Genomic DNA, 71684 nt, shown 5'->3' with positions numbered 1-71684 from the left:
GTTTGTTGGTTTTCAATAGAGTTTATGCTTTATACTTCGATGTTCTGATGAATTGTCACTTGTTAATGAGAAGTCTATGATAAAAGTTTTATGTTAAATTTTGTTGCTGTTATAATAATTTACATGATGCTTCTATGTCCGTATTTTGTTTTTATCGACACCTCTCTCTCTAAGCATGTGGACATGTTTTTCGATTTTGATTTTCGCTTGAGGACAAGCAAGGTCTAAGCTTGGGGGAGTTGATACGTCCATTTTGTATCATGTTTAGATCCTGTTATTTATAATATTTTTATGCATAATAATGCTTTTTAGAGTAATTCTAATGCCTTTTCTCTCATAATATGCAAGCTTCACACAAAGAGGGAGAATTATGGCAGCTGGAAATCTGAACCTGAAAAAGCTACGTCAGGCCACCTATTCTGCACAACTCCAAATGAGCTGAAACTTCACAAGGATTTTTTATGGAATAAATAAGAAATAATGGAGCAAATAACTACCGGAGGGGGGCCACCTGGTGAGCACAAAACACCAGGGTGCGGTAGGCCCCCCAGGCGCGCCCTGGTGGGTTGTGCTTAGCCTAGCCCACCTCCAGTGCCCATCTTCTGATATATAAGTCATTTTGACCTAGAAAACTAAGGGGAGGACTTTTAGGACGGAGCGCCGCTGTCTCGAGGCCGAACTTGGGCAGGAGCACTTTTGCCCTCCTGTCGGTGTCAAAATCGGTAGATCTCGGGTAGGGGGTCCCGAACTGTGTGTCTAAGGATCGAAGGTAACAAGGAGGCAGGGGACATGATGTTTACCCAGGTTTGGGCCCTCTTAATGGATGTAATACCCTACTTCCTGCTTGATTGACTTTGATGAGTATAGGGGTTACAAGAGTTGATCTACCTCAAGATCGTTGTGGCTAAACCTTAGATATCTAGCTTGTATGATTGTGATCTCGCCCTACGGACTAGCCCTTCGGTTTATATAGACACCGGAGGGATCTAGGGTTGTACAGAGTTGGTTACAGAAGAAGTAAAATACATGATCCGAATGCCAAGCTTGCCATCCACGCAAAGGAGAGTCCCATCTGGACACGGGGAAGGTTCTTCTATCTCATATCTTCATGGCCCATCAGTCCGGCCCACATCACATAGCCCGAACGCCCGAGGACCCCTTAGTCTAGGACTCCCTTAGTAGCCCATGAACCAGGCTTCAATGGCGATGTATCCGGCGTGCAGATTGTCTTCGGCATTTCAAGGCAGATTCCCTTCTCCGGATACTCCAACATAGTTTTCCATACACAAAAGTTGTGTTCGGTCTTTGCTTAACACGTACAACCCTAAGCTGTAAAAATCAATAATTCTTAAAAAATAAATCACGTCCATGGGCCACTTTTTTCGGCGAGACATTATGTTCTAGCCTTATTATTATTCTGAACTGTTTTATAGCCTTGTTTTGTATTTCTAGGTACGATCAATGACACATCTTATCAAAGCAGAGATCGTGTCCCCTTATTACAGGATTTTAATAAACAGGGGTTTGGGTAATCCAACCGTGTCGTTCACACATCCCCTTGGGAATAGGCAGGATTTAAGGCTTGAGAGGGGGCGCTTGACATCCACGGCCTTTGTAAGAAGATAAAGATCCGTCTTTTTACGCCACGTCTTCTCCCTCCTGTGCCTATCCGCCGCTCGAGCTCCAGTGCCCAAGTCTCAATCCTTTCCCTTGCCACCAAGCACTCATAGCCATGTCCAGATCTGGAGTGCAGGGCAAGTGGATGGCTTCCTCTGTTACAGAGGAGAACATCACGGAGCTCCGAGAAGCTGGGTACCTAGCCACGGACATAGTCCACCGACTTCCTGCCAAAAAGCAGGTCATCCCCACTCCGGAGCCTAATGAAAGGGTAGTGTTCATCCCCCACTTCCTTCGTGGACTAGGGTTTCCCATTCATCCTTTTGTCCGCAGTCTCATGTTCTACTATGGGCTAGATTTTCATGATCTGGCCCCAAACTCTTTCCTCAACCTCTCGGCGTTCATCATTATGTGCGAGGCATTCCTCCGCATCCCTCCCTACTTCAGTCTATGGCTCAAGGTCTTCAATGTGAAGCCAAAGGTGGTCGAGGGACAACACATGGAGTGCGGTAGTGCCATGGTAAGCAAACTCCCTAACATCTCCTGGCCAAAGGGAACATTTGTGGAGAGCGTCAAAGGATGGCAGCAGGGATGGTTCTATATCACAGAACCCCGCGATGCCACATGGGTTGCCGCACCTAAGTTCAAATCTGGGCCTCTGATGCGGCTTACATCCTGGCTTAACAAAGGCCTAGATTGGGAATCGCCTGACGAGGTGACAGCGCTGGAGAGCCGCATCAAGGGCGTGATAAACAAGAACACCGGCCTCCCCAATGTGATTCAGGTGATGCTTTTTCGCCGGATTCTTCCTTGTCAACGCCGGGCTCAATACATGTGGGAGTTCGACCCGGCCGGTCCTTGGACCCTGCAGCGGTTCTTCGGCACGATGCACGAAGATATATGGAAGCTGCTCTTCAAGACTCAAAAGTCGTGGCCAGAGACAACCGAAGACTGCGGCCAGGACCACGCACGCCCAGCCACTCCCATGAGTTTTTATGATAACCTTTATTTGCAAATACGAATGGCATACTGAACTTTCTGACTTTCACAGGGCTAGACAAAGAAGGCGTAACAGATCAAGTGTCCGGCTCCATTGCCCAAGGGCAGGCTACTCCCTTGCTGGCCAAGATGCTGGTTCCGGCACCGTATCAGGTGCCGGAGAAGAAGGCCAAGAAGAAGGGCAGGGAGACAAGAAGTGGTCTTCGTCGTAAGGGTACTTCAGATGCCATGTCCGAAAACTCTGAAGCCTCCTCCTCCCATGACGAAGACATAGAGGAGGAAGAGAATAACTCTCCCCCCAGGGGGAGAAAAGGGGGGCTCCCGCGGATCTGGAGGCAGAGGCGGCCAAGAAGGGAAAACCCTCATTTTCGGATGATTCTGAAGTGGATGTCGACGCCACCCCAAAGCGGTGCCCCAGGCCGAAGCCCTCGGCTGAATCGTAAGTATCCGAAGACACCATATAAATATTCGATTATATGCCTTATTATTTTGTCATACTGAAGTGCGCATTATAGCCCGGCTTGCAATCTCCCCCAACGGTCATCGTCATATGGGAATTTGCTTGGGACGAATGCGATGGAGAGCGAGTCACCTCCGCAGATCTCTCCACCCACTGCCCAGGATAACACCGAAGTGCTGTCTCGGGAGACCGCGAAGGTGGCGGTAGAGGGTAGTACCTCTGTTGCCGAAGAGAGGCGGAAATCCACCCCCACGGAGACCGGTGATGGGGGCAACGCTCAATTCGGCCCCCAGCCGAATATCATTCCGGAGATCAATACGGCTTTGGAATCAGAACAGTAGCCCTCTTCAAGGGAGGGGGGTGTGCCATCTCCACCGACGTCCTCTATTAACCTAGAGGTGTCGGGCACTCTGATGGAAGCGCTTCAAGGTGCTTCCGTTGGGGAGGAGCATCGTACCTTGATGGGTATGATGGTTGAAAGGGTTCGGTCTGCCAAAAGCGGATTGAACCAAGCCTACACTAGCCTTCTAACAGGCTTTGAGGTATGTGAAGTAAGATATTTTTAATTATTTACAAAAGGAATACATGTATATAGATAGTAGCCCCTGAGACTATGTTCGGTGTTATTCGAAGAAGGGCCGAACAGAGGATCGAATAATACTTTGTGGGAGCTAACATATATGTCTACTTGGATGAGCAGGCTGCAAAGCTGTCAGCAGCCTCGCATGCGGCTGAAGTCTCTGAACTAAAGCGGAGACTGGAGGCAAAACAAGGTATGTTATACCGAAGCATATCTGAACTGATATGAGTTCCAATTTGTTATCTGACTGATATTTATATTATGCTCATAGCTGACTTGTCTGAGGTCGAAGCCCTCAAGAGTGCGCTAGATGCAGCCAAGAAGGAGGCGGATGAGGAACGCACCACTCGCAAAAAGCATGATGCAAGGTTGGGTGAACTCCAACAAGAGCTCACATATGCTATAAGGAAATGTGAGTCTTTGGAGCGCAAGGTGTCGGATCAACAATCCGAACTTACTGAGGCGCTCCAAAGTGCAAAGGAGGCCTAGGTTGAAGCCCAAGGTGCCTATCAGGAGATCCGCGGGGCCAAGAAGATCACGGCTGGTAAGAATTTTAATATGTAGAGCAAATATGTAAGGAGAAATTATACCTTCTTGACACGCATTTGGAGTTCTCTAGGAGCGTTTGCGGATTTGCCCCGAAGTGTTGCAGATGCTGCGGATTTCTTCCGAGTCAAAGAGGGGAGCTCAACAGAGAAACTGTTCTGGTCACAATACCGTGAGCCAGAGCAGCCCTTGCCCCTCAGCGATCAGCTCAAACAGTTGACCGAGCTGCATAGGATGGCCGAGCTGGCCATGAAGGATGTCATAATCCGTTGGCTAGACGAACCAATACCTAATAGCTACTTTGGGCTTGTGAAGCGGCCGGTCGATGCCTGCCCAAGGCTAGATGCTATAAAGCGGTCGGTCTGCATCAAAGGTGCCCGGATGGCCTTCTCCCGTGTCAAGGTACAATGGGCGAAGATGAATGCCACTAGTCTTGCAACCGAAGGACCGCCCGCAGGCAAGGAGCATCGTACGCCAGAGAAGTACTTCAACGACGTCCATGAAGGATCCCGTATTATAGAGGACCTGTGCTCGAAGGACGTGATGTTTGAATGAATGTATCCGCAATGCCCAAACTGTGTAATGAAAACAAAGCGTTCTTATAATGTTAGTCTTGTTTCCTCTGAATTTATTTATTCTTCGTTGTGGCCGTTTATTAAATCTGAGAGTTGGCCAGTCGTCGGCTTCAGCCCCTCACATAGATACCATGGGGGTGTTCGGAACAGCACAGAAACACACTTAACCCAACGATTTGGTCCTTGAAGGAGGTGCTAGTGTGGCGAACCAGGCAATCAGACTATGCGGATTTATCACTCTCACTTAGCCATAGGAGTTTGACTATAGAATTATAGGCGCAGCCCCTGGTATTGTTCGGTGATCTGAACTCGGGAACTGTAAACACCTGACCAGGTTAAAACTAGTCCTTCGTGTGACACGGAAAAATCGCAAGAGATTTATACTGAGTCACCAAATAGCTGACCAGCTCTCTGAAAGTGCGTTATATCAACTAGAGGGGGGTGAATAGGCGATTTTTATGAATTCTTCACTGAGGAATTTGCTGGTGAGGAAATTCCTAAATGAAGAACTACTTGCAGCGGAATAAGTACTCAGAAAGGAACATAATAGAACACAAGCATAGTAATCATGATGAAATGAAGACAAGCACAGAGTACAGAAAGCGTAAACACATGATAACACAAGGAAGAAGATGGACAGACTGAAGAAATAGCACTGAGGAAATTGAGAAAGTCTTCAGTCAATGTCTTTAAACATATATGAATAGGCACACAACAACATACATGAGGAAATGAAAGAGTTGAGGAGATAGAACCAGTTAGCTCGGCGAAGACAATGATTTGGTAGACCAGTTCCAACTGCTATCTCAGTTGTACATCTGGTTGGAGCGGCTGAGTATTTAAACTCGAGGACACACAATCCCGGACACACAGTCCTCACTGTATTCTCCTTGAGCTAAGGTCGCACAGACCTCGCCCAATCACTCATGGTAAGTCTTCAGGTGACTTCCGAACCTTCACAAACTCGGTCACCCAGCGATCCACAATTCCTCTTGGATGCTCTAGACCTTGACGCCTAACCGTCTGGAAGAAGCACAGTCTTCAAAGGAAACAAGCATCGGATCCACGCAGGATCAATCTCTTCAGTGATGCTCAATCACTTTGGGGTTTGGTAGGTTTGGGTTTGGGATTTCCTCACTTGATGATTTTCACTCAAAGTCCTCGGAGCATGGGTTGCTCTCAAATGACAACTGTCAGTTTCTCTCGGAGCAACCGACCAACTAGTGGTTGTAGGGGGCGGCTATTTATAGCCGGGGAGAAGCCCGACATGATAAGACATAAATGCCCTTGTCTGATATGACCGTTAGATGGGTAGATATTTCGGGACAGCTAGCGCGTAGCACAGCAACGGTCGGAATATTTGAGGTTTGAATTCCTCAGGGCTATCATGTTCCTCACTTCATAGGCAATCCGCACTGGCGAATTCCTAACTCTTCAGTCAGAACAAATTCCTCAAAGACAAGAAGAACTTCGTCTCTATCACTGAAGAATAGGACTGAACTGTGTGAGATTTCCAATGGCTTCACTCGAAGGGATTGGTAGGTGTAGGATTTTGAGTTTGAGCATCACATGGAAATTTTTCCTTAGTATTTCCTCGACCCCCTTTAACAGTACGGTGTTTCCTATGACTCAAGAAAGAGAAAATGAAACAGTAAAAACAAGAGTCTTCATGCTTCATGTTCCTCAAATGATTACCAAGTCTTCAAGGTCACACCAATTTCTTCACTTTCAAAGTCTTCAGAAATCCAAAGTCTTCAGTCGAAGAACTTCATTTTAGGGGTCGACTTTCTTTGTAATTATCAAACTCCTCATAGACTTATAGACCTGTGTACACTCACAAACGCATCAGTCCCTTAACCTATAAGTCTTCAATACACCAAAATCACTAAGGGGCACTAGATGCACTTACAATCTCCCCCTTTTTGGTGATTGATGACAATATAGGTTAAGTTTTCAACGGGGATAAACATGTGAAGTGTAAATACTAATATTGAGGAATTTGATTGCAAGATATAGAAGAATTCCCCTGAAGATGTGCATAGTGAGGAATTTGCTTTTGAAGCAATGCACACTTGAAGAGTATAATCATGGAGATCTACCCCTATATCTTGTAACTCATACACGCATTTGATATATAATATGAAGAATTTGAAATGCATGATGAATATGGTGACTGATGTAATTCAGCATGCATGCATTAACATTAAAGAGGAATAAGCATGCAGAAGAACACATCAAAAGTATCAGGTCGCCATAGAGTTTAAGATTACAACTCGATCCAGCAAAGTCATCAGAAGAACGAGAGTTGTAACTTAGCAAAAAAAACACCCATATAAGATAGACCCGCTTGAAGACTAACTCAAATTTCTCCCCCTTTGTCATCGAACGACCAAAAGGGTTGAAACTGAGGACTAACGCCCCTGAAGAATATCATGCTGATGGAGGAGCGCCAGTGTTGTCAGGGTCTTGAGTTGTTGTAGGGCCTGCTGCAGTGTCGTCCAAGTCTTCATGCTCGTCCGTGGCACGTGAAGAAGAATATGAGCTGGCCACCAAGGAAGTTTCCTTAACTTTCTTGAATCTCTTCGGTGGAGGTGCAGACCAGTCAAAGTCTTCCTTGAAGCCCATTTGCTTTAGATCTTCTTCACCATATAGATGTGACAAAATAGCCCAGGTGCGATCAAACACTTCATGTAGGTAGTAGTGGTTTTTCTTCACTGCATTATGTGTAGAAGTCATGTTGTGAAGAATAGAGCCAAACTGACGCTTAACCCACTTGTGGTTTCGATCCACCTTCTGGTGAAGACTTGTCAGTAGTTCAGATCAGTCAGCACACGAGGAGCAGTAGCTTGAGGACTTGACTTTGGAGCATTGGTAGCAGAATCATGTGTGGTAGAGTCATCATTGGTGGAGTAAGATGCAGCTTTGCGGAACTGACCATCCAATGGACGAGTGCCTTCATCGATAATAGCAGGTGCCTTGCCCTTTCCTTCTGATGAGGAATATGTTCATTTGAGGACTTCAATAGGGGGCAAGTAGCTGCCATGGTTAAGAGTATCAGCCTTGTAGTTGAGTGAAGACCTTGATCTAAGGAATCTCATGATCCATGGAGCATAAGGCTTCAGCTCAAATGGTGAAAGTGCAACATTCGCTAGAGTCCTCATGAAGAAATCATGGTAATTGATAGGGATACCATGCATGATGTTGAAGAGCATATTCTTCATCATCCCCACAATTTCTTCATCTGATGAATCATGACCTTTGATTGGACTGATAGTCTTCGTTAGAATGCGATATATGGTCCTTGGTACATACAGCAAATCCTTCACGAGGAATTTGGTCCTTTGGGCTTGTCCAGGCTTCAGCGGCTTCATGAGCACTTGCATATAGTGGTCAGTGAGTTCAGGTTCATCATACAGACAGCGAGCGCCTTCTGGTGGAGGACTGATTGGCAAGGCACGAAGCAATTCAGAGGATGGTGCCTTGTAATGAGTATTTCGGTCATCCAGTACAACACCCAGGAGTTGATGTCATGTGCTTCACCAGTGATATGCAGTGTTGCATAGAATTGAAGAATTAGCTCTTCATTCCAGTCAACGATGTCAGTGCAAAAGTTAAGGAGACCTGCTTCGTGAAGCATACTGAGGACCAGCGTGAATCAAGGCATAGATTCCATGTCCATGTGAGGAATGTGCTCATGGTCGAAGACTTTGCCCTTGTCAAAGATAACATAGGAATAGAAGTTGGCCTGGCTGGCAGTCCAGAAGCGCTTCCTTCTAAGACGAGCATTGTCATATGGGTTAAAAACAGTGAAGAACACACGCTCGCCGAAGAAATCATCAGCCTTGAATTTTGGCTTCTTGGAGAAGGGATTCTTTGGCTTGGGTTGAGGGGTGTCAGTGATCTGCAGTACCACCTCAGGAATCGCAATCTCAGGTTCCTCATGCTGATGAATTTCAGTTTCTTCTGCAGCTGCAGCCTGGGTCATCACTTCTTCATTCACATTTTCTTTAGCACTAGTGGCTGAAATTTCTTCATGGACAGACGGGGTTGCACGAGGTTCATCAGATCCCACCTGTACTTTAGTAGCGGCTGGGGACTGAGGAACATCTTGGAGAGGAGTGAACAACGGAGAGTTGGAGTGCTGACTTTCCCAAAAGTCATCATTCAGTACTGGTGTGGTACATCCGACGTCCACATCCTCATCTTCCATTTCTTCAACACCTGCCTCTTCAGCAGTGAACTAAGGCATAGGTGAGGAGATGACTGGGGTTGAAGGGATTCTATTCACTTCAATTTCTTTGTCCAACTGCTCTGTCGAAGCAGCAGAAGGAGTTTTTCATCGGATTCCTCGGGAATCTCATAGTCTTCACCAAACGGAACAAGGTCATTTGATGGCATGAAGGAGACAGGAATGACATCAATAGGATTTTTAGCTGAACTTGTCAAAGGCTTCATTTTCTTCGGAGCTGAAGAATCTGATGAAGCTGATGCCATCCTCTTTTTTATGCTGCACGCTCTGCAGCCTTGGTCTTCTTCACATCTAGGGCAGATGGAAGGATAGGAGCTGGTGTAGGCGCAGGAGGTGCAGAGGATGTTGGTGCATTTTCTTCAGTCGCAACTGTTGCAGTTTCCCTGACTTCTTCATTTTCTTCAGGCGCACCACTAGTGGATGCCCTAGCAATTTCTTCAGCGGCTGGAATGGAGTCATCAGCCCTGGTACTCTTATTTTCTTCAGCAGCCTGACTTACATCAGCGGTGCTGGCATGTTCTTCAGTGGGCTGGGCAGGTGCTTCATCCTGAGGAATTTCAACGTGCACCGGAGCAGTGGCAGTTGAAGAGAAAGTCTTTGTCAAATTGATGAACCGAACCTTTGCTCCCTTCCAATCAGCATAGTACCGATTGAAATCATCACTCAATTGCTTGATCTCAGCTTATACAACAATGAGTTGTTCGGGAGTAAGCGTGAGGACATTGTCCTTGAGGTAGCGATGTTTCTTGTACTGCACTTTCTTCAGCCTCCGTCCTTCTTCATATTTCCACTTCTCTTCCTCAATGAAGTGAGTCAGAACATGACTTTGACCAGGAGTGAGGTTCATCCCAGGCAAAGGTGTAGTGGGGTCCTTGTGCCATAAGTCAATGAAATCAAGGATCAACTTGGGATCCAGAATTAGTGGCACATTGCTGCCTTTGGCTCTAGCGGCCTTGGCTTGCCTGTCCCTGATGATTTCAGCAAGTTCTTCATCATCAGCCTCATCGTCATCAGAGGGGATTTGGAAGGAAACCTGCTTCTTGTGAGGACTTGGGTGAAGGCCTCGTCCAGCAGTGGTCTTTTTCTTCAGCAGAGATGGACCGGCTGAGGAACTTGGTGCAGCAGTGGAGCTAGCAGATGCTCTTGAGGCAATAGAGATGCTAGTTGTTCTTTGGCACATGGCAAGATGCACAGGTGCCGAAGATTTGGTCGGAGCAGCTGAAGACTTTGTCGAGGAACTGAGGACTTTGGAGGAGGAGGAGCAGACTGAGGAATTTGCTGTGAGGGCTTTGAAGATACTGGCCTTGAGGGCATTTCTGAGGAGCTTGGCCGTGAGGGCATTGAAGGAGAAGCACTGGACTTGTGGGCAGGCTTATTTGGCATAGCCTTCCTAGGCTTACTACTAGAGGCCTCAGCAGCGTTAGCAGCAGCAGCAGAATCTTCATTGAATTTCCTCACTGCTTCTTTTGCTTGCTTGGTCAGTTTAGCCTAGCGCCTTGCCCATTCATCAGCATAGTCCTCACCGCGCTTCAGGCTGGTGGGATCCGCCAGTTGGCCAGGTCTCAATGGAGGTCTTGAGCATGGAGGGTTGAGCACGAATTTCTTCATGTACTTGGGAGTAACATACCTGTACTCCCTCCATTCTCATGTCCATCTCCTCTCAATCCGTTGTATGCACACCTTGCGCTGATTCTTGTCCTCCTTGCCAAACTTGGCCTCATCAGGAGTGCAGTATCCAGCATAAATGTCCTCAGGGATTTCAAACGCAGTATTAACCTCTGGCCTCTTTCCTCCCTTCTGTGGTTTCTTACCATCAGCCATTTTCTTCAGCTGAGGATGAACAACTGAAGTTTCTGAAGAGGTATGCAACTTTTCTTCGAGGAACGCTACAAATGAGTTAAGTTGATGAGAACCCAGTGATTCAGCAGCGGACATGTGTACCTGTGAACAGAGTATAGTTGCGAGGAATTTGGAGAGGTCATATGCATTCTCAAAAGATTTTCAAAAAGAATAGGTTTGAGGAATTTGACCGATGAGTCTTGAAGAATTTCGCTAAGTGTTCTTTATCTTAGGTTCCAGAGTTGTATAGATTTGAAAATCCACACAATTGAGGAATCTTGAAGAAAATCATTGCTTAGAGAAATGAATCAAGAACAGATAACATGTGAGGTGTTTAGTGTGTGAAGATTTGAAGAATAAACACCTTTGAAGATTTTTAGGAAAACACATGAATCAAAGTGGGAAATAAAAGTAACTTTTAATTACCCGAAGTGTAGAACACGACGAACTGAGAAGTGTAGATGTGAAGTTCGTCAGTTCAGATCTTCCACGCCCTAACTCGGCGAGGAAGACGGCTACGGGCGGCGGCTGAGTGAAGAAATCCGCAGCCGGCGTGAGTACGACGGCGATGAGGTCGAGGTAGTGAAGCTCTTCCTCACCGGCGATGATGAAGTAGCGGCGGTGCTAGGGTTTGGGAAGCTCGAGCGGGAGAGAGGTCGAGCGGAGTAAAAGTGAAGTGAGGAAGAGGCAGGGGTATTTATAGCGGTAGTGAAAAACTGTGCGCCTGAAGATTTCGGACGAACATGCCCCTGGCCCTTCTCATTCACGTGACATGTGTCACCCACGTACTGTGAGGTGGCGATCTTGTAGGATCATGGGTGAATAGATAAGTATTTTATCGTGGAATGCGGAACGGTCTGAGCGGCAAAGCCAAAAATTCAGATAAGATTTTTTTAAGTTTCGGTCGCAATTTCTTCAGCTGTCAAGGACACAGTGAAGATTTTGGACGAGTTTCAAATCAGGACGCACATGAAGAATTTGTGAAAAGATTAGATTGAGTTTAGCATAGAGGGGGAAGGGTCCGATCACATTCACTTAGCGAAAAAAGTCAACTTGAAGAATTAGCAATAAGTGAATGTTGTAGAGGACATAAACTCATATATATATATATATATATATATATATATATATATATATATATATATATATATATATTCAAATGAAGACAAACGACGGAAATAGTGAAGACATTGCAAGTTGAAGAATTTGAAAAATGGATGAATTTCAAAACTGAAAAAAAAACTCAAATTGAAGATTTTCAACTTTTGTGGTGGCGTATCCCACCGTATAAGAAAGTTGGCTTCAGACACCGCATACAATTGTCGTAGGGCTCTGAGAGTCAATTTCTTCGTTAGTTTCTTCACACTTAGAGGGTTAGTCTTCATTGATTGAAGAAAAACATTACTTCGTGTGTTGCGCATCTAAGTCATCAAGTCAGAATAAGTGTTAGGATGAGTGTCCATTTCAGAGAACATTCGAATATTCTAGGATATTTAGCTCACACCGCAACTTGCTAAATCTCTTCTCATCCAAGGGCTTAGTGAAGTTATCGGCCAGCTGATCTTCAGTGCTTGCATGGCAGATGGAGATATCGCCCTTCAACACATGATCACAAAGAAAATGATGACGAATCTGGATATGCTTTGTCTTCGAGTGCTGAACTGGGTTGCGAGAAATCTTGATAGCGCTCTCATTGTCGCAGTAGAGAGGCACATTCTTCACGTTGATGCCATAGTCCTTGAGTGTTTGCTTCATCCATAGTAATTGAGCGTAGCATGATCCAGCAGCAATGTACTCAGCTTCTGCAGTGGAGAGAGATACGCAGTTCTGTTTCTTTGAGGACCAACAGACCAAAGATCGTCCGAGGAAATGGCATGTGCCTGATGTTGACTTGCGGTCCACATGATCGCCAGCATAGTCAGAGTCTGAATATCCAATGAGATCAAATGAAGAGCCCTTGGGATACCATAATCCAAGTGTTGGTGTGTGAGCTAGATATCAAAGAATATGCTTCACAGCCTTATGGTGTGATTCCTTCGGTGTAGCTTGAAATCGGGCACACATGCAAACACTAAGCATAATATCCGTCCTAGATGCACATAGGTACAATAAAGAGCCAATCATGGAGCGGTATACCTTTTGATCGAAGTCTTGACCATTTTCATCAGTGCATAGATGGCCATTTGTGGGCATTGGAATTTTGACCCCTTTGCAGTCTTGCATGCCGAATTTTCTCAATACATCTTTGAGGTATTTCTCCTGAGATATGAATATGCCATTGCACTATTGACAAATTTGAAGACCTAAAAAGAATTTCAATTCTCCCATCATAGACATTTGATATTCTTCACTCATCATATAGGCAAATTCATCACTATAGCATTGGTCAGTACAGCCAAAGATAATATCATCAACATATATTTGGCACACAAACAATTCATCATCATAAGATTTAGTAAAAAAGAGTTGGGTCGAGTGAACCAGGTTTGAAGCCTTTCTTCATGAAGAATTCCTTCAAAGTATCATACCATGCCCGAGGGGATTGCTTGAGGCCATACAGGGCCTTGTTGAGTCTGAAGACTTTGTCGGGATTCTTTGGATCTTCAAAACCTGGGGGTTGAGCAACATATACTTCTTCCTCAAGCTTACCATTGAGGAATGCACTTTTCACATCCATTTGATATAAGTGATATTATGATGGTTAGCGTAAGCAAGTAATATGCGAATAGCCTCAAGTCTAGCAACAGGTGCAAAAGTTTCATCGAAATCAATTCCTTCAACCTGTGTGTAGCCTTGAGCTACAAGCCGTGCCTTATTCCTCACCACAAGGCCATTTTCATCTTGCTTGTTGCGGTAGATCCACTTTGTGCCAATGATGTTGTGCTTGCGAGGATCTGGACGTTTGACCAGTTCCCAGACGTTGTTGAGCTCGAACTGATGTAATTCTTCTTGCATAGCCTGAATCCACTCAGGCTCCAGAAATGCTTCATCTACCTTAGTGGGCTCTGAGATAGAGACAAAAGCAAAGTGCCCACAAAAGTTAGATAAATGTGAAGATTTTGAGCGAGTGAGAGGACCTGGTGCTTCAATGTCATCAATGATCTTCTCAATTTGCACTTCGTTAGCAATGCGAGGATGAGTGGGTTGTCTTCGAGGAATTTGATCAGCATTCCCTTCAGGAGCATTTTCTTCAGCACCATTTTCTTCAGGTGCGCCAGCCCGGTGATCATCACGATCTGGAATGAATTCTTCAGCAGATTCTTCGGTAGGAATGACATCCTCAGTAGCCTTGAACTTGATAGAATCCTCAGGTGCTGGTTCATCTATCACAGAAGGTAGGTGCTCTCTTTGCGAGCCATTAGTTTCATCGAACCGCACATCTACAGTTTCAACAACTTTGTGAAGAACGCTGTTGAAGACTCTGTAGGTGTGCGAGTCCTTTCCATAACCAAGCATAAAACCTTCATGTGCTTTCGGTGAGAATTTGGAAGTGTGATGAGGATCTCTAATCCAACATTTAGCACCGAAGACTTTGAAATAACTCACATTGGGCTTTTTGTCAGTGAGGAGTTCATACGCAGTTTTCTTGAAGAATTTGTGAAGATATACCCTGTTGATGACGTGGCACGCAGTATCAATTGCCTCAATCCAGAAGCGACGAGGCGTCTTGTATTCATCAAGCATAGTGCGAGCCATTTCAGCGAGGGTTCTGTTCTTGCGCTCCACGACGCCATTCTGCTGAGGAGTATAAGGAGCAGATAACTCATGAGTAATACCAAGTTCATCAAGATAGCCATCTAGACCGGAATTCTTGAACTCGGTCCCATTGTCAGTTCTGATGTGCTTGATCTTCACACCAAAGTTGGTTGAAGCCCTCGAGGAAAATCGTTTGAAGACTTCCTGCACTTCATGTTTGTAAGTGACAATGTGCACCCATGTGTAACGAGAATAATCATCAACAATAACAAATCCATATTGAGATGCATCATTCAGAATTGCAGAATAATGGTTAGGACCAAAGAGATCCATGTGAAGCAATTCAAATGGTCGAGTGGTAGTCATGACAGTCTTCGCTGGATGCTTGGCCTTTGTCATCTTTCCAGCTTCACAAGCTCCGCATAAGTGATCCTTGAGGAATTTGACATTCTCAATGCCAATGACATGCTTCTTCTTCGCAAGCGTGTGCAGATTCCTCATGCCAGCATGACCAAGTCGTCGATGCCATAGCCAGCCTTCTGAAGCTTTTGCAAGTAAGCACACGGCTGGTTGTGGTCCTGTAGAGAAATCAACAATATACAGATCTCCTCTCCTAAAGCCTTCGAAGACTTTGGAATGGTCAGCTTCCATGATCACAACACAACGATATCTTCCAAAGACAACAACCATATCGAGATCACAAAGTATTGAGACAGACATGAGGTTGTATCCTAAGGACTCGACAAGCATGACTTTGTCCATGTGTCGATCCTTTGAGATCGCAACCTTACGAAGACCCAATACCTGACTTTTGCCTTTGTCAGCGAAGATGATATGCTTCAGATGTGACGGTGATAAAGGAGCATCCATCAATAGATTCTTGTCACCCAGTCATGTGATTTGTACATCCACTATCGAGGACCCACTCGTTTGCTTTGCGTTGATCATCTTGCAGATGAATTAGTGCAACTTACGAGCTCATATACTTCATCAGTGAAGAATATGACATCAATATCATCAGATCAATTTCATCAAGTAACAACACAGATAAATCAGCATGAGGACGTGAGAAATGAAAATTCATTTCTTCATGATTAGCCTATGTCCTTTCAGGCAAATTCAGGTCTCCAGCAAATTCTTCAGACGTTTTGAGCACGTCTGGAGACCTGACCCTGCATAAGAGATTAGTTCTTTTTCTTCACCACCCACATCTGAAGGGGTGGCAAAGAATTCATCACTCTGCGAGCACCATATGAGAAAGGTGGCATAGAAGCCAGTCCGCTTCGTTTCACATAATAGTGGTTAGGGTAAGCATATGAATAAGCAGAGAAATTCTTCGAGGACTTATGAACATAATGATTTGAAGAATAACACTCATATTCATAGCCCTTAGCTCTATCCTGCGAAACAGAGGGGTTAGCACGATGATGATCATATGAGGATTTTGATCCTTTTGAGGAATTGGATCCATATGAAGAATTAGGTCCATATGAAGAATTGATCTGGGGTTCCTGTTCTTCACTGGTGGTGTCATGAGGACATTCACCTGAAGACTTTCAAGATAACTTTTGGGAACCCAGATTTTCTTCATAGGGGAACCGTTCCTGCAGTTAGTGCCAACATATCTAGCAAATACTTCACCATTCTGATTTTTGAACAGTTTATAGTTGGAGTTAAATGACTCATCAGAAGAATGAGGAGATTCACATGTAAAGCCAGATAAATTGGATGGATCAACTGGAGGTCCCTTTGCAGCAACCCATGAGGTTTTGGGGTACTGCTCAGGCTTCCAATATGTTCCATCAGCATTGAGTTTCCTCTCAAAGGCAATACCCTCTTTCCTAGGGTTCCTGTTGAGGATCTGCTTTTTAAGCACATCACAAAGAATCTGATGCCCTTTGAGGCTTTTGTACATGCCTGTCGTGTACAATTCCTTCAGCCCTGCATCATCAGTAGTACTTGCAATATCCTCAGATGGCGAATTAGTGATAGCAGAGACAGGTGAAGAATTTGTAACATTTGAAGCATTTGAACATTCAGGTGAAGAATTAGCAGATTCAGGTTCAATGCACTTCAGACATGGAGGAAAAAATTCTTCCTGAGTAGCGCTGATTTGTTGAGCAAGTAATGAATCGCGCTCCTTCTGAAGATCTTCATAACTCACTCTTAGCTTCTCAAGATCTTGCTTTCTTTGAAGAAATTCATAAGAAAGCTTCTCGTGATCAGATAAGAGAGTGTTATGATGACTTTGAAGGTTGTCAAACTTAGACTGAAGTCTCTGAAGATTTTTAGTTAAGTCTTTAGTGCGATCCATTTCTTCACCCAACATATCATCACTTTTGTCTAGCATGTTTTGAAGTTTTTCAATAGCCTTTTGTTGTTTCACAGCAATCTTAGCAAGTTTAGAGTAGTTGGGCTTAAGATTTTCATTAGATTCATCCTCACTTGATTCAGAGGAGGGGTATTTAGTTACCTTGGCACCCTTTGCCATGAAGCAATAGGTGGGAGCGTAGTCATCATTGCCTTCATCAGCATTGTTGGTGTTGCCATTTTCTTCAGAGTTGAAGATAGACTTGCTGACAAATGCGGTAGCAAGAGCTAGACTTGCCACACCAGACTCAGACTCCTCGGATGCCTCCTCTTCCTCATGATCCTCAGATTCAGCCTCAGAATCCATTTCCTTGCCAATGAATGCCCGAGCCTTCTTGGAGCTGCTCTTCTTGTGAGATGAAGACTTCGAGGATTTTGATGATGAAGACTTTGAAGATCTCTTCTTCTTCTTGGCATCATCAGAATTGTAATCCGTGTATTTCTTCTTCTTTAGTTCCTTGTCCCACCGAGGACAATCTTGAATGTAGTGACCAGGTTTCTTGCATTGTGGCACAACCTTTTCTTGTAGTCACTAGATGAGGAATCGTTCCTCCTTGAGGATTTTCCAAAGCGACCACGTCTTGAGAACTTCTGAAATTTCTTCACGAGCAGTGCTAGTTCCTGGCTCAGTTCTTCAGGATCACCAAGGCTGCTGGTAGAGTCCTCTTCTTTAGACTCAGAGACTGCCTTGGCCTTCAGAGCACGTGGTTTGCCATAGCTCGAACCATAGAGATCTCTCTTCTCAGCAAGCTGGAACTCATGAGTGTTTAGCCTCTCGAGGATATCAGCGGGATCAAGTGACTTGTAATCAGCACGCTCTTGAATCATCAGTGCCAGAGTGTCAAATGAAGAATCGAGTGATCTCAGCAATTTCTTCACCACCTCATGGTCGGTGATGTCAGTGGCGCCAAGCGCTTGAAGCTCATTTGAGATATCAGTGAGGCGATCAAAGGTTTGCTGAACATTTTCATTGTCGAGTCTTTTGAAGCGGTTGAAGAGATTGCGAAGAACGTCAACACGAGAGTCACGTTGAGTTGAGACTCCTTCGTTTACTTTGGAGAGCCTATCCCAGATAAGCTTAGCAGTTTCCAAAGAACTCACTCTACCATACTGCCCTTTACTCAGATGGCCACATATGATATTCTTCACTTGAGAATCGAGTTGCTTGAATCTCTTCACATCAGCAGCATTCAGGGAAGGTGTGACTGAGGGAACACCATTTTCCACAACATACCAGAGATCGTTATCAATTGCCTCAAGATGCATTCGCATCTTATTCTTCCAGTAGGGGTAGTCCGTGCCATCGAAGGTAGGACACCCAGCAGAGACCTTGATCATACCTGCGGTCGACATAACTAGAACTCCAGGTGGTTAAACCAAAATCACATAGAACAAGGGAGTACCTTGCTCTGATACCAATTGAAAGTGCGTTATACCGACTACAGGGGGGTGAATAGGTGATTTTTATGAATTCTTCACTGAGGAATTTGCTGGTGAGGAAATTCCTAAATGAAGAACTACTTGCAGCGGAATAAGTACTCAGAAAGGAACATAACAGAACACAAGCATAGTCATCATGATGAAATGAAGACAAGCACAGAGTACAGAAAGCGTAAACACAGGATAACACAAGGAAGAAGACGGACAGACTGAAGAAATAGAACTGAGGAAATTGAGAAAGTCTTCAGTCAATGTCTTCAAACAGATATGAACAGGCACACAACAACATACATGAGGAAATGAAAGAGTTGAGGAGATAGAACCAGTTAGCTCGGTGAAGACAATGATTTGGTAGACCAGTTCCAACTGCTGTCTCAGTTGTACATCTGGTTGGAGCGGCTGAGTATTTAAACTCGAGGACACCCAGTCCCGGACACACAGTCCTCACCGTATTCTCCTTGAGCTAAGGTCACACAGACCTCGCCCAATCACTCGTGGTAAGTCTTCAGGTGACTTCCGAACCTTCACAAACTCGGTCACTCGGCGATCCACAATTCCTCTTGGATGCTCTAGACCTTGACGCCTAACCGTCTGGAAGAAGCACAGTCTTCAAAGGAAACAAGCGTCGGATCCACGCAGGATCAATCTCTTCAGTGATGCTCAATCACTTTGGGGTTTGTAGGTTTGGGTTTGGGATTTCCTCACTTGATGATTTTCACTCAAAGTCCTCGGCGGATGGGTTGCTCTCAAATGACAAGTGTCAGTTTCTCTCGGAGCAGCCAACCAACTAGTGGTTGTAGGGGGCGGCTATTTATAGCCGGGGAGCAGCCCGACATGATAAGACATAAATGCCCTTGTCTGATATGACCGTTAGGTGGGTAGATATTTTGGGACAGCTGGCGCGTAGCACAGCAACGGTCGGAATATTTGAGGTTCGAATTCCTCAGGGCTATCATGTTCCTCACTTTGTAGGCAATCCGCACTGGCGAATTCCTAACTCTTCAGTCAGAACAAATTCCTCAGAGACCAGAAGAACTTCGTCTCTGTCACTGAAGAATATGACTGGAACTGTGCGAGATTTCCAATGGCTTCACTCGAAGGATTGGTAGGTGTAGGATTTTGAGTTGAGCATCACATGGAAATTTTTCCTTAGTATTTCCTCGACCCCCTTTAACAGTACGGTGTTTACTATGACTCAGGAAAGAGAAAATGAAACAGTAAAAACAAGAGTCTTCATGCTTCATGTTCCTCGAATGATTACCAAGTCTTCAAGGTCACACCAATTTCTTCACTTTCAAAGTCTTCAGAAATCCAAAGTCTTCAGTTGAAGAACTTCATTTTAGGGGTCGACTTTCTCTATAAATATTAAAATCCTCATAGACTTATAGACCTGTGTACACTCACAGACGCATCAGTCCCTTAACCTATAAGTCTTCAATACACCAAAATCACTAAGGGGCACTAGATGCACTTACACTCTCGCCGCATCATGACAGTCAGTTTTCAGCTTTCTCTACTGAGGTGTTTGTCTGGCCAACCAGAAACACAATTGCAGTAGTTCTCCCTTTACTTCCTTAGCCGAACAATCGGAACGTAAGGTAGTAAGCGCAGGAGCCGGGCAACCCAACTATTGACCCAAGACATGATTCGGAGCTGATGCATATAATGCTAGATTTGGGACGCCGAATTGGACTTGTGAAAGTGTTTGGACTTATAATAATTTTAATAGATGTACGCAGCTGAATGGAGCCCCTGGCGATTTAGGTCAGGCCGAGGTGTACATGGCAATAAGATGATAAAAAAGAATATGGAAGAAGGAATAAGCCAGTACCAAGTAATTTTGGCGAAAAACTGTTTCCATTATAGTCTGATTGATACATCAAAACGTATTTTGTACAGATAATGCTATAAGCATCGAGGCTATTTTACATCCCGAGCACAAGGGAAAGCTGTGTACAAGTATTTAAGAACATTGGGGGAGGTGATCTTGAAAGATCCTTTAGGTACTCCACCGTACATCTGCACCTTTTTCGCCTTGGTGTGTGATCCTTTGAGAGGATTAATGAATAAGTTTTCATAAGGGGCCGGAAAAGGGGCCCTTTGACACCATAAAAATGGCGATGTAGATTGTAACGATCCTGAAAAGGAAAACGAAGTTAAGAAAAAGATAGATGGGGGTCCGGACACGGTTGAGCCGTATTGTGGACCTCATCCTCGATATGCCTCCATCGTCGCCCATGGTATTTTTAGTGCGTAATTATGAGCACGCGGTACATACGCCGCTATTTGGTTGGGGCGAAGACAGAGGCCGGATTGCTAGTCGCGCTCCTGATGAGCTGGACTATCATTTTGCGGGGTAGTCCGGACTCGTTTGACAGGGTCCGGTGGCTTAAATGCCGATGTGGAGCTCGGCTTCATAAGGCTGACCTGTACTTATGCTGCGAGGGCCGTGGTGTGTTCCTCAGTACGGAGGGAACGATCCATGTTTCCATGAACTATTATAACATCATGTGGGCCTGGCATTTTAAGTTTTAGATAAGCGTAGTTCGGAACCACATTGAAGCGGGCAAACAAGGTTCATCGGAGCAGTGCGTGATAGCCACTACGGAAAGGGACGATGTCGAAGATCAAGTCTTCGCTTCAGAAGTTGTCCGGTGAATCGAATATGACCTCCAATGTGATTGAGCCCGTGCAGCAGGCCTCTACACCAGGTATTACTCCTTTAAAGGTAGTTTTAGTGGGTTTGATTCTTGACGAGTCAATACCCATTTTATGGACCGTGTCCTGATAGAGCAGATTAAGACTGTTGCCGCCGTCCATGAGGACTCTCGTGAGGTGGAATCCATCGATAATTTGATCGAGGACTAATGCGGCTGAACCTCCATGACGAATACTGGTCGGATGGTCCTTGCGATCGAATGTGATCGGGCATGCTGGCCATGGTGAATTTTGGGGCGACTGGCTCTATCGCATAGATGTCCCTCAACGCATGCTTGCGCTCCCTTTTGGGGATGTGGGTAGTGTATATCATGTTCACTGTCTTGACTTCGGGGGGAAATTTCTTCTGTCCCCCTGTGTTCGATGGGCGAGGCTCCTCATCGTCATCCTCGCTCGGCGTCCCTTTCCCCGTGTGCTTGGAGTTTAACTTGCCAGCATGTTTGAAGACCCAACAACTTCTGTTGGTATATTAGCAGGCTTGTCAGGGGTGCCGTGAATCTGGCAAGGTCGATCGAGTATTCGATCCAGGCTAGATGAGCCGTCCTTATTTCTTTTGAATGGCCTCTTCCATTGATCGAGCTTGGATCCACTGAATCCGGCGTTGACCGCCATGTCTTTGGCATTATCAGTGTTGCTCCTACTCTTATTTTTTATTGCATCGGGGCCTGACATTTCTGTTCTTTGCTTAGGAAGTGTCGGGATCGTTGGTACTATTGCTGCTATGAGCCAGCCAGCTATCTTCACCTGCGCAAAAGCGGGTCATAAGTGATGTGAGGGATGCCATGGACTTTGGTTTTTTTTGGCCGAGGTGTTGGGCAAGCCATTCGTCGCGGATGTTGTGTTTGAAGGCTGCTAGAGCCTCGGCATCCGGACAGTCGACAATTTCGTTCTTTTTGACTAGGAACCGGGTCCAGAATTTTCTGGCTGACTCTCCGGGCTGCTGAACTATGTGACTGAGGTCATCAACGTCTGGAGGTCAGATATAAGTGCCCTGGAAGTTGTTTCTAAAGGCATCCTCCAGGTCTTCCAAACTTCCAATAGAGTTTTCCGGGAGGCTGTTTAACCAGTGCCGAGCTGGCCCCTTTAGTTTGGGGGGGGGGCTATTTGATGGCATGTAGATCATCGCCGCGAGCCATGTGAATGTGGAGAAGGAAGTCTTTGATCCATACTGCGGGATCTGTTGTGCCATCATATGACTCGATGTTCACAGGTTTGAACCCTTCCGGGAACTGGTGCTCCATTACCTCATCGGTGAAGCATAGGGGGTGCGCGGCGCCTCTATATCAGGCCACGTCACGATGCAGTTCGGATGGAGTGTGTATGCGGTTTTCAGCCTGGGTGAAGTTGTGCTTGTCGTGTCAGGCTTGATGGTCGTCCTCTCGCGTTGGGGCTCGGCCCCTCAATCCATATATTGATCTGGTCTGACCGGCTCTATTATCCAGTTCCTTTCGTAGGTCGTAAGTATATCATGTAGCTGATGTCTCTCTACCTTTACGGCGGGGTGGTGCAGGCGGGTGTTCGGCTTGAGTTGCTGCTCTGTCTCAGCCACGTGGTGGTCGGTCAGGTCCATCAGCAGCGTTATGCGCGGGCGATATAGGCTCTGGGCCTCATCGTCGGATTGGGGTAGCAGCTTGCGCTTCGGGTAACTCTTGGTTGGGCGTTCAAGGCCGTATTCCTCGGCTGCCAAGACATCAGTCCATCTCTCATTGAGAAGATCCTGATCGGCTTGAAGCTGATGTTGCTTCTTTTTCAAGCTTCTTGCAGTGGCTATTAGCCGGCGCTTAAAGCCCTCTTGTTCGAAGGGTTCCTCTAACACGATGAATTCTTCGTCGCCGAGGCTCTCGTCTTCTTTAGAGATTGGTACGCAATCACCATCCTCCGAACCCTCGTTCCCGATGGGATCGTCGGTGTTGACTTGGCCCTCCTCCGAATCATCATGTTCGTATGTTGGTTCGACAGGGGCTTCTTGGTCTTTAGCATTGTCCGGAGTATCGTTATCTCCGGTGCTGGTGTTGTTGTCTTTTTCTCGGCGCGGTTTAGAGCGGCGCTGCTGACGATGACGCTTTGGTGGTGCCATAGGGGAATTATTATCGACTGGGTCTTTCCCCCCTTCGTCGTCATCCTCTTTGGGTGTATCCACCATATACACGTCATATGTAGAGGTAGCTATCCAGTGTTCGGTAAGCGGCGAGTTCTGGCTTTGTTCTTCTCCGGTATCATCATCCATGTCGTCGATGTCTTCGGAGGCGTAATCAAGCATGTCGGTTAAATACTCGACAGTGGCTATGAAGTGGGTGGTGGGTGGGACATAAAATTCCCTGCAATCAGCCCCTAGTGCAGGCTGGGCATAGTTCAGCAGTGATCCTTCTATAATGGCGAGAAACCACATTAAGTCCAGAGCCTCGTTTAAGGGCGAGGTATGGACATGGAAGTGAGAATCTGTGGAGCGGGGCATGACAGGAGTTCCCTGGCCGAGCTCGTGTAACACAGACATTGAGAGTTCGGAGCTGGTGCACGGAGGTGAGTCCGGCTCAGTGAGGATAAAGGGGCCAGGAGTGATTTCGGGCCAGCTGGTGAAACGATCCCCTCCACATCTCCGATGTTGAGCTCTATGGCTGCAAAGAGCCTGGCGGGCTCTAAGCTCCCGCCTTCGGACTCGGCGAGGAGTTCCGGATCTGATTCCGGAACTACGGTTGAGGTCGTGAACCCTTGGAAGATCAAGTCTCCTCGGATACCAATGACGTAGTTTAGGTTTATGAAACTGATCTGATGACCAGGGGCGTAGCTGTCGATTTGTTCCAGATGACCAATCGAATTGGCACGTAGTGCGAAGCCACCAAATACGAAGATTTGGCCGGGGAGAAAGGTCTCCCTCAGGGCAGGATTTTTGTGGATGGTTGATGGAGCCATCGAGCCTTCTAGTGACAAAACAGTGGAACTCTCAACGAAAGCACCAATGTTGGTGTCAAAACCGGCAGATCTCGGGTAGGGGGGTCCCGAACTGTGTGTCTAAGGATCAAAGGTAACAAAGAGGCAGGGGACATGATGTTTACCTAGGTTTAGGCCCTCTTAATGGAGGTAATACCCTACTTCCTGCTTGATTGACTTTGATGAGTATAGGGGTTACAAGAGTTGATCTACCTCGAGATCATTGTGGCTAAACCCTAGATGTCTAGCCTATATGATTGTGATCTCGCCCTACGGACTAACCCTCCGGTTTATATAGACACTGGAGGGATCTAGGGTTGTACAGAGTCAGTTACAGAAGAAGGAAAATACATGATCCAAACGCCAAGCTTGCCATCCACGCAAAGGAGAGTCCCATCCGGACACGGGGAAGGTTCTTCTATCTCGTATCTTCATGGCCCATCAGTCCGGCCCACATCACATAGCCCGGACGCCCGAGGACCCCTTAGTCTAGGACTCCCTCACCTCCGGCGGAGCGATTCTGCCAGGGGAACTTCCCTCCCAGAGGGGGAAATCATTGCCATCATCATCACCAACAACTCTCCCATCTTGGGGAGGGAAATCTCCATCAACATCTTTAACAGCACCATCTCCTCTCAAACCCTAGTTCATCTCTTGTGTTCAATCTTTGTACCGGAACTATAGATTGGTGCTTGTGGGTGACTAGTAGTGTTGATTACATCTTGTAGTTGATTATTATATGGTTTGTTTGGTGGAAGATTATATGTTCAGATCCATTATGCTATTTAATACCCCTCTGATCTTGAGCATGATTTTTATTTGTGAGTAGTTACTTTTGTTCTTGAGGTCACGGGTGAAATCTTGTTGCAAGTAATCATGTGAATTTTATATGTGTTCGATATTTTGATGATATGTATGTTGTGATTCGCTTAGTGGTGTCATGTGAACGTTGACTACGTGACACTTCACCTTATTTGGGTCTAAGGGAATGCATTGTGGATTAGTTATTAGATGATGGGTTGCGAGAGTGACAGAAGCTTAAACCCTAGTTTATGCGCTATTCCGTAAGGGACTGATTTGGATCCAAAAGTTTAATGCTATGGTTAGAATTTATCCATAATACTTTTCTCTTAGTTGCGGATGCTTGCGAGGGGATTAATCATAAGTAGGAGGTTTGTTCAAGTAAGAAGAACACCTAAGTACCGGTCCACCCACATATCAAGTTATCAAAGTAGCGAACACAAATCAAACCAACATGATGAAAGTGACTAGATGAAATTTTCGTGTGCCGAACACTTTGCTTATCATAAGAGACTGTTTGGCTTGTCCTTTGCCTCAAAATACTAAACTACCTTGCTGCATTTTTGTTACCATTACTGTTACTTGCTCGTTACAAATTATCTTTCTATCAAACTACTCGTTACTTATAATTTCAGTGCTTGCAGACATTACCTTGCTGAAAACCGCTTGTCATTTCCTTCTGCTCCTCGTTGGGTTCGACACTCTTACTTACCAAAAGGACTACGATTGATACCCTATACTTGTGGGTCATCAGCCGCCACCGGCACTTGCTCGCCCCGCGAGGCGGTGACTGCACATCTCAGTGCACCAAGCGATGTGGAACTGAGTGTTCAGGCAGCCTCTGCCGTACCCCGATGTCATGCTGTCGCACCACTAGCTGTTGGGGAACGTAGCATGCAATTTCAAAAAAATTCCTATGCTCACGCAAGATCTATCTAGGAGATGCATAGCAACGGGAGGGGGAGAGTGTGTCTATGTACCCTCATAGACCATAAGCGGAAGCATTTGACAACGCAGTTGATGTAGTCGAACTTCTTCTAGCTCCCACTGATCAAGTACCGAACGTACGACACCTCCAAGTTCTGCACACATTTAGCTCGATGACGTCCCTCGTCCTCTTGATCCAGCAAGATGTCGAGGAAGTAGATGAGTTCCATCAGCACGGCGGCGTGGTGACAATGCTGGTGATGTGATCCACGCAGGGCTTCGCCAAAGCACCGCGAGAATATGACCGGGGGTGTAAACTCTGGAGGGGGCGTCGTACACGGCTAACAATTGATGTTGTGTGTTCTAGGCGCCCCCTTCCCCACATATATATAGGTGGGAGGGGGGAGAGGCAGCCAAGGGGCGCCCCAAGTAGGATTCGAATCCTACTTGGGGTTTCCCCAAGTAGCGCCCCCTGCCTTATTTTACCGGAGAAGAAAAGGGAAGGGGAAGAGAGAAGGAAGGGGGGGGGCAAACCCCCTCTTTTCCTTCTCCCACTCAACCTCCTTCCATAGGGGGGCGCCACCCCTTGTGGGCTGGTGTGCTCCCCTTTCATGGCCCATATGGCCCATATCTTCCATCCGGGGTTTCCGGTAACCCTCTGGTACTCCGATATGTACTCGGTACCCTCCGGAACACTTCCGATGTATGAATACTATCGTCCTATATATCAATCTTTATCTACCGATCATTTCGAGACTCCTCGTCATGTTCGTGATCTCATTTGAGACAACGAACAACATTCGGTCACCAAATCACATAACTCATATAATACAATATCGCCATCGAATGTTAAGCGTGTGGACCTTACGGGTTCGAGAACTATGTAGACATGACCGAGACACCTCCCCGGTCAATAACCAATAGCGGAACCTGGATGCTCATATTGGCTCCCACATATTCTACGAAGATCTTTATCGGTCGATCCATTATGACAAAATATGTTATTCCCTTTGTCATCGGTATGTTACTTGCCCGAAATTCGATCCTCGGTTTCTTCATAGCTAGTTCAATCTCGTTACTGCCAAGTCTCTTTACTCGTTCCGTAATACATCATCTTGCAACTAACTCATTAATCACTTTGCTTGCAAGGCTCTTATGATGTGTATTACCGAGAGGGCCCAGAGATACCTCTCCGATACTCGGAGTCACAAATCCTAATCTCGATCTATGCCAACCCAACAAATACCTTCGGAGATACATGTAGATCATCTTTATAATCACCCAGTTACATTGTGACGTTTGATAGCACATAAGGCATTCCTCTGGTATCCGGGAGTTGCATAATCTCATAGTCAAAGGAATATGTATTTGACATGAAGAAAGCAATAGCAATAAAACTGAACGATCATAATGCTAAGATAACGAATGGGTCTTGTCCATCACATCATTCTCCTAATGATGTGATCCCATTTATCAAATGACAACATATGTCTATGGTTAGGAAACTTAACCATCTTTGATCAACGAGCTAGTCTAGTAGAGGCTTAATAGGGACACGGTATGTTGTCTATGTACCCGCACATGTATCAAGTTTTTGGTTAATATAATTATAGCATGAATAATAAACATTTATCATGAAATAAGGAAAAATAAAATAACAACTTTATTATTGCCTCTAGGGCATATTTCCTTCACTAGCATCTCGATCCGCAACGAATCCTGATGCCACGGTCACAGCGGGCGCACACCGAGAAGTGCGCAGGCGCCGGTCGCAGCTCACGCTGGAGCAGCAATGGATGCCGGAGTACGCTGCAGACTCTCCCCATTGGGAGGTTTGGTTTTCCCTCGAGCATGAGGAGCAACGGCGGCTCGGCGTGCATCACCACCACGCCAACCCCCTCCCCCACTCATCAAGCCGGAGGAGCAGGAGGAGGAGGAGGCTGCCTACGGGGCGTCATTGGCGCGTGGCCCTGGAGACCTCCATCAAGGAGGAGCGGCTGAAAGGCAGAAGCGAGGAGGCGGACTACTAGGCGAGGCTGGCGGAGGCCATCACCCTCTTTGCGGCCAACGACTGCGTGGTGTCGTTGTCGCCGCCGCCGCTCACCCCCTGCGCCTAAGCCCGAGTCGGCCGATAGGTACGTTTGGACCGACCAGCTGTGGGAGTGGGTCAGCGCCACCCTCTCCCATTTGGTTCGGCGCGACACTGGCGCAGGAGGCCACGTACCTCAAGCATTGAAGGTAGCGCGCGCTAGCAGAGGAGCGCGCTGACGCGCGAGGAGGAGGAGCACGCCCGCATCACCGCAATGTCGGCGCCGCAGCAGACGCCGGAGGAGGCAGCCCTGGCGGCCTATCAAGCCGTGTTTGGCTGGGCTAGGCCGCCTCCCATCTTCATCGACCTCATCGGTGGCGACGACGATGGCAAGGGCAAGGGCAAGGCGGACGACTAGGGCAGTGTGCGGGCGGTTTTTTATGTTTAATTACTGTTTAAGAGGACTTTCACTAGCGTTGACCGGCCACTTATGTTTAATTGAATTTTCTAAATTTATTTCGGTCGTGCGGGCCAAAAATGGATATACCTACCGTTGGGCACACCTGCCAACCGAAATCGAACAGCGAATGCGCACGTCCGTCTGGCCGATCCAAACAGACAAAGCGCGCATCCGTTTGTGTCTACCGCTTGGAGTTGCTCTAAGAGCAACTCTAACCGGGCGACCCATTTCGTCCACCCATGTCTGTTTGGATCGCCGCGGACAAAAACGTTGGCCCAACGCGCCGACCCATTCCCAAAAACCGTCTGCTTCGCCCGCGCGGACCTATTTCCGGCCCAAAATTGCGCGCATCCCCTCGGTGTCTGTCGCGGCCCCGCATGTCGGCCGCCCAACTACCACCCGCGGTCATATTTATGACGACCACCGGCACCGAGCCCGCCTGGCAGTGTGTAGAAGGGTCGCGTGCCCGTACTTTTTAATGGACGCGTGCGACGGGGCCGGCCTCATTCACAACCCCCATCCATATCTGCCCGTCTTTGCTCCCTCGCCGGCGACCAGGAAGCCCTAGCCAGCCAGCCAGCAAGCATCCAACCAGCCATGGGATTGTTCAATGGGAAGGGAGGGAAGAAGTGGAAGTTCAGCGCCGGAGCGAGCTCTTCCCATGGGCAGCCTGCTACGTCGCCGCCAACTAGACGCAGCACACCATAGCGGGAGCGGGGGCGGCTGTACATCCCAGTCCACCAAGCGCGATGGCATTGGCAGTACCGCCAGCCTGTGCCGTATCCAGATGTCAATTTGCCGCACAGCTGGCATCTATGCGCCCAACGGGAGGCCGCCCGCCTCGCCGCTACACCGTCGCCGAACAAATACCGCAGGAGGCTGCCCCGGCGGCCTATCAAGCCGCGTTCGGTTGGGCTGGGCCTCCCTCGTCTTCCTTGACCTCACCGACGGCGACGACTACGACGGCAAGGGAAGGGCAAGGCGGTCTATTAGGGCAGCGTGCAGGGGTTTATTAGAGTTTTTAATTTTCTAATTATGTTTAAATGAATTTTGGCCGGCGTTTGACTAGTCATTTATGTATAATTGCGCTTAATTAGTCAGTTTTAGTCACGTCAGCATAAATGGATCGGCCTCCAGTTGGACGCACCTGCCGATCCAAATGAAAAACCAAACGCGCATGTTCGTCTGACCGATTCAAACAGACGAAAACCGGACAAAGAGCGCGCGCGTCCGTTTTGATCGGTGCGTTTGGTTTTGCTGCAAGGGCTTGCACAAAATTCGGAAGGGATTTGTCACCGGCGCGGCTCTAGTTTAAAAAAGAAGGTCTACGACCTGCAGAAGCAAGGACGCGATCGCGCGAGCGTTACAGTGTGCAAGGCAAAGTCACTGCACCGTATAGTCCCATCACGCACTGGCCCGCCATGGCCAGAAGAGCTGTGGTGCACAGTGAGCCGGTGAGGTTCAGCAATCAAGACACCCAACAACACCGAGTGAGCTTTAACTGCGCTCCACCACTCCATCTTGAGCTGAAACAGAGAGCTGTCTTCTCCGTTGGGGTTGGACGATTCGCTGCATTTGTGCCGCCGCCATGGCCCCGCGCAGCGGCGAGTGAGGCTAAGCTCGGTTAGGCAAGCTCGTCTTCTACCCGTGCCTTTTTTTCTCCGCTTCTTTGTTTCGTTTCGTCATTGTTCTCTTGTCACAGCAGCATCCAAGAACCACCTGTTCGACGGGTTGTCTAACCAGTGCAAGGCCCATCCATGCCCGGCGGCGAAGACCGGATCAGCGCTCTGCCGGACGGCGTTCTCCAGCACGTCCTTGGCTTCCTGCCGGCGCATGACGCCGTCCAGACGAGCGTGCTCGCCGGTCGCTGGCGCCACGCGTGGAGATCCATCCGTCGCCTGCACCTCAGCCCCGAGGACTGGTGGGACAGAGGCAGCCCCGAACATCTGAAGAATTTCTTCGACGCTCTGCTATCCCCCGGCGGCCATGACTCGATTCTGGAGGAGGCCCAGCTGGACTTCGATGGATTGGTCGAAGATTGCGCGCACGCCGAAGTCTGGATCCGACGAATTTTGTCGGGCCAAGCTCAGGTGCTCGATGTCTCCTTCGCCACACTGGAAAACCCTCCTCTGGTCTCCCGACACCTGAGAAAACTGGAGCTCACTGAAATGATTTTAGAAGGAGATGTTCTTGATTTCGCGAGCTGCCCAGCATTGGAGGATCTTAAGATGGCAGATTGCAGATTATATCTTGACAAGATCTCGTCCTAGTCGGTGAAGCGTCTCAACATCGACAGCTGCTACTTCTTCTGTGATTGTCGGCCTAGTATATCAATCCCTAGTCTCCTTTGGCTGCTCCTTGATTCTTGTATAGTTCCTTTTCTTGGAAGCATGCCTTCACTGGAAACAGCATTTGTGAAGCCTGCAGCATGCTCGAGAGATTGCTGCATAAGAGGTGCTTTTAAGGAATGCTGTGGCATTTGTGCAGAATGTACTGGTGATGGTGACCATGGCAGCCGCTGCGTGCTTCTCGGAGGTCTGGCCAGTGCTATACATTTGGAACTGGTAGCTGAACCTGGAATGGTATTCTTGGAACTCCCATCTTTACTCTCAGTTTAAAAGTGTTATTATCTTTCAACCCCTAGGTTCTTTTGAAGATTCTATATCCGTCTTTAGATACCAACGACTTAACACTCATATTAACATGGATTGCCAGAAGATAAGCTTCTAAATTATGTTCTTTTTTTCAATTTGCACTTGTGAATTAGTTGGCCTCGGATTACAAGTGCTAAGTGGATATTTATATAGAACTTTAGCCATACATGGTCAATATGTGAATTATTTGTCTGTAAATGTACAGAAACTTGCTGAATATAGCATGTGCTTTATATGGATATCCTGCATTACATTCTCATGGTGTGGCTTTTTTTAAATGCCTATCCGAACCTGCTATGCACTCACTTTCCAGTGAATTGCCCCTTTATGCCTAGAATATTAATTGTTCATACTTTCACCAGCTTATATTTGGAAGGGATTTGAGGTGGTGTCCTACATTTAGTAACTTGAAGACATTGTTGCTGAATGAGTGGTGTGTGGCTATTGACTTCCGTGCATTACTTTGCATTCTCGAGCATTCACCCGTTCTTGAGAAGCTCATTCTTCGACTATCTAAGGTATATGCTTCTGAATCTATAAGAGATATGTTATTCAAGTTACCGTGCATAATCGACTGCTTCTGTTGAATATACGTATGTACGTGTATTCATCAATCTTAATGGACACTTTTTTTATCCAAGCGGTAAAGCGAAGCGAGGCGCTAGGGGGGCGCCTCACTGCTTAAGCGATAAAGCGTAAAGCGAGGCGACGCTTCAGACAGACTCTGAACCTGATGGGCAGTATAATAGAGCACCATTTAGTGAGACATATATATGTTGATTCTAATCCACCAGTGAGCCCATATATTCTGATCCATCCACTAAGCAGTAAGCAACTAGCCAATTGCTATAAGAGAGGCAGTAGCACCTAACAGCAGAGGAGTTGTGCATAGCATAACACACAACAGAGCAGAAAAGGCTGGTGCAGATCTGAGGAAGCTGCTGCCAGAGGAGAGAGGAAAGAGCTGAAAGCCTGGATATTTGCACGCTCTGGTTTTGGTTCTCTCTCTTTCTTTCCCCTCCTGTAACTGTTTCAAATGTGAGCCCACTCCTGTTTCCCTGCCAGGAATCTCTGTACCCTGCCTGGCAAGTCTAAGGCGTCCTCTCTGCCTTAAAGCGCCAATCAGGACGCCTAAGCAGGCGCTTCAGACGCTTTAGTGTCTAAGGCGGACGCCTTAGACACATGTCTAAAGCGAGTTGGACGCTTTGAGCCTGGAGGGCGCTCTAACGCTTAAGCGTCGCTTAAGCGACGCTTTAGGGACGCTTTACAAACAGAGATTGTCGGTAGATCTTGATTCACATTTCTGTTATGCATCATTGCTCAGATCTTGATGATTCTTTTTTGTTCACTACAGAGACGGGAGTTTATTACTGTGCTGAGCTATCCAATGGAAAAATTACCTGCAATATCCAAACATCTTAATATTGTGGAAATCAGATGCAGAGATGTTGATGGGAGGGTTTGCAGGATTTTAAAGTTGTTGAGTCGTTTTGGCAGTGCCATGCAGATTAGCATCAAACTGGTTTCGCAACTATCCACATGTAAGTTAACTAGCAGCACATATTTTTGTACTTGTGGCCGGTCAGTTTAGACATCCTTACTGTGATGGGGTGAAAATGGTAGATGTAATTGCTAGGGAAGTAGTCGTTATGTGATCAGCCAAAGTTTTGTCTCAATCACATATCCACAACATTGGAATAATTAGATAAGCTACAGATATTATGCATTCTGTAACTATACACTCGTCAATTTTTTGCACAATGTTTTCTCGAGATGATATCACACTCAACTGATCCTACCTTGTCTGGTATATGTACAGGCTTTAGTTTCGAGACATGGCTTTGGCACTTTCCAGCCAATGATGATGATGAATGCAATATAATTGTGCAAGGCTAAAGTCTGGTCTTTTGTCTCTGCAAGTGCAACGTTGCACTGTTTTCAATCTTACAAGAATCCTCTTAGAAACAGCATGGAATGAGCTGTACAACTTGTTTGCGCTATCTCAGCTAGTTGGACCTGGTTTATCATCGTGATGTGTCGTGTTCTTTTGGTTAGATGCAAATGTTCCGCTGTCTGTGGTTTGCCTTTACTTTCAGTGTAGTTCCTTAACCCAAAAACATATTATATCGTTTCAAATGTACCAACTTGTTTGTGCTATCTTTGCAAATGTGTACCCCTCAGCTAGTGATTTTATTGGTAAATTTATCTTGTACCATGTCCCTCAAGAGTCAAGACTCGTAGTTGATTCCTGCTAGCATATTTATCTCTACATACACAGTCAAATGTTTTAATTATATTAAATATTCAATAAATATTTTATAGTTACATGTATTTTCAGGTTTAGTTCTCATATTGTTAATCGAAATATTCAGTCAAATAACCGAATCTCACTGAAATATATGCTGGGCAACTCCGGCAGCAATGAACAGGGTGTCATCTAGTATACACACATCTGAAAGGACTCTATAGATATTTTCTATTTCAAGAGGCAATTATATACTCATGTAAAAAAGAGAGAGGTGTTTTGGAGGCCGAGCTCCATGGAGGCCTTTATTTTTGAAAAATTCAAATTCAAACTTTTATGGTTAAAAAAATTCTGAAAAAAATTATGCATGTATGTAAGGATGTACCCACATGTGTGTAAAAAATCATGATGAAATACCTTGAGTTGCGACCTGTAAAAAAAGACAAACTCATGGCATGGGAGGATGAATAGTATCATGTGCTAAAAGAGCCCCAGATTTGTTTTTCTCGCACAGCCGTATTTTGCCCTGAAAATTTACACACATGTGTGTTATGCCTTCAACCGAAGTCCACATTACCGTGCCGCCGTCACGCCTCGCCCCGGGCCGGATTCGGCGAGATCCGCCCGGAGCGCCCCGTCCTCGCCTCGCCGGGCCTCTCCTCGGCCAACTCTGGCGAGCTCCCCGGCGAACCTCGAAGTCTGTGCCAACCGGGACCAGATCCACCAGGCCCGCCAACCAAACGCTCCCGCGTGCCTGGATCCGCTCCGTCCCGGGATCTCCTCGTCCCGGGTTGACTTCTCGCGAGGGTATAATTCTGCTAAGTCCCGATTCCCTGCAGTATTTTCATGCCCTGTTCATTATGCCATATCTCTCTGGATACTGCTTCGTTTTGTGCGTGTAATATGTCAAAATGTTCATCATGAGATGCTCTTCATTTTATTCCATTGTGCCATGTTTGTTTGAGTTCACCTTGATGTCTGAATCATCGTTGCAAGAGTACTATATGATGTTAATCTGCTGAAACTGTTATAACTTGGTGATTTGTCATTTTTGTTGCATTTGATGTGTGCATCTTATGAGCTTGATGTCTACATGAGTTTTGAACTACATCATGCCATCTTTACAGAGGTGCAATCCATGTATTTTTGTGAGTTGTGTAGTGAGTGCATCAAGCTTATTAAGTAGGGTACTTGTTGTTACTGTTTTGCTAGGCTGAATCTGTTATTTCGTGATGCTATGTAAACCTGCTGCTACAAGTCATTCCATGCATAATCTGAAGATTTTCACTAAGGATGTTTTGTTATACATGTCATGCTCTATCCATCCATGTCCCTGGTTGCATTTATAGCCTGCTGTAGCTTGTTGTAATCTTGCTCTCAAATTGCTAAATAATGTTGCTGTCATCCTGTTAACATTAAGTTCAGTTTTACCATGAGCTTTGCTAGTGATCCATGCATCCTATGAACTTGCTCTTTCCATACTTAGCTTTGTAAACATGTCATCTTGCTGTTGGTTACCTTTTCATGCCATGTATTGCTCTGTGGTGAGTGGTTCAAACTCACCAACATGCCTACTTATTGTTGTTCCTGCCATGTATGAATCTGTCATATCATTTGCCATGTTTGCATGGATGCTACCATATTTTTTGTTGGTCTCTGGAATTAGGTTAGTAAAGGACTTTTGTTCTATGCATTTATTAGTATCATGCCATGCCTTAATTTTCTATGATATGTTCCTGTAGCATGTTGTTTGATAGCTCTAAACATTGCAACCTGATGTTATTTCTGCTAAGTCTGAAACTGTTATTATTTGCAATCTTGCCATGTGTTTTTGAGCATGTTATAGTGATTTATGGAGATAGCTCAGTGTTCATGTTTTGTTATGCTTTACCTGTACATCATGTCCATGCCTTTTATTCTTATGTTGAGATGATATAGCATGTTGTTTTGGTGCATGCAATATGCCTAATTGCTGTTTTGGACAGCTTGTCCTTTAAACTTGTATAGTGTGTGTGTGTTGAACTGTTGCTCCGTTTCGAGTGTGCTCTATATGAAACTTGCTTGATTTTGCATGTAGCTTCATATTATCATGTTGCATCCTTGTTTTGAGGTGTTTGCTTGATGGTTGTATGCATTTTGCATCAATGCCATGTTTAACTTGTTTTGCTCATATCTTCTAGGCCGTAGCTCCGAATTAAATGAACTTTATATGTAACTTAACTAGAATTTCGTGTAGATCATCTTGGTGCATCTTAACTTGTTGTTTAACAACTTGAACATAAGGTTTATTCAGATCTGGACCAATTTTGAAATTTGCATATGAGGACTTACCGGAATTGTTATATGTTGTTTTCGGCCTCATTTAAACTTGTTTTGATGTGTTGTTCTTGTTTGAATCACTTCTTGCCATGAGTAGCCTCATCTAGACTTTGTCATGCATCATGCTTGGTTGTGCATCATGTCATGTTTATGTGTGGTGTGTTTACTATGTTGTGTGCTTCTCTCGATAGTTCCCGTTTCGTTGCGATCATGAGGATTCGTTCGTCTACGCTTGGTTCGTCTTCGTGGCTTCATCTTATTCATGGACTCGTTCTTCTTCCTAGAGGTATTTCAGGCAAGATGACCGCTACCATGAATCTCACTACTATCATTGCTATGCTAGTTGTTTCGTTCTATCGCTATGCTGCGCTACCTATCACATGTTCTTCAAGCCTCCCAAATTTCCATGTCAGCCTCTAACCTTTTCACCCTTCCTAGCAAACCATTACCTGGCTATGTTACCGCTTTGCTCAGCCCCTCTTATAGCGTTGTTAGTTACAGGTGAAGTTGAAGATTGCTCTATGGTGAACAAGATTATGTTGGGATATCATAATATCTCTTATTTAATTAATGCATCTATATACTTGGTAAACGGTGGAAGACTCGGCCTTATGCCTGATATTTTGTTCCACTCTTGCCGCCCTAGTTTCCATCATATCGGTATTATGTTCCCGGATTTTGCGTCCCTAACGCGGTTGGGTGATTTATGGGACCCCTTTGACAGTTAGCTTTGAATAAAACTCCTCCAGCAAGGCCCAACCTTGGTTTTACCATTTGCCTCACCACCACCTACATTTCCCTTGGGAGTAATTAACCCAAGGGCCAGTGCTTCTCTAAGTGTTGGTCCGAACCGAGCAGCCTGCGGGGCCACCTCGGGGAAACTCGAAGTCTGGTTTTACTCGTAGCTTGACTTATCCGGTGTTGCCCTGAGAACGAGATATGTGCAGCTCCTATCGGGATTGTCGGCGCATCGGGCGGCTTTGCTGGTCTTGTTTTACCATTGTCGAAATGTCTTGTAACCGGGATTCCGAGTCTGATCGGGTCTTCCTGGGTGAAGGAATTGTTGGGGAACGTAGCAGAAATTCAAAATTTTCCTACGTGTCACCAAGATCTATCTATGGAGAAACTAGCAACGAGGGAAGGAGAGTGCATCTACATACCCTTGTAGATCGTTAAGCGGAAGCGTTCAAGTGAACGGGGTTGATGGAGTCGTACTCGTCGTGATTCAAATCACCGATGATCAAGTGCCGAACGCACGGCACCTCCGCGTTCAACACACATACAGCCCGGTGACGTCTCCCAAGCCCTGATCCAGCAAGGAGAGAGGGAGAGGTTGAGGAAGACTCCATCCAGCAGCAGCACAACGGCGTGGTGGTGGTGGAGGAGCGTGGCAATCCTGCAGGGCTTCGCCAAGCACCGCGGGAGAGGAGGAGTACCTGTGAGAGGGGGAGGGCTGCACCAGAACTTCGTCTATAGCTCCCATGCGCCTCCCCACTATATATAGGGGTGGAGGGGCTGGTTTCTTGCCCTCCAAGTCCATTGGGGCGTTGGCCAAGGTGGGAGGAAAGAAATCTCATTATTTCCTTCCCCACCGATTGTTATCCCCCCTTTTTAGGGATCTTGATCTTATCCCTTCGGGATATGATCTTATTCCTTCTAAGGGGGGATCTTGGTGCGCCTTGACCAGGGGTGTGGGGCCTTGCCCCCACTACCCACGTCCATGTGGGTCCCCCCATGCAGGTGGTCCCCACTCCGGAACCTTCTAGAACCTTCCCGGTACAATACCGAAAAATCCCGAACATTTTCCGGTGGCCAAAATAAGACTTCCCATATATAAATCTTTACCTCCGGACCATTCCGGAACTCCTCGTGACGTTCGAGATCTCATCCGGGACTCTGAACAACATTCGGTAACCACATACAAACTTCCTTTATAACCCTAGCGTCATCGAACCTTAAGTGTGTAGACCCTACGGGTTCGGGAGACATGTAGACATGACCGAGACGTTCTCCGGTCAATAACCAACAGCGGGATCTGGATACCCATGATGGATCCCACATGTTCCACGATGATCTCATCAGATGAACCACGATGTCAAGGACTTAATCAATCCCGTATTCAATTCCCTTTGTCTATCGGTATGTTACTTGCCCGAGATTCGATCGTCGGTATCCAATACCTTGTTCAATCTCGTTACTGGCAAGTCACTTTACTCGTTCCGTAACACATCATCCCGTGATCAACTCCTTGGTCACATTGCGCATATGATGATGTCCTACCGAGTGGGCCCAGAGATACCTCTCCGTTTACACGGAGTGACAAATCCCAGTCTCGATCCGCATAAAACAATAGATACTTTCGGAGATACCCGTAGTGCACCTTTATAGTCACCCAGTTACGTTGTGACGTTTGATACACCCAAAGCACTCCTACGGTATCCAGGAGTTACACGCTCTCATGGTCGAAGGAAGAGATACTTGACATTGGCAAAGCTCTAGCAAATGAACTACACGATCTTTTGTGCTAGTCTTAGGATTGGGTCTTGTCCATCACATCATTCTCCTAATGATGTGATCCCGTTATCAACGACATCCAATGCCCATAGCCAGGAAACCATGACTATCTGTTGATCACAACGAGCTAGTCAACTAGAGGCTCACTAGGGACATATTGTGGTCTATGTATTCACACGTGTATTACGATTTCCGGATAATACAGTTATAGCATGAATAAAAGACAATTATCATGAACAAGGAAATATAATAATAATACTTTTATTATTGCCTCTAGGGCATATTTCCAACAGTCTCCCACTTGCACTAGAGTCAATAATCTAGTTCACATCGCCATGTGATTAACACTCACAGGTCACATCGCCATGTGACTAATACCCAAGAGTTTACTAGAGTCAGTAGTCTAGTTCACATCACTATGTGATTAACACTCAATGAGTTTTATGTTTGATCATGTTGCTTGTGAGAGAGGTTTTAGTCAACGGGTCTGAACCTTTCAGATCCGTGTGTGCTTTACAAATCTCTATGTCATCTCCTAGATGCAGCTACCACGCTCTATTTGGAGCTATTCCAAACAACTGTTCTACTTGGAGCTATTCTAAATTATTGCTCCATTATATGTATCCGGTCTCTCTACTCAGAGCTATCCGGATAGGTGTCAAGCTTGCATCGTCGTAACCTTTACGACGAACTCTTTTACCACCTCCATAATCGATAAAATTCCTTAGTCCACTAGTTACTAAGGATAACTTTGACCGCTGTCCTGTGAGCCATTCTTGGATCACTCTTGTACCCCTTGACTGACTCATGGCAAGGCACACTTCAGGTGCGGTACACAGCATAGCATACTGAAGAGCCTACGTCTTAAGCATAGGGGACGACCTTCGTCCTTTCTCTCTATTCTGCCGTGGTCGAGCTTTAAGTCTTAACTTCGTACCTTACAACTCAGGCAAGAACTACTTCTTTGACTGGTCCATCTTGAACACCTTCAAGATCATGTCAAGGTATGTGCTCATTTGAAAGTATTATTAAGCATTTTGATCTATCCTTATAGATCTTGATGCTCAATGTTCAAGTAGCTTAATCCAGGCTTTCCATTGAAAAACACTTTCAAAATAACCCTATATGCTTTCCAGAAATTCTATGTCATTTCTGATCAACAATATGTCAACAACATATACTCATCAGAAATTCTATAGTGCTCCCACTCACTTCTTTGGAAATACAAGTTTCTCATAAACTTTGTACAAACCCAAAATTTTTGATCATCATCAAAGCAAACATTCCAACTCCGAGATGCTCACTCCAGTGCTTAGAAGGATTGCTGAAGCTTTGCATACTTATTAGCATCTTTCGGGATTGACAAAACCTTCCGGTTGTATCACATACAACCTTTCCTCATTAAAATCGTCGAGGAAACAATATTTTGACATCCTATCTGCAACCGTGTGTGTAGCCGTGATGGTCTCTTTTCGGCGGAGTCCGGGAAGTGAACACGGTTTTTGGGTTATGTTTGACGTAAGTAGGAGTTCAAGATCACTTCTTGATCATTGTTAGCTTCACGACCGTTCCGTTTGCTCTCTTCTCGCTCTTATTTGCGTATGTTAGCCATCATATATGCTTAGTCGCTGCTGCAACCTCACCACTTTACCCCTTCCTTTCCCTTTAAGCTTTGCTAGTCTTGATACCCATGATAATGGGATTGCTGAGTCCTCGTGGCTCACAGATTACTACAACAACAGTTGCAGGTACGGGTTATGCGATGATCATGACGCGAGAGCGATGTTACTTGTTTTGGAGTTCTTCTGCTTCTGCTTTGATCAGGGGATAGGTTCTAGATCGGCAGCCTGAGCTAGCAGGGTGGATGTCGTTTGAGTTTCTGTTTGTGTTTCATCCGTAGTCGGATGATGCTCTTATGTATTGTGATGTTGTATTCGTGTGGCATTGTATGCCTCTTGTATGTATCTTCATCTATTATGTAATGTTGATGTAATGATATCCACCATGCAAAAGCGTTTCAATATGTGGTTCTATCCTTGGTGTGACCTTCGAGTCTTTTTAGGATAGTATCGCATATTGGGCGTGACAAGTTGATATCAGAGCCTCTTTGTTTTTTTTCAGAATTTTTTGAACATAAAAATATAATTTTTTATGAAATATGAATTTCGAGTTTGGAGGACTCATTGGAGGCCGGGCTCCAAAAGGGATCTCTGTGTAAAAAAAAGCAATTATATCTCACTTACGTCTTGAGCCAAAATGAGTTAGTCGAAACAATTACACATACATAACTATAAACTTGAGTTAGCGAAGTGGCCAAATATTACTTTCTGATCCATACAAGCAACAACACTAGAACATATATATATTCCCATATCATCATTAGCTAGTACTACAACAAAACACCACCACCATACACCAGTTGAGCATGCAAATGGTACAACACCCACTATACAGGGAAACATAAGTCGGTTCAAATAATGGTGTTTCCTTCCCGCCGAGTTACCACTCATGACGGAAACAGGACCAAGCAACGGTAACATTCATACTACAGAAGCCAAGGCAGAGCTCACTAAGGCTAACACCAGCCCTCTGCGCCTTAAAAGTTGCCCTGCCACTCTCAACAACTTGTTTCTCATCAACTCGACCTGCAGTGACATAAACGTTAAGAGACTCTACATGTCCAATAGAAACCACACGACGTGAGAGCTTGATCGCGCCATTGGCATCTATGGGCAACCCGTCATCTCCGGAATCAAGTAACTTGACTTTCAGGTCATCACGAGAACTGCTGCTGGCAGTGATCACACCTCCGAAACCGGTTGGCCAAGACCCATAAGTTAGTTTTACAAAGATTGTAGCCTCTACGGAGCGGGTAACATGGTCAAAGGCGAGTTCCAACGTGCTGAGCCTGCTAGAGTAAAGACCGCCGAGGAAACGTCCGGTTCTGTGCAGCAAAACGAGATCGCTCAGGTCTTTATCCTCGGCTTCAGTAGTGCCCTTGACTTTCAGGGAAACCTCAACGTATGAAGGGTCCACTGACACGGCAATGGCTCGACTAGGGCCAGTCAATGCAAGATATGGATCCTGCATGAGCGGAACAACTGCGTAAGTCAGTAATTATGCTCTGTTTCGTCAATAGTAACACTGCAAACAATTGACAGAGAAGGCAACCTGGAAAGGAAAACAAAGGAGTAAGAACATACAAACCTCTTCGGTGATGGTTTGACAGTTATTTCTCGAACGGTGAAAAATAATGTTGCGCATGTGATCCAAGTTGTCGCGCGCAGCAACGAGACCAAACACTTGCAGTGGCCAGCGTAAGCCCTCTTTGATTGCCGCAATCTTGACCGACATGATCTGCAGTGTCTCCATGGCCTTGGGGCTGTCATCAGGAGCAGGGTATGTGTAACGCATCACAGGGATAGATGCTGCTTTGATCCATTAATACCAAGTTAATGAAAGAATGAAATAAGATTCTTTTTGAAAAATACAAACTTTGTGAAAAGCTATAGAGGAATTGTGGAATGGAGGCAGGGAAGAGCAAGCTCTCACTGGTTTGAAGGAGGGTACGGGAGCGACGGACGCCGCGGAAGGCGTAGAATGTGTCCCAGTAACGACGGAACTTGGAGGCGAACAGCTCCTCCTCGCACTGCGCCCACTCCGTCTCCTCCTCCTCCTCTGGCCGACTTGTCTCGCCCGCGGCTTCTCTGGCCTTAGCGGCAGCTCCTTCAGCCCTGATTCTGGCCGTCTCGGCGGCTTCCAGGGCGGCCATGGCAGCTTCTTCAGCCTCCGCGTCAGCTGCCCTCGTGGCCTGAGAGGCGTTCGCCCTGGCCGTCTTGGCTGCTTCCGTGGCCTTGGCCTTGGCGGCCTTTGCCCTCGCCCTGGATCTCTTAGTCGTAGGCATCGTCGCACTAGCTGCTTTTGAATGGAACACCCCTAAAAGAAAAGCTACTTCTTGAAACGCAGCGAGCGATTCGCAGGCCGGATCGTCGTCGGGCGAAAACAATATACCTGAAATCTTAAAAGTGCACGCCCACTTTTTCGTAGGAACGGGCGGCCGGGCTGATTACTTACATGTGTCTTTTTTTGTCAGCTAGTGAATGTATTTTGTTAACATTAAATGTGTACGGACTAGTCCTGAAAACAGATTCACGCACATTTATTTTGGCCACTTCAATTTTTAAAAAGTCGTATCTTTTAAACCACACGTCGGAATTCAGATCCGTCTTCACCGTTGGATTCATCGCGACGAGATCTTCGAAACTAGATCCCGCATGGATATGTTTCGACGAAATTTTTTTGATGCCAACTTTGGCGCTGTATTGTGTAACTTCAGTACTGCTTTGTGCAACTTTAGTACTGCATGGTGTAATTTTTTTTCAAACCCAGTTTTTTGGAGTTGCATCCTCAGTAGTTGTCGTTGCACACATAGTAGTCCTAGTTGGCACAACATGACCACATAGTTGCATAATCTGGTCCGCATAGTCGCATATGAATTATCATACCTTGTAATGTAGTCTAGTTGCACACACATTGATGTTTAGTTGGCTTGTAACGTAGTCTAGTTGCGCACACATTGATGTTTAGTTGGCAGGAAGACTAGTTGCACACACATATGCTTAGTTGGCTTGTAATATAGTCTAGTTGCACACACATTGATGTTTAGTTGGCAGGACACTAGTTGCACACGCATTAATATTTAGTTGGCAGGACTAGTTACACACATATACTCAGTTGGCACGGCAATGTAGTCTAGTTGCATAATGTAGTACTATAGTTGCACCATATAGCACCAAAGTTGGCATAAAAAAAATTCGTCGAAACATACCCATATGGGATCTAGTTTCGAAGATCTCGTCGCGATGAACCCAAAGATGAAAACGGATCTGAATTCCAACGTGTGGTTTAAAAGATATAACTTTTTAAAGATTTAAGAGACGAAAATAGATGTGTTTCACGCACCAGTCTGTACGCATTTGCTATACGCATTTAATGCTAATAAAAACATCCATTAACTAACAGAAAAAGACACACAATAGATAATTGCTATTTATAAATTATTAGAGGACCAAAACTTGCAATTCTGGGCCGGCCGCTCGCAAAGTATAGTGAGCAGCCGGCCGCTCGCTAGACCGGTCCAACAATATAATCTGACGCCGTGCATGCATGTATTTATATAGCAGTAGAAAACTCGGAACCGCTTGTGGGCTTCGTTTTAAATCCGACTCGGAAGCCGAGCACGTAAAGAAGTCGGGGTCCGACGGGCGAGGCAAAGCGCAAACAAACTCGAACTGCCAAAAGAAAAAGGAAAAGGAAACAAACTCAGAGCGACTAATTAATGAGCGCTCCTTCGGGAGCCTCGCAACGATCAGCGCCACTTGACGCGCTCTCAGCCATTCGCCACGAGTCGCGCTTTGGGCGCTCCTTCCGGATTTTAACTTTTTATTTTTCCGTACGCATTTTCGGCTTTTTAAACGGTTTTTTTTTGACGTTTTGGTTTTCCATCGGTCTTCCCTAGCTTTTTGACCAAAAATAAATTTTTTGAAAAAAAAAATTTGCGCAACGCGCGAGTCACGGTTTTGTTTTCTCGAGAGGCACGGTTGTGCTTTCACAGGCCATGCCTCTTGGAAACGAAAAAAACGCGTTTTCTGTTTTTTTTCCTTTTGTGAGAGGTACGGTTGTGCTTTCGCAAGAGTCACGGCCGTGCCTATTGAAAATGGAAAAAAATGCACGTGTTCTGTTTTCTATTCTTTCACGAGAGTCACGGCCGTGCCTCCTTAGAAACGGAAAAAAACGTGTTTTCTATTTATTTTGCTTCCGCGAGAGGCACGGTTGTGATTTCGTCAGAGGCACGGGCGTGCCTCTTTCGAAAAGGGAAAAAACCCGTGCTCCCGGTTCGGTTTTTCGTCCGGTTTTCTATTCGGTCTTTTTCGTGAAAAAAAAGTTCGTCAAAACCTATCAACATGGGATCTAGTTTTGATGATCTCGACGCGAGGAATCCAACGGCGAAAGCGGTTCAAGATTTGGACGCACGATTTAAGAGATAAAACATTTTGAATAAATGGATCTACGTAAAAAGGGAAAACTCCCAGGTTGCGACAAGTGGCGCACATGCAACGCGCCACTTGTCGCAACCTGTGGAAGTTGGAGTGATCTCCGCAAAGAGTACTCCTTAACTAGTGATCTCGCCAGAATAGGGCCATACATCCCGAACGATCCCCTGTGTACCAGAACAGGGCCTACTGAAGCTTTAAAAAAGACCTAATAAAACAATACTTCTTGAAACACAGCTAACGACTCACATCCCGTGCGGCAACGATGACTCCAGAAGGGTGGTTTGAGCGTATGGTGCTCTTCGAAGGTTGCGCTGAGTTATGTCGGTGCAAGGCGTGCAACTTTCTCCTACGAAGCGCATTAGCAAAATCGGAGCTGCCGGTCCTCTACGTATTCGGTCGATTGTTTGGCCTGTGGCTGGTGAGGTCATTGTGTGTCGTTCGTTCGAAGGGGTCTTGACGGGTCGTCGGCGGCGAAGTCGAAGTCGCCTGCTCGGGGAGAGGTGATGACGATGACAATGCATGCAGCCTCGACGATGTTCTCTTCTCGGCGGTGTGTGTGGTCTTGTTGGTGTCCGGTCGGCCAGGTGCCCTTTTGAGGGCATGTTGTAACGGTTTTCGCCCGGGTTTTTATAATTATATGGGCAATTCTATTCTACCTTTTTTAATAAATCGGGTCCTAACGGATCGCGTTTCAAAAAAAGAAAAAAACACCAGTGACATGAACTCGGGATCATCGGGTTGCACTGATTCAAACAAAAACAAAAGACGACGGAAACCTTATATGTACGGTTTGCCCCTAGCCAAAAAGTTTGTGCAACTGATAGAAAATATGCTCAAGTCCTTTGCAGACTATACATAAACCACGTTTACAATATTTAAATCATAGACATGTAATCGACAGGAACTTGCAGGAGAACAACACAATGATTTAAGTGATACTAGGTTTACTGATATCTCATTTGAGCTATGAGATGGAAAGTGCTTCAAAAGAAGTGGCAGATATGTGTGGCATTGAGAATTAAGGGGAAAACATATTCTCCTCGCAAAAAAAAGGGGGAAAACATATTCAACAACAAATCTTATAGATCCTGGCATTCAATCTGTTCAATATATTTTCATATCAGTACCGGTGCATCAGAATTTGCCTGTCTTCGTTAGGTAGGAGACCTACATTCCAGAATTCAAGTAAAGCAATAAAGGACAGTCTATAGGTATATGTACTACTTCATAACCAAAGGTAGAAAGCAGATTGCAAGCAATGGCTGTTGGACCGGGGATATGAATTTCATAATATGGCTGTGTGCATCAAGAGATGCATAGGCCGGGGGTATTTCTCCTTTTCGGAAAAAAAAAAAGCAATGGCTTATTGGACCGCAGGTATGGATTTTAAAATCTTTAGTTAACTCGTTCAAATAAAAAAAAAACATGACAGTTGGAATGAAGGAGCAAAATGGAGGCGCAAAAATGAACCTAGCAAGGGAGAGACGATTCAGACCTGAAGATGGAAAACAAACAAGGGAGCTTGCCTAGAGCTTTGGCCTTGGATATGGCCCTGACGATTCGAGTCATGGAGATTAGAGAGTGGTGTTACCACGCCAAAAGGCCCAAAACCCAAGGCAAAGGTGGCGAGGTCCCACCCAATGACACTCCATTCCTGGTAGGACTAGGGTTCCTACCGGCTCTGCCCCTTAGGTTGTAGGGACAGAACAGCGCAGGCCCAAAACCCAAGGCAAAGGTGGCGAGGTCCCACCCAATGACACTCCATTCCTGGTAGGACTAGGGTTCCTACCGGCTCTGCCCCTTAGGTTGTAGGGACAGAACAGCGAGGGTTGGGGCCGAGGACGGCGGCTCCGGCGTGTTGGCGCCTTCGCGAGGGAGGAGAAGGGTGGCAGCGGCTAGGGAAAGGGGCGGCTAGGGTTTCCGGCTCCTCTGGAGCCGGGCAATATGATAGAACTATCTTTATTGCTTAATCTCAAAGGGTATCTTACAATCTAATATTTATAACTTGAAAACGACTAGCCTAAAATAACTTGTGGACCAAGCCCCTAATTTACTGCCCAGCGGGCCTCCTCCGGTTATATTGTAAACCGGTCATAACATCTCTCCCCGCCTGCACAAACAGCTCGTCCTCGAGCTGAAAGTCTGGATAGTGGTGGCGGAAATCATCACGTGGCTCCCAAGTAGCCTCCTCCACCGGAAGACCCGCCCACTGGATCAAGACGAACCACACCCCGCGACGAAGTTGCGCCTTCAACACCTTCTCTGGCTCCGGAAGAAGACGTCCGTTGGCGGTCGGAGGAAGCGCGGGTGGAGCCGCCGGTGGCTCTCCACAAAAAGGCTTGAGCAGCCCCACATGAAACACATCGTGGATGCGAGCGCTGGCCGGAAGCTGAAGGCGATAGGCCACCTGCCCGATGCGCTCCAAGATGGCGAAGGGTCCCGCGTAGCGAGGACCGAGCTTGCGCTTCGCGCGCAGGTTGAGTGACTGCGTAGAGCAGTGGAGAAGACGCAGCCACACCCAATCGCCCACCGCGAACTCCGCCTCGCGATGGTGGTCGTTGTATTAATGCTTCGCCAACTGCTGAGCCTGAAGGAGACGCTGACGGACCTCAACAAGCATCTCGTCACGGGTGGGAATAAGGTCGCCTGCGGCCTCCATCCGAGCCATAGCCGGGTCCACGGCAAGATAGGCAGAGGTGGTCGCCCGTAAACCACCTCAAATGGTGTCGCACGCATGGCGGAGTGGTAGGATGTGTTGTAGCAGTACTCCGCCCATGCGAGCCAATCCACCCAAGCGCGAGGCCGATCACCTCTAACACAGTGTAAATACATGGCAATCACCTTGTTAACCACCTCAGATTGGCCGTCCGTCTGGGGGTGGAAGGCCGTGCTAAAGCGGAGCTTTACTCCCGCCATCCCGAAGAGGTCGCGCCAGACATGGCCCGTGAACACCGTGTCGCGATCACTGACGATCGAAGAAGGGAACCCGTGCAGACGGACAATACCGTCGAAGAAGGCACGGGTCACGAACGCGGCAGTGTAGAGATGCCCCAGCGCGATGAAGTGAGCATACTTAGAAAAGCGGTCGACCACCGTGAGAATGACCGACTTGCCTCCCACCTTGGCAAGCCCCTCGATGAAGTCCATGGAGATATCGGCCCAGACCTGAGACGGCACATCCAGGGGCTGAAGAAGACCAGCTGGTCGTAGCGTCTCCGTCTTGTTGCGCTGGCATGTCGCACAAGAGCGCACCCAATCGCGAACCAGGGCACGATCACCAGGAATGTAGAAGTCGGCGAGGAGACGATGGAGGGTTTTCTGCACACCCTCATGGCCAGCCGAGTGGGCTAGCAGCAAGAACTGGTGACGGAGATCATCATGTGCTGGCATGAAGACATGACGCCCATGGACGAGCAGACCGTCGGAGAGGCGCCAGGGCTCTTCCAGGTCGCCGACCGCGAGCTGCTGCTGTAGGAGAACCGCGTTGGCTGCGGTCGCCGTGGCCCGGCGAATGTCGTCGAATAGGCCGAAAGTCGGCCCGGAGCGGATGCAGAGCGCCGTCCCCTCGGATTTGCCGGTGACGGAGTCGAGGTCGGCATCACGGCGGGATAAAGCATCAGCCACGGTGTTAAGACGACCAAGGCGGTTCTCGACGGAGAAATCGAAGCCGAAGTGCATGCTAATCCACTGGTGCTGTGGCACAGTCGAGAGCCTCTGATCCAGCAAGAACTTTAGGCTGTAGTGGTCTGTGTGAATCTGGAAAGACCGGCCCCGCAGATAGGGCCGCCAATGGCGCACTGCCTGCACCAAGCCAATGAGCTCCCGCTCGTACGCCGCGAGCTTGAGATGGCGTGGGGCGAAAGGCCGGCTGAAGAAGGCGAGAGGGTCATCGCCCTGATGGAGCACGGCGTCGAACCCCACACCCGAGGCGTCCAGTCCACCACGAACGGGCGGTCGAAGTCCAGCATCTGAAGAACGGGCCCCGTCGTGAGGGCCCCCTTGAGGGCCTCAAAAGCTATCGTCGCCTCCTCGTCCTAGGCGAAGGCGTCGCGGCGCAACAACCGCGTGAGTGGCGAAACGATGACGCCGAACTCCTAGATGAACTTCCGGTAGTATCCCGCAAGGCCGAGAAACCCACGAAGGACCCGCAGAGACTGGGGCGTCGGCCAGGCAGCGACGGCGGCCACCTTGTCTGCGTCCATAGCGACCCCGGCGGCCGAGATGACGTGGCCGAGGTAGGCCACCGAAGGCGTCCCGAATGAGCACTTCGAGCACTTAAGATGAAGATGGTGCACCCGAAGCTCGTTGAAGATGATGGCGACGTGTTGTAGGTGCTCTGCCCAAGACGCACTGTAGATCAGAATATCATCAAAGAAAACGAGCACAAAACGACGTAAGTAGGGCCGGAGGACGTCGTTCATCAGAGCCTGGAAGGTCGTCGGTGCGTTGGTGAGGCCAAAGGGCATCACCAAGAACTCGAAGTGGCCGTGGTGAGTCCGAAACGCCATCTTGGCGATGTCATCCGGGTGCATGCGCACCTGGTGGTACCCGGACCGGAGGTCGAGCTTGGTGAAGAAGCACGCCCCGTGTAGTTCATTGAGGAGCTCATCGACCACCGAAATAGGGAACTTGTCCTTAAGTGTGACAGCATTAAGGGCACGGTAGTCGATGCAGAAATGCCAGGTGCTGTCTGACTTGCGGACGAGAAGCACCGGCGCTGTAAACGGCGAGGTGGAGAGCCAGATGATGCCTGCCGCGAGCATGAGCGCACACTGCCGCTCCAACTCATCCTTCTGCAACTGCGGATAGCGGTAAGGGCGGACCGCCACCGGCGCGAAGCCTGGCAGAAGATGTATACGGTGATCATACGTGCGGGCGGGCGGCAGCCCCTGTGGCTCGGTGAAGATGTCATCGTGCTGCTGTAGGAGGCTCTCCAGGAGTGGGTGCTCGGCCGTGGCGGTGGTCGCGGCCAGCTGGAGTGGTGGTGTGGGTGCGGCACCCCCAATGCCGTCCCACCGAATGCGGCGGCCCAACCGCCAGAAGGTCATCGTCAGCGCGTCGAAATCCCAGAGAATAGGACCAAGAGTGCGCAAGAAGTCGATACCGAGGATGAAGTCGAAGCAGCCCAAGTCGATGCCGGCGCAGGTGATGGTGAAGCGCTCGTCGCCGATAGTGATGGGCACGTCGCGGGCGAGCCCGTGGCAGTGGAGACGGTCGCCATTAGCGACTGTGACGCGCAACTGCTCCCCGCCGGTTGGCTGTAGTGCAAGGCGCCGCATGGTGGTCTCCGACAGGAAATTATGCATGGACCATGTGTCCGCGAGGGCCACCAGGTGCTCGCCCTGGATCATGACCGGTAAGAGCATTGTCCGTTCATCACGGATGCCGGCCAGCACGTGAAGGGATACCACGAGGGCGGTGGCCGGGGCGGGCGCGGGTGCCGCTGCGGGCTCCGCAAGGGCTGGGGCGCCGAGGCCATCCTCCGGGGTGGCATCCTCGATCTCGTCTGTCGTCTCCAAGTAGAACAGGCGCGGACAGACATGGCTCGGTGCATAGGGCGCATCACAGTTGAAGCACAAGCCCAGGTGCCAGCGTTCCAGCTGTTCCGCCTGAGTAAGGCGCCTGAACGGCCGCGTCGGTGCCGGGGTGGGTGCCGGGACGGATGTGGACGACGCTGGTGCTGCCGGAGACGGTCGGGGAGGTTGTCGGCCCCCACGTGGCGCGGATGGTCGCGTCAAAGCCTGGGCGCGGTGCTCGAATGCCCGGGCATAGTACATGGTCGTCTGAAGGTCTTGGGGCCCCTTCATCTCGACGTCCACACGGAGGTGGTCGGGAAGGCCGCCGATGAAGAGCTCCGCCCGTTGTAAGGCCGTCACACCGGGCGCGTGGCACGCCAGTGCCTGGAAGCGGTCGGCGAAATCCTGCGCCGTGGAGGTGAAAGGCAGGCGGCCCAACTCGGCCAAGCGGCTCCCGCGTACCGGTGGCCCGAACCGAAGAAGGCACAACTCTCGGAAACAATCCCACGGGGGCATTGCCGCCCTCATCCTGCTCGAGGGCGTAGTGCCATGTCTGGGTGGCCCCGCGGAGATGGTAGGAAGCCAGCCAAGTGCGCTCCGATGCGGGCGTGCGCTGTCCGCGGAAAAACTGGCCACACTGGTTGAGCCAGTTAAGCGGATCGTCTGAGCCGTCGTACGTGGCGAAGTCAATCTTGGCGAACCGGGGCGGCTGCTGGTGTGGCGCGCCCTGGCCTTCGGCCTCGGCGGTGCGGAGGGCTGATGACGGTGCGCGATCCATGGTGGAAGGGCCGGCGTAGTTCCCGGTGGCGCCCGACGCCTCGGGCTGCAACGGGAACCCGGACTGCGGACGGACCTCCGGGTAGGCCGACAGCGGCCCGTGAAGCCAGCCGGGAAGTGGCGATGGTGACGAAGGGAAGCGGACCTCCTGGATCGGAAGCCCGCTCGGCGAGGACCGGCCCAGGCTAGGGCTGGGAGGGGGCGGTGGTGGAACCTGCCCCATCGCCGCTGGGAGGGACGGCGCGGCGGGGGACGGCGCAGGTGGCGCGGCCCAGGTGGGCCACTGCGGTCCTGTGGTGGCGGCGAGTGGCGCGGTTGCCGTCGCGATCGGCGTCGGCCACTGCGGCCAAGGCGGCGTTGCGGTCGCCGGAGGGGGAAGCGCCTGGTAGCCTCCGGTGATGGCCCTCGGTACTGAGTACCACGGCAGCGCGTGCTGACCCACGGCCACGGCTGGATGGAGTGGTGGAGGCGGCCCGTACGGACTCGCCAAGTAGAGGCGGATGCCCTGGACCGCGGCGACCAGGTCGTTGAGCACGCCGGCCATAGCCTCTGGTGTGAACTGCTGCGGCTGAGGGGGAGATAACGGCGGCGGCGTGTGTTGGACGGGAGCTGGTGGCCGCCCGTGGCCCGGCGCGGTGCCGGTTGTCGGGAGGAGCGGCGCCGAGAGCGACGCCGTGGCGCCCGCCGAGAGCGAGGCCGTGACGCCCGGCGCGGAAGCGGCGGCGGTGGTGGAGTTGGCGGCAGCGGCGGTGGTGGAGTTGACGGGCAGCGGTGGTGGTGGCGGTGGTGGCGGAATTGGAGGCGGCGAAGACATAGTCGAAACCCGGGTACCTGATACCAAATTGGTAGGACTAGGGTTCCTACCGGCTCTGCCCCTTAGGTTGTAGGGACAGAACAACGAGGGTTGGGGCCGAGGACGGCGGCTCCGGCGTGTTGGCGCCGTCGCGAGGGAGGAGAAGGGCGGCGGCGGCTAGGGCAAGGGGCGGCTAGGGTTTCCGGCTCCTCTGGAGCCGGGCAATATGATAGAACTATCTTTATTGCTTAATCTCAAAGGATATCTTACAATCTAATATTTATAATTTGAAAACGACTAGCCTAAGATAATTTATGGACCAAGCCTCTAATTTACTGCCCAGCGGGCCTCCTCAGGAGATATTATAAACCGGTCATAACAATTCCTCTTCTTTCACTTCCTCCCTAGATGATGCCACCATCGCTGCCTCAGCAAGCGTCGTGCCGCCTCATCTGTGGTATCATACGTCCTCCACCATGTTGCCTTGCCTTCCCTTGCGCCTCAACATTCTCCAGAGTCATGAATGTTTGCATCTTTAGGGCTCCTTTGATTCAAAGGAATTGCATAGGAATTTTGGAGGATTTGAACCCTTAGAAATTTTTCTTGTGATGCTCGTTTGATTCGTAGGATTGACATCCTTAGAAATTATTCCATAGGATTCATTTGTACTACATTTTGAAGGAAAATTTTCATCCACTCAAACCTCTTTGTAAAATTCCTTTGTTTTTCCTGCGCTATCAAACATTCTTTCAAATTCTGTAGGATACTGTGGGACATGCCAACCTATTCCTGCATTTTTCCTATTCCTTCATTTCGACAGTCCTGCGAATCAAAGAGGCCCTTAATTGCCTGGTTGAAGCACATAAACAAAAAATCAGAGCCTTTAAACTGTCCAGCAGCACTAAGCAACAAACTCTAACTGCAGCCAGAATCTGGAAAAGGAAATCAGACATAAATAAAGGTAATAAACAAAAGCGAGCTTTCCCAAGAAGCAAGTCAACAAGAATATGTCCAGCTGAGCCATATGTCAATTGTTTCTGTATACTGTGTTGCCTCAAAAGCTATAGCATGGTAACGATGTGAACAGCGTACAACTACATGTTTGCTTCATTTAACCTGATGAGTAGTGTGACAAAATTAGAACTGCGCATAAGATTGACACCATAGGAAGAAACTAACATTGGTTGGTTAATTAGGCAAGAAGTGTCAGCAGAAACAATTAAAATTAATTACCACAGAATCTTTCACTGGATGTGCGTGCAATAAAAATAACTAAACATACTGCACATATACACAAAAGAAAAACAGATATAAGAGAATTGGGAGTAAACTCAGAAAGAGAAGTGTCATGCAAAATATATTTTCTCTGCATAAAACTTGCCCACGATCAAACAGATCAAAGGGAGTAGGAACTAAATTTGAATTCGCCCCACTCAAAACAGTACACCATTTCTTAGGAAACAAAGTGTAATTTAGTCAAGCCTATAGACAAGACAGAATTGGAGATGACATGGCAGAAAAAGTTGCATAGCGAAAACTGTGGAAGTGTTAGGACATGGATAAAATCAGACACCATTACACAACTATACTTTCATAGGCCAAAACAGAGATCACTGGGAAAGCAAATGAAAACTGCTAGGACAGTGACACCGAAAATCTAAACACACTATTGTAGGGAGAGCCTTATATCAACTTGAGTAGCACATCTACATACAACAAATATTAAGCACAGATTCAAGGACTGAACTCACACAAGTACTACAACTTCAAGAATGCATATATCTCCCTACAGAGAGAGGCGCACAAAGCAAACTGAGAATCAAGCCATACGTATCATGCTGAGCTGTTTAATAGTAAGTGAAAGACCAAAATAGGGCAGAATAAGGTTGAGCTTGAATATACATGCTTCTACGAGGCAGAACAGGTAAAGAACTATTTGTTGATTACTTCCCTTCAGAACTACTAGAATAGTGGAGTAGCATTACACATATCATTTGCCTAAAGGGATTCAATACTGCATTAGAAATTTCACGAGTTAACAGCATGAAGAGCTGGCCAGACATTTGCAAACCCAAGGACCAGGGTGGCCTTGGGATCTTGTCCTCCCGGCGCATGAACATTGCTCTCTTGACCCGTTGGCTCTGGCGTATTGCCAATGGGGAGGGAGGCCTCTGGCTCACCATTGTCCGGAATAAGTACCTTCGGGGCCAACCTTTAGCTTTCTGTCAGCGCTCCGGTGGCTCCCAGTTCTGGTAGGCCGTGATCCAGCTTCTCCCCGTGCTGCGTATTGGCACGTCCATCTTGGTTGGCTCCGGATCCGCGACCCTGTTTTGGTTCGATCGATGGGTTGGCTACTCACCCCTGGCCGCACGATTCCTTGCCATTGCGGAGGATCCTAGGATCTCTGTCGAGACAGCCCTTATTGACTTAGGGCGTCTCGCTTTCCGGCGTCCCTTCGGCCCTCTGGAGATGGCCGCTTGGGACTCCCTTCTCCAAGACATCGCCCTTCTCTTGATGGATGTCGAGGACACTTCTGACTCCGTCTCTTGGCGCCTGGAGCCCTCTGGCCGCTTCTCCACGAAGTCCTTATACTCGGCCATCGCTCCGTCGACGGCCCCTGAGCCCTTTAGCCTGATATGGAATATTTGCTTGCCCCTAAAGATCAGGATCTTCATGTGGCAGTGGATGCGAGGACGCCTTCCCTCTGGGATGTCCTCAAGCGCAATGGACCTGGCGACAGGATGTGCCCCATGTGTGACACGGTGGAGGATGCTAACCACATCTTCTTCTCCTGCACCACAGCACAGTTCCTGTGGTCCTGCTTCCACGAGACGGTCGGTGGACAATGGTGTAATACCAACTTCCCTGACCTATTTGCGAAGATCCACGCCTCCCCTCCTAGCCACCGTCATATTAGACGGCTATGCGTTGGGGTCCTTGCTTGGACGCTTTGGACTATTCGCAACAAGCTGGTTATTTAGAAGACTCCTCTCCGCCGTGCGACTGATGCGATCTTCAAACTATGTGGTTACTTGCAGCTCTGGCGGCCGCTTAGCCGCCCCCAGGACCAGGACGCCACCAACACCCTCCTCGCCGACCTTCGCTCGATGGCCTTCCGCTTGGCGCCCCCGCCGCCGCCCCCTCCTCCGGAGCCCGATTAGACTTGTTACTCGGGTTGTTGTGTGTGAGTGTGTTGTTTTGTGTTCAGGGCTTGTTGAGCTGCACCCTCAGCATTAACCCTCTGTTCTACTTTGTGCTTTGTGAGACTTGGTATGTGTGTGTGTGTGTGAACCTTGTTGGATGTTTGGCTTGGGCGGTTTGCTTTATATAAAGCGGGGCAAAAGCCTTTCTCGGTACAGCATGAAACAGAGAGAGGCATTTTTTATGGTTCTCTTGGGAGAAAGAACTAAGTACTCACAAAAGCATCGACAGTAACTTATTTTTATTCCCCTAAAAGAAAAGTAACTTATTTTTATATCAGTGAATATTTAAATCCATAGACCTCCTTGGCATTTTACCATAATGCGGGAGGAAAACCATTGTAAATGACAGCACAGCTACGAACGAATTTTGAAATAAACAGAGTACCAAAAGAATGCCAGGTCAGAATCATGGAATCATTTATCACCTTCGAAGATAAAACCAATCAAGACCACATTTTCCAGATGTACAGGATCTTGAATTTAACAGTAGGCAATAACGATGTCCAATTTTGCCTTGGGGAAGTTCGAATTTTGCAGTTGGCAAAACTATTCCATGGATGCAGGTATAGGCTAGCAGACTATGGTATCAAGACTGAATGTGCAGGAAGATAAGAACGAAACAACACATTACCTTGCGGAAGTCGCCAGTTACATGGGCAACGGCGTCCTCCTCGAGTCGTCGAGCGAGCACTTGAAGCGCTCATTGTAGGCCTGCCATTGTGATGCATGCATATGAATTGTGATGCATGTAAGCGGGGATCAAATTTTTATCCTACTACTCTTTATACTACTACTTATTAGTCAAACATGGCTGACATTGTGATGCATGCATATGAATTTTACTGATGCTGGCAGCAGAGAGTCATGAAAATAGGAGTAGGCTGACATTGTGATGCATACATATGAATTTTACTGATGCTGGCAGCAGAGAGTCATGAAAATAGGAGTAAGTTCCAACTGTGTCACAAAACAATGAGAAAAAATAGTGTGCTCAAATTTTTATTTTCTTTTTGAGAATTAAATAGTGTGCTCAAGTGAACACCAGTAAGTAGAAAACTTGACGTGTTAGAAATGACAGGGGCATATATTTAGAACTTGTCTTCGAAATATGCAAAACTGCTAGCTGGAAGTATATAGCAATAAGTCAACACCACTACTGGAGACGACAGACGCCAAAAGGGCATGGATAAAAACTCGCAGTGAAATCGAAACTACTACTACTGCTAGGAGGAACCGAAATCTAGCCTTCAGTTGACACGCTGCCTCTTCTGGGGAACACCCTTGGACTGCTGGGGATTCAACTGCCGTTTTGCTTTCTCCCTCCGCCGCTGCCTCTCGTCTTCGCTGTCGGATTCGCTGCCCATCTCCATGTCGGCATCCCTCGCCTTGCGCTCCATCTCGTCCCATGACTCGGCAGCGTCGTCGTCGTCATCTGAGCCAGCCGAGACAGCCTCATCCTCGCCAGAATCCACCACCGATTCGCTGTCGCTGTCTTCATCATCCGAATCAGAGGCTGACTCCGCATCAGAAGGTTCGTACTTATCATCGTCTGTCTCGGAATCCTCCGAATCTGAGTCAGTAGCATCTGGATTCAAGAATTCCCACCTGTCATTTGTGTCACAACCTGGCTCGTCGAGCTTCTTGAGGACCATTCGCCAGTTGAGGTTCAGCTTTGATTCATAGTACTTCAAGTTGCTGTCATTAAGCCAATCTTTGATCTTGTCAAGAGATGCCATTGGAATGACCTCTATGCGGACAACATCTCGCTTTAAATCTTGAAATACAAACACCATGTCGAAGGATTTCTGCCCCAGGGCCACCCTTTCCAAGCATACTATCTCAACCTCCCTCAACGAAGTCACAAGAAACGGTGACTCAACAAGCTGTACCAGGCCACTAGGAGTAGGAACTATAAAACAAGTAGTTCTGCCATGGACTCCATTGAAGCCAAGCTTCTGTGATGGCCTTTCAAAATGTAAGCCGAGCTGCTGAAATCTTGGCTGCGACCAAACGGAAACAACCCTTTTCACAAACAGCTCAAACTGTCCATTTATTTTCTTCCTTCGTGCCCTATCACGCTGCTCTTCCTCAATCTCATCAGGATCCCGTGCTGAATGGCGCTTAAGACCAACCGCGTCCACAACATCCATCACTTCAGTGTAGAACTGCACATCTCTAGTCTTCTTGTTGCCCACCATGATTTCATTGTACAGATGGAAGTGGAGCAGCGTTATCATGTCTCTCTCAGCTGGCTGGAAGAAGGCATGTTTTATGTTGCTGAACATAATATCCACCTTTTCAGTTTTCGATGCAGAATATTGAAAACCATTGACATGGGCCACCAAAGTTCCAGCGACCTTCCGCCCACGGCCACCAAATGATGGCCGTATCCACAAATCAGGAAACTGAATCCTATCCCTGCTCATTCCGTCACATAGTTGAAGCCTTTCCTGACTAACCAAGCTCGCTCTCCTAGCTCTTTCGGTGACTCCTTTTTGAACAGTCTTCACCGATTTAATAACCTCTTCAGCATGATTTCTGTTTTTTGAGAGGAAGGTGACTGCTTTCAAAAAAATAAGGTTCTGCAAGCGGGGATCTTGAAGACCAGAAGCAGTGCCAGGGACATTAAATGTAATGCTGACATAAACTCCACTGCTGCTTTCCCCACGAATTTCTGCTTTTTTTATGGTACAAACATGAAAGGGAACAGTAACTCCATATATTGGTAACAGGATAGCCTCATTCTGTTTGTCCACCTGAATAATGTCCAGTCGATTGGAAACAGGCACATCATTTGCATTCTTATATGCAACCAGTTCATCCATAGCTCTGGAACGACCAAGCCCCTCCAACAACTTATGATCAGCAACGTCACTTCTCACTGCTGCCTCACTTGTTTTCTTCTTTAAGATTTCTGACTGAAGCTGTTTCCTAAGTTCCTCCTTAGGTGTCCTGCTATGGGATCGCAGATTTTCTCTCAATGGATTTAGCACTGGTTTAACCGGGACCATAACGTTTGCTTCCGGAGCTTGTTTCACAGCAGGTAATCCTGCATTTTCCTCATCAAATAAGTAGAAGGCATCGCTGTCAGCCTTGGAGATAAAAGATGTCAAGACTTTTGGATTTTCCTTGCAGACCAGAACAGTGTCAGCTAGCCATAGGGAGAATTCCTTGGTCTTCTCATTGTTGGTCTTGTCTATAAGGTTTTGAAACCCAAGTGAAACATTGAAAATCATCCCTTCCTTTAGCGTCCGGCCATTTTTCTCACTTAAGGACAGCCAAGATTCACGGAACTCGATACCAATTCCTGTTCCAGCTGACTTGGTAAGGAAAGGAAGAAGTTCAGGAGCTTTGTCCCTGATCACAGTAACTGCAGCCTGATAACTGGAACAACACTTGCTACCTGGTGTCAAAGCAGCAATAGCAGCATCATGCGCCTGACGGAGGACTTTATATGCATTGCATTTTTCTGCATTACAATCAATCAGGAAGGTTCTTGCGACATTTGAGCAGTAGCCACTGTACTTGGCTCCCAGAGCACAGATGATGACGCTTCCAGAATCATAGTGCAGATCATCATCGTTGCTAGAAGCAGATGGCCTAAGGTCATACTTGCCTCCACTTTGAAAAACAGGTGGGTAGCATATGTCAACATTATCTGCCTTCAGTTTAACATCTACATTTATTGGGGAAAGTAGTATCTTCTCTGTCAGAACCATCAGCTTTGAATGTGCTATCTTCTTTTCATCCTCTATGATCTTCTCCACCTTAGAAACTACATACTTCCGCATAACCGAAGCAGCCAAAAATGCAGCCTTCTTCACATACATAATCTCGGTGGCATCTTTCACAGCAAGAAGTTCAGAGATGCCACTTGACACATCAAAAAGCTTTAACCTCGATCTGTGCAGCTTTTCAGACCATGCTTCAAGAAACTTGCCTTCAGGCTTCTCTCTTGCTAAGTGACCAATAACAACATTGTTTGATTCAGAATGCGCACATACAGCACGTATGATCTCATCTATTAAGGCAGATCCATCATCACCCTTTTTCAGTATATGCAACACGATATCAACACCGACTTCTTTAGAAACAAGCATCTTCAAAGGTTTAAGCACATCACTGTCCTTTTGGCTGCACACGAAATGAATCTGCCTACTGAGAAAGACCATTATAGTTTCTAGGAACTGATGACCAAAAAACCACGTGCTCAAGGCTAATGATTTCTGATATCGAATGTCTTCAGAGGGTGGAGGAGTAGCAACAGCAATTGCACACGAAGATCCCCATATCTCAGTATCATCCTCCTTCCAGTGCCGATAAAACTTCCTCATACATTTGATGAAGTTTTCTGGACTGACTGCAGGAGAAGACCCAGTAACAGAAGCCGGTGTTCTATCCAATGCTTCAATAATAGCCATTTAATAACCAAAATACCTTCAAAAACAAGATGTGAGTACAGTATGAACCAAAAAATCATTAAGAACTAGCAGGTTAGTAAGCTACGAGAACAGTACACAATATATGGAAATTTGCAAGCATACAATGTCAATCAGCATTCTTAGTCATCTACTTGTATTTTGTTCTAGCAGTTTAAATTTCCGACAACTAAATCAAATTGGTACAAAGCTGGGCTATGCTACAGTAAGACCATCTTACTATGACTATGCCATAGAAAAGGAAGCAACAAGTAGATTTTCAATCAGCATTCTTAGTCATCAACTTGTATTTTGTTCTAGCAGTTTAAATTTCCGACAACGTTATCAACCAATAGGTACAAAGCTGGGCTATGCTGCATTTTTAAATTGCTATAAGTATTTACATAACTCAATGGAAGATCCTAAGCATTCAGTACGAAATCAAATTCATAATAAGCACTGAACATTAACTAGAGCTAGCTACAGAAACATATCATGATAGATTTAGATAGAATAATTTTTTGTTGTTTCTAAGTATCTTAATCACAGGTTTTCACAAACGTTTTAGATTTCTTGACATACCACAGGTACTAATTTGTTGTGATTATTTTACAGATCTCAACTCAAATTGACTATCCGGATTAATTTTGACAATGAATAGATTAATCAACTGCTAGAGATAAGCTTTCACAGTTTTCCTAAATTAAGATTGAAGATTATAATTGACAGATTAGTTTAGTCTAGGTATTCTCAGATTTGTTTAGTCTCAAGCCAATTCCAATTTCTTGTCAAACAATATCAGATTAGATGCAGCTTACAGTGTCTTTTCTTTAAATCTAAAAAAAATGGTTTGCAACGAAAAAGTGAACCACCTAATTCATAAATTATGGCAGCAAGCGTGTGGAATCAGAAAGAAAATTTAGATGGAATCAATTTCCGTTTTTTAGATTTTTTGACATACCACAGGTACCAAATTTGTTGTGATTGTTCTATAGACCGCAACTCTAATTGGTTATTCGGATTAATTTCGGCAAAGAAGAGATTAACGAACTGCTATAGATAAGCTTTCACAGTTTTCCTAAATTAAGATTGAAGATTATAATCGACAGATCAGTTTAGTCTAGGTATTCTCAGATTCGTTTAGTCTCAAGGCAACTCCAATTTCTTGTTAAACAATATCAGATTAGATGCAGATTCCAGTGTTCTTTCTTCAAATCTAAACAATTTGGTTTGCAACGAAAAAGTGAACCACCTAAATTATAGCAGCAAGTATGTGGAATCAGAAAGAAAATTTAGATGGAATCAATTTTTGTTTTTTGAGATTTCTTGGCATACCACAGGTACCAAATTTGTTGTGATCGTTATACAGATCGCAGCTCTAATTGGTTATTCGGATTAATTTTGGCAAAGAACAGATCAATCAAGTGCTGGAAGATATGATTCTTTCAGCGTTTCCTAAATTTAGATTGAAGATTACTTCGGCGGATAACAGATTAGTTTAGTTTAGCTATTTTTAAGATTAGTTTAGTCTCGAGGCAACTCGAGATCTCTTGTTATGCTATTTTTACACCAGAATTTGCAAGCATTGAGGCACCAATTCGATAAGAACAATCCCAAATTCATGAACAGTAATGAAGAATCGACATGATCAGGCACAGGAAACGCAGAAGAAATTTACCTAAGACAATCCGTCGAGTTTGTTCGCAGAATCAAGGACCTCCGGCAGCCAATGCCAGCGGGGAAAGCCGCCAACGAAAGCCTCCGATCTCGGCGTTTCTGGGAACCGCACCGCCTCTTGGCAGAACCGCAGCAACTGCCTCGATCGCGATAGGGGAAGCGCCTGGGCGCGGGCGGGCGCGCGTCCAGGGGCTTATATAGGCCCCAGCCCGCACCGACAAGGATACGGGCGCGCCCGAGGCGGCGCGTGGTGGGCCCGGCCGGGCCGTCAAGGCGGGCGACGGAGCGGACCCCGGCCGAGGCGCGTGAGCCGGCGGCGTGGGCGCGCGGAGGCGGGGTCTGGGTTGTCGGGCCGCGTGCCGGCGGTCGGCGTCGGCATGTCGGCATGGCGGCGGGTAGGGCGGGTTGCCGGAGTGGAGGCGACGGGGCGAGGGAGGAGAGCCGTGCGAGAGGAGGGAAGGGTAGTCCTGAATCAGCGGAGTTTCGTTTTGGTTCAGTTCCCTCGTTCTAGTCGGCATCGGGTTATACGGGCCAGGCACGCGTGCCAGGCCGGGCATGCGTGCTGTCCTCCCTGGCCCAGGCACGACGCTACTATTAAACGGGCCGGCGCACGTTTAGCTGTCAGCCTACCTATTATTCAGCCTATTGACCTATAAAAATGAAAACTAAATGGGTCGTGCCGTGCTGGCACACGTGCCCAGGCACGGCCCTAGGCGGGCCACGTGTCCGGCGCGGCCCGATTAACCATGTGTCGGGCCGGGCACTCATGCTAACGGGCCGGCCTGCCAAGCATGGCCTAGTTGGCTAGGTTTGTTCTTGTCTTTTTTTCTCAGATACGACCCCAAATGAAACTTTCTTTACAAGACTTGAAAGAAAGAAAATAACAAGTTCTTCCTTGACTTTTGCAGATAGGACCCTATGTTGAAATATAAGATTACTACTCCCTCCTTCCCAAAATATAAGGCGCGATTGACTTTTTACGGTCTTTGATGCACGACTTTGACCACTAATATATATCAATGTATATGGATTGAACATGTATAAATGGCATCATCGTATTTGTCTTGCAGAACAATTTTATTTCATATGTATGTATACTAATTTTATAGACATAGAATACATGAAAATCATAGTCAAAGTTCCGTAACGAAGACCAAAAAAGTCAAACCGCGCCTTACATTTTGGGAAGGAGGGAGTACTAGTTATAGGTCTAAAAAAGCAACCTCCGGTCACATACAGGCTCACCTGGCTAGGGATGAAACCACTTGGGATAGCTAGCCAGCCACCTCCAACTCCATAAGAAACTAGGGGAAGTAATATTGGACACCGGGTACATATTGCATTGCCTCCCATTAGGGCTCTGGACCGGATTGAATAAAGGGAGTCAGGTCGATCTCCAGTGGACGATGATCCAATAGGTTGCCCTGGGGCCAAAAACTACAAAGGCGATGCTTTGAGGTTTGAGGAACGGTCGTCAACCGTTCCAGGTTGAAGGCCACCGTAGGTGGCATAGCTTCTCCGCGGTCACCAGTGTAGGTGAGCTCCTTTCCAATCATCGGGATCTCGAGCTCCACTAATACGTCTCCAACATATCTATAATTTTTTTATTGTTCCATGATATTATATTATCTGTTTTGGATGTTTTATATGCATTAATATGCTATTTTATATTATTTTTGAAACTAACCTATTAACCTAGAGCCCAGTGACAGTTTCTGTTTTTTCCTTGTTCCTGAGCTTCGCAGAGAAGGAATACCAAACGGAATAAAATCTTCGCGATGATTTTTCTTGGACCAGAAGACACCTAGGAGACTTGGAGATCAAGTCGGAAGAGCCACGAGGCGGACACAAGGGGGAGGGCGCGCCTAGGGGGGGGGGAGGGGGGTAGGGCGCGCCCCCTGCCTTGTGGGCCCCTCGTGACTCCGTTGGCCTAATTCTTCGTCCTATATATTCACATATATCCCCAAACCACGAGAGGCATCCACGAAAACACTTTTCCACCACCACAACCTTCTCTTCCTGTGAGATCCCATCTAGGGGCCTTTTCCGACATCCTGTCGGAGGGGGATTCGATCACGGAGAGCTTCTACATCAACTCTATTGCCCTTCTGATGAAGCGTGAGTAGTTTACCTAAGACCTATGGGTCCATAGCTAGTAGCTAGATGATTTCTTCTCTCTCTTTGATTCTCAATACCATGTTCTCCTCGATGTTCTTGATGATCTATCCGATGTAATCTTCTTTTGCGATGTGTTTGTCGAGATCCGATGAATTGTGAATTTATGATCAACTTATCTATGAATATTATTTGAATCTTCTCTAAATTCTTATATGCATGATTTGATATCTTTGTAATTCTCTTTGAACTATCGATTTAGTTTGGCCAACTAGATTGGTTTTTCTTGCAATGGGAGAAGTGCTTAGCTTTGGGTTCAATCTTGAGGTCTCCTTTCCCAGTGACAGTAGGGGCAGCAAGGCACGTATTGTATTGTTGCCATCGAGGATAAAAAGATGGGGTTTACATCATATTGCTTGAGTTTATTCCTCTACATCATGTCATCTTACTTAATGCGTTACTCTGTTCTTCATGAACTCAATAATCTAGATGCAGGCAGGAGTCGGTTGATGTGTGGAGTAATAGTAGTAGACGCAGGCAGGAGTCGATCTACTTGACACCGACGTGATGCCTATATTTCATAATCATTGCCTTAGATATCGTCATAACTTTGCGCTTTTCTATCAATTGCTCGACAGTAATTTGTTCACCCACCGTATTATTTGCTATCTTGAGAGAAGCCACTAGTGAAATCTATGGCCCCCGGGTCTATTTTCCATCATATAAGTTTCTGGTCTACTATTTTCCATCATATTAGTTTCCGATCTACTATTTTGCAATCTTTTACTTTCCGATCTATAAACCAAAAAACTCAAAAATATTTTATCTTTTGTTTATCTATCTCTATTAGATCTCACTTTTGCAAGTGACCGTGAAGGGATTGACAACCCCTTTATCGCATTGGGTGCATATTGTTTGATTGTTTGTGCAGGTATTGGTGATTTCTGCATTGTCTCCTACTAGATTGATACCTTGGTTCTCTAACTGAGGGAAATACTTATATCTACTTTGCTGCATCACCCTTTCCTCTTCAAGGAAAAAACCAACGCAAGCTCAAGAAGTAGCATCCACTTCTCCCTGTCTCTGCTTTCGCCACCACGGTGGTCAACAGAGTTAGAGGACCATACAAGCTTATGGGGGCATGTATCAGTTATGCCTCCGATGTATTCCTGAAGGAAATATGCCCTAGAGGCAATAATAAAGGTGTTATTTTATATTTCCTTATTCATGATAAAGGTTTATTATTCATGCTAGAATTGTATTTATCGGAAACCTAAATACATGTGTGAATACATAAACAAATACGGGGTCCCTAGTGAGCCTCTACTAGACTAGCTCGTTGATCAAAGATGGTTAAGGTTTCCTAACCATGGACATGTGTTGTCATTTGATAACGGGATTACATCATTAGGAGAATGGTGTGATGAACAAGACCCATCCGTTATCTTAACATAATGATCGTTCAGTTTTATTATTATTGCTTTCTTCATGTCAAATACATATTCCTTCGACTATGAGATTATGCAACTCCCGGATACCGGAGGAATGCCTTGTGTGCTATCAAACGTCACAACGTAACTGGGTGATCATAAATATGCTCTACAGGTATCTCCTAAGGTGTCTATTGAGTTGGCATAGATCAAGATTAGGATTTGTCACTCCAAGTATCAGAGAGGTATCTCTGGGCCCTCTCAGTAATACACATCATAAGCTTGCAAGCAAACGACTAAGAAGTTAGTCACGAGATGATGTATTACTGAACGAGTAATGAGACTTGCCGGTAACGAGATTGAACTAGGTATGAAGATACGGACGATCGAATCTCGGGCGAGCAACATACCGATGGACAAAGGGAATTACGTATGTTGTCATAACGGTTCGACCGACAAAGATCTTCGTAGAATATGTAGGATCCAATATGAGCATCCAGGTTCCGCTATTGGTTATTGACAGGAGCGGTGTCTCGGTCATGTCTACATAGTTCTCGAACTCGTAGGGTCCGCACGCTAAACCTTCGATGGCAATATAATATTATATGAGTTATGTGATTTGGTGACCAAATGTTGTTCGGAGTCCCAGATGGGATCATGGACATGACGAGGAGTCTCGAAATGGTTGAGGGGTAAATATTGATATATAGGACGATGGTATTCGGACATCGTAAGTGTTCCGAAGGGTACCAGGTACATATCGGGTCACCACAAGGGGTTCCGGGCATCCCCGACAAAAGACATGGGCCTTATGGGCCAAGAGGGGAAAGGCACCAGCCACAAGGGGCTGTTGCACCCCCCATATGGGTCGGCCAAGGTGGAGAAGGAAAGGGGAAGGAGGAAAGGAAAGAAAGGGAATAGGATTCCCCCTCCCTTCCTCCCCCCTCTTTCCTTCTCCCTCTGATATATATGGCAGGGGGAGCGCGGCTTGGGAGGAGCCCAAGTAGGATTCGGTCCTACTTGGGGCGTGATGACCCACAAGTATATGGGATCTATCGTAGTCCTTTTGATAAGTAAGAGTGTCGAACCCAACAAGGAGCAGAAGGAAATGACAAGCGTTTTCAATAAGGTATTCTCTGCAAGCACTGAAATTATCGGTAACAGATAGTTTTGTGATAAGATTATTCGTAACGAGTAACAAGTAACAAGAGTAAACAAGGTGCAGCAAGGTGGCCCAATCCTTTTTGTAGAAAAGGAAAATCCTGGACGAACTCTTATATAAAGCAATGCGCTCCCGAGGACACATGGGAATTATTGTCAAGCTAGTTTTCATCATGCTCATATGGTTCACGTTCGTTACTTTGATAATTTGATATGTGGGTGGACCGGTTCTTGGGTGCTGTCCTTACTCAGACAAGGCTCCCACTTATGATTAACCCCTCTAGCAAGCATCCACAACTACAAAAGAAGAATTAAGGTAAACCTAACCATAGTATAAAACATATGGATCCAAATCAGCCCCTTACGAAGCAACACATAAACTAGGGTTTAAGCTTCTGTCACTCTTGCAACCCATCATCTACTTATTACTTCCCAATGCCTTCCCCTAGGCCCAAATCATGGTGAAGTGTCATGTAGTCGACATTCACATAACACCACTAGAGGAGAGACAACATACATCTCATCAAAATATCGAATGAATACAAAATTCACATGATTACTTATAACAGGACTTCTCCCATGTCCTCAGGAACAAACATAACTATTCACAAAGCATATTCATGTTCATAATCAGAGGGGTATTGAATAGCATTAAGGATCTGAACATATGATCTTCCACTGAATAAACCAACTAGCATCAACTACAAGGAGTAATCAACACTATTAGCAACCCACAGGTACCAATCTGAGGTTTTGAGACAAAGATTGGATAGAAGAGATGAACTAGGGTTTGAGAGGAGATGGTGCTGGTGAAGATGTTGATGGAGATTGACCCCCTCTCGATGGGAGGATTGATGGTGATGACGATGGCGATGATTTCCCCCCTCCCGGGGGGATGTTTCCCCGGCAGAACAGCTCCACCGGAGCCCTAGATTGGTCCTGCCCAGGTTCCGCCTCGAGATGGTGGCGCTTCATCCCGAAAGCTTCTCTATGATTTTTTTTCCAGGGTAAAAGACACCATATAGCAGAAGATGGGAGTCGGAGGCCTACCAGGGGGCCCACGAGGTAGGGGCGCGCCCTCCACCCTTGTGGCTGACTAGTGGTCCTCCTCCGGTGCTTTCTTCGCCCAATATTTTTAATATATTCCAAAACTGATCTCCATGAAGTTTCAGGACTTTTGGAGTTGTGCAGAATAGGTCTCTAATATTTGCTCCTTTTCTAGTCTAGAATTCCAACTACCGGCATTCTCCCTCTTCATGTAAACCTTATAAAATAAGAGAGAAAAGGCATAAGTATTGTGATATAATGTGTAATAACAACCCATAATGCAATAAATATTGATATAAAAGCATGATGCAAAATGGACGTATCAACTCCCCCAAGCTTAGACCTCGCTTGTCCTCATATGGAAGCCAATATCGAAAAATATGTCCACATGTTTAGAGATAGAGGTGTCGATAAAATAAAATACGGACATGAGGGCATCGTGATCATCTTTTAGAATAGCAACGTATATTGTCATATGATTTATTATGCTAAGTAACAATCTATTCACAAGGTAAAGTATGAATCAGAAACTTCATTGAAAACTAACAAACTATGATCTCAGTCATCGAAGCAATTGCAATTTATCATAACATCGAAAAGAGTCAATATAAGAGCTTTTTAGCAAGTCCACATACTCAACTATCATTTAATCTTTCACAATTGCTAACACTCGCGCGATACTTATGGGTACAAAGTTTCAATCGGACACAGAGAAAGATAGGGACTTATAGTTTCGCCTCCCAACCTTTTACCTCAAGGGTAATGTCAACAATAATACTTTATGAAAACCTACATCCGAGTGGATATATATATCAGGATCTCTCAAACACATAGTGTTTGCCAAATGATAAAGTGTAAAAAGGAAAGGTGAAGATCACCATAACTCTTGTATTAAGGTAGAATGTAAAAATAAAAGATAAGCCCTTTGCAGAGGGAAGCAGAGGTTGTCATGCGCTTTTATGGTTGGATGCACAAAATCTTAATGCAAAAGAACGTCACTTTATATTTCCACTTGTGATAGGGACCTTTATTATGCAGTCCGTCGCTTTTATTTCTTCCATATCACAAGATCGTATAAAGCTTAGTTTCTTCACACTAATAGATCATACATATTTAGAGAGCAATTTTTATTGCTTGCACCAATGACAACTTACTTGAAGGATCTTACTCAATCCATAGGTAGGTATGGTGGGCTCTCATGGCAAAACTGGGTTTAGGGATGTTTGGAAGCACAAGTAGTATCTCTACTTGGTGCAAAGGATTTGGCTAGCATGAGGGGGAAAGGCAAGCTTAACATGTTGGATGATCCATGACAATATAACTTTTCGGATATAAGAAAATATAACTCATAACGTTGTCTTCCTTGTCCAACATCAACTTTTTAGCATGTCATATTTTAATGAGTGCTCACAATTACAAAAGATGTCCAAGATAGTATATTTATATGTGAAAACCTCTCTTTCTTTACTACTTCCTATTAATTGTAACGATGACCAAAACTATGTTTGTCAACTCTCGACAACTTTTATTCATCATACTATTTATATGTGAAGTCATTACTCTCCATAAGATCAATATATGATCTTTTATTTCTTTTTATTCTTTCTTTAATTCCCTCAAGATCATAGCAAGATAGCAAAGTCCTCAACTCAAAACTACTCTTTATTATATATAACTCACGGACTCGATTACATAGATAGAGATCAAAACAAAACTCAAAGCTAGATCATACTAAAACTTTATTCTACTATATAGATCAAGATATAACTAAAAGGATCAAACTATGAAAAATGATAAGGATAGAAGTGTTATGGTGATACGATACCAGGGCACCTCCCCCAAGCTTGGCAGTTGCCAAGGGGAGTGCCCATGCCCATGCATTTATGTCTCTTTCTTCGGAGGTGGTGATGATGGAGTTGTTGATGATGTAGGCTTGTCGTCCATCTTCCAAGGCATAGGCTCACCATCATAGAAGGATGAACGAGTCTCCGGGATCCTCAAATCTGCAGCCAAACTCATCCTCTTGAATCTATATTCATACTCATAGTTTTGGTTTTGCAGGTCATGGATCTAGGCCTGGAGGTGCTCGATTTTCTCGTGAAGCTTGAAGATGGCCTCCCCGATGTTCTTGGCATACAGCTTGTGATTATTGGTGAATCTGCGATCATCATGTGGTTGGCGTTGAGTCCGCTTTCCACCATCCCTTGGCACACTTGAAACCTTGTTGCTCCATTGCTTCGAGTCTTGTCTCCATGCTTCCGGTCTTCTTTGGTCCCTCAACATCGCGGATGTGCAGCACCCCCTCACGCATCTCAATGGTTTGAGGGTGTTGCATCACCTCCGTGACGTAAGAGTTGATGACCTTCTCGAAAAACTTGTCCTTAGGGGCGCTTGGAGATGTCATGGTGTTCTAGATCTGTCAGAAAAATAGCTGGAAACAAAAACAAAGGATTTTGTCGTGGTACGATGGTCAAAACCTTCGGGAGATTATATAATTATTTTTTACTGACCAAAAGAAGTATTGTGCAAGAAAAAGGAGTCCGGAAGGCACACGAGGTGGCCATGAGGCAGGGGGCGCGCCCTCCACCCTCGTGGCTGCCTGTGTCTCTTTCGGACTACTTTTAATTTTCCTAATTTTTTTAAATATTTCAAAACAGAGAGAAATTGCTATTTGAACAGTTTTGGAGTTGGTACATACCGTATCACATACCTATTCCTTTTCGGAGTCTGAAACATTCTGGAAAGTGTCCCTTATGTACTCCTCCGGTGTTACGGTGTTAATTATATTGGTTTCAACATTTATGGGATTACGAGAGATATAATGTTTGATTCTTTGACCGTTTACTACCTTCGGATTTGTGCATTCGACATTGTTGATTTTGATGGCACCGGAACAATAACCTCCTCGATAATATAAGGACCTTCCCATTTAGAGAGAAGTTTTCTTGCAAAAAAATCTTAAACAAGAGTTGTATAGCAAAACATAATCTCCTACATTAAACTCATGCTTTTGTATCCTTTTGTCATGCCATCTTTTAACTTTTTCTTTAAACAACTTGGCATTCTCATAGGCTTGGGTTCTTCATTCATCAAGCAAGCTAACGTCAAATAACCTCTTCTCACCAGCAAGTTTGAAAACATAATTGAGCTCTTTAATAGCCCAATATGCCTTATGTTCCAGTTCGAGAGGTAAGTGACATGCCATTCCATAAACCATTTTATACGGAGACATGCCCATTGGATTTTTATAAGCGGTTCTATAGGCCCATAGTGCGTCATCAAGTTTCTTGGACCAATTCTTTCTAGATCTATTAATAGTCTTTTGCAAAATCAATTTAATCTCTCTATTACTCAATTCTACTTGACCACTAGACTGAGGATGATATGGAGATGCAATTATATGATTAACATCATACTTAGCAAGCATTTCATGAAAAAGTACCATGAATAAAATCTGAACCACCATCAATCATTAAATATCTAGGGACTCCAAACCTTAGAAAAAATAACTTCTTTAAGCATCTTAATAGAAGTGTTTTGATCAGCACTACTAGTCGCAATAGCTTCTACCCACTTAGTAACATAATCAACAGCAACTAAAATATGTGTATACCCATTGGAGGAAGGAAAGGGTCCCATATAATCAAAGCCCCAAACATCAAATGGTTCAATAACAAGTGAATAGTTCATAGGCATTTCCTGACATCTACTAATATTACCAATTCTCTGACATTCATCACAAGACAATACAAACTTACGAGCATCTTTGAAAAGAGTAGGCCAATAACAACCGGATTGCAATACCTTATGTACAGTTCTATCTACAATGTGGTGTCCTTTGTAAGCCTCGGAGTGACACTTGCGTAGGATCTATTCCTGTTCATGCTCAGGTACACAACGTCTAATAACACCATCTACTCCTTCTTTATAAAGGTGTGGATCATCCCAAAAGTAATGTCTTAAATCATAGAAAAACTTTTTCTTTTGCTAGTATGTGAAACTAGGTGGTATAAATTTAGCAATAATGTAATTTGCATAATCAGCTTACCATGGAGCAGTATGAGAAGCATTTACGGTAGCTAATTGTTCATCGGGAAAGCTATCATCAATAGGTAGTGGGTCATCAAGAACATTTTCTAACCTAGACAAGTTGTCTGCAATGGGGTTCTCAGCTCCCTTTCTATCAATAATATGCAAATCAAATTCTTGTAGAAAGAGAACCCATCTAATAAGTCTAGGTTTAGCATCTTTCTTTTCCATAATATACTTAATAGCAGCATGATCAGTGTGAACAGTTACTTTGGGATCAACAATGTAAGGTCTGAACTTATCACAAGCAAATACAATTGCTAAAAAATCTTTTTCAATAGTAGCATAATTTCTATGGGCACTATCTAAAGTTTTACTAGCATATTAGATAACATTCAATTTCTTATCAACTCTTTGTCCTAGAGCAACACCAACAGCATAATCACTAGCATCACACATAATTTCAATGGGTAAATTCCAATCACGTGGCTGAAAAATAGGTGCGAAATTCAAGGCCTTCTTAAGTATTTCAAATTTTTCCACATAATCATCATCAAAAACAAAAGGAACATCTTTTTGCAAGAGATTAGTGAGAGGCCTAGAAATTTTAGAGAAGTTTTTAATAAACCTCCTATAGAAACCAGCATGACCAAGGAAACTTCTTATACCTTTGGTATCTTTAGGACGCAACATCTTTTCAATAGCATCTACTTTGGCTTTATCATCTTCAATTCCTCTTTCAGAAATTTTATGCCCCAAGACAATGCCTTCATTAACCATAAAGTGGCACTTCTCCCAATTCAAGACAAGATTAGTTTCTTTACATCTCTGCAAAACTCGATCAAGGTTGCTTAAGCAATCATCAAAAGAAGTTCCATAAATGGATAAATCATCCATGAAAACCTCAACAATCTTTTCACAGAAGTCAGAGAATATAGCAGTCATGCATCTTTGAAAGGTAGCAGGTGCATTACATAAACCAAACGACATACGTCTATAAGCAATGGTACCAAATGGGCAAGTAAAAGTGGTTTTTTCTTGATCCTCTTTTGACATAGGTATTTGAGAGAAACTAGAATAACCATCTAGGAAGCAAAAATGTGTATGTTTAGAGAGTCTTCCTAGCATTTGATCAATAAAAGGTAGAGGGTAATGATATTTTCTAGTAGCTTTATTTAATTTGCAGAAATCAATTATCATTCTATAACCTGTAACAATTCTTTGTGGAATCAATTCATTCTTATCATTAGGAACAACAGTAATACCTCCCTTCTTAGACACACAATGAACGGGACTTACCCACTGACTATCAGCAATAGGATAAATTATACCCGCCTCCAGAAGCTTCAGTATCTCATTTCTTACCACTTCTTTCATCTTAGTATTTAATCAGCGTTCGTGATCAACAACTGGTTTAGCATCTTTCTCCAAAAAAAATTGTGCTGACATAGAGTGGGACTAATGCCCTTAAGATCATCAAGAGTATATCCAATAGT

General features: G+C 46.2%; 3 protein-coding genes across 5 annotated transcripts; 1 reads left to right on the top strand and 2 right to left on the bottom strand.

Moving 5' to 3' along the window:
- The first annotated feature begins 29656 nt into the window (after positions 1–29656).
- LOC123159376 (uncharacterized) lies at positions 29657–33103 on the top strand. Of its 3 annotated transcripts, none has more exons than XM_044577206.1 (5): positions 29657–29857; positions 29940–30798; positions 31251–31406; positions 32243–32429; positions 32708–33103. In XM_044577206.1, the coding sequence occupies exons 2-5, from the start codon at positions 30625–30627 to the stop codon at positions 32782–32784; spliced, it is 594 nt and encodes a 197-aa protein (XP_044433141.1). In that variant the 5' UTR covers positions 29657–29857; positions 29940–30624; the 3' UTR covers positions 32785–33103. The 3 variants fall into 3 exon arrangements, with proteins under 3 accessions (XP_044433141.1, XP_044433139.1, XP_044433140.1); XM_044577204.1 differs by having other exon boundaries at positions 29658–29857; positions 29940–30816; XM_044577205.1 differs by having other exon boundaries at positions 29685–29857; positions 29937–30816.
- A 7361-nt stretch (positions 33104–40464) lies between these two features.
- On the bottom strand, positions 40465–41870 carry LOC123157730 (uncharacterized). The gene is made up of 3 exons (XM_044575960.1): positions 41519–41870; positions 41174–41394; positions 40465–41050 (listed from the first exon to the last, which is right to left on the bottom strand). The coding sequence occupies exons 1-3, from the start codon at positions 41868–41870 to the stop codon at positions 40466–40468; spliced, it is 1158 nt and encodes a 385-aa protein (XP_044431895.1). The 3' UTR covers position 40465.
- A 13490-nt stretch (positions 41871–55360) lies between these two features.
- On the bottom strand, positions 55361–60885 carry LOC123157425 (FACT complex subunit SPT16-like). The gene is made up of 2 exons (XM_044575704.1): positions 60408–60885; positions 55361–58748 (listed from the first exon to the last, which is right to left on the bottom strand). Exon 2 carries the CDS (start codon positions 58730–58732, stop codon positions 55559–55561), a length of 3174 nt encoding a protein of 1057 aa, XP_044431639.1. The 5' UTR covers positions 58733–58748; positions 60408–60885; the 3' UTR covers positions 55361–55558.
- Positions 60886–71684: the final 10799 nt, after the last annotated feature.

Source organism: Triticum aestivum, chromosome 7B (assembly GCF_018294505.1).
Source record: "Triticum aestivum cultivar Chinese Spring chromosome 7B, IWGSC CS RefSeq v2.1, whole genome shotgun sequence".
Classification (NCBI taxonomy): Eukaryota; Viridiplantae; Streptophyta; class Magnoliopsida; order Poales; family Poaceae; genus Triticum; species Triticum aestivum.
The sequence above is the reverse complement of the archived record's forward strand: the minus strand, read 5'-3'. Positions and strand labels throughout refer to the sequence as shown.

What these genes read in the sequence shown, in the direction of transcription:
- LOC123159376 (XM_044577204.1), top strand. Translation starts at nt 30,625, where the DNA reads ATGCCTTCACTGGAAACAGCATTTGTGAAGCCTGCAGCATGCTCGAGA. An exon ending in TGGTAGCTGAACCTGGAATG is followed by an intron (nt 30,817 to 31,250) that starts GTATTCTTGGAA and finishes TACTTTCACCAG; the next exon opens with CTTATATTTGGAAGGGATTT. An exon ending in TCATTCTTCGACTATCTAAG is followed by an intron (nt 31,407 to 32,242) that starts GTATATGCTTCT and finishes TGTTCACTACAG; the next exon opens with AGACGGGAGTTTATTACTGT.
- LOC123157730 (XM_044575960.1), bottom strand. Translation starts at nt 41,870, where the DNA reads ATGCCTACGACTAAGAGATCCAGGGCGAGGGCAAAGGCCGCCAAGGCC. An exon ending in CCGTACCCTCCTTCAAACCA is followed by an intron (nt 41,395 to 41,518) that starts GTGAGAGCTTGC and finishes GGATCAAAGCAG; the next exon opens with CATCTATCCCTGTGATGCGT. An exon ending in GTCAAACCATCACCGAAGAG is followed by an intron (nt 41,051 to 41,173) that starts GTTTGTATGTTC and finishes CCGCTCATGCAG; the next exon opens with GATCCATATCTTGCATTGAC.
- LOC123157425 (XM_044575704.1), bottom strand. Translation starts at nt 58,732, where the DNA reads ATGGCTATTATTGAAGCATTGGATAGAACACCGGCTTCTGTTACTGGG.